Source organism: Coptis chinensis, chromosome 3, assembly GCF_015680905.1.
Source record: "Coptis chinensis isolate HL-2020 chromosome 3, ASM1568090v1, whole genome shotgun sequence".
Classification (NCBI taxonomy): domain Eukaryota; kingdom Viridiplantae; phylum Streptophyta; class Magnoliopsida; order Ranunculales; family Ranunculaceae; genus Coptis; species Coptis chinensis.
Window position 1 is genome coordinate 76,801,260 of NC_141458.1, and position 72,089 is coordinate 76,873,348.

Below are 72,089 nucleotides of genomic sequence, written 5' to 3' on the forward strand. Positions count from 1 at the left end.
TAGAAAGATGGTGGAGTAGAACTCATACATTTCATTTTCCTTGTGCGGAATTAGGGTTCACACCACTATACTTCACTATGATTTCTTGGTTGAGTATCGGTATCGGCTAACCGATACCTTTTCATACAAATTATGAGAATATGGATAGTATGCTTAGGAGTTTTCCTCGTTTGGGTGCGGATGCTTATGATTCTTCTGGGATTAAGCTATCTCATATTAAGATTGCATATATGGAACCCTCTTGCATCCTAATACACGGCGGAGTTAGCTTTAATCTATTTACATAGGGTAGTGAGGGTCTTGTCGGTATGTTAGGGCTTTTGATGTTTTTTTTTATTGGGCATGTTTTGTTTCCCAATGGTCATTCTACTGATGCACGTGGGATATTATGCTTATGTATCGATTTGCATACTATGAGAGATTATGACACAGGTAGCTCAAGTATATGCCACATTAACTCGATATCGGCGTTAGATAAAGCTTCACGGACATCGGAGTAGAAGTCCTCGATTGCGAGGATTCACGGGGTTTTAGAGATTTGGTTTTATGAGTACTTTCGATATCTTTGTCCTAACATAGACATGATTGCTGACTTCGCCTAGATTTGCTAGTTGGTCGGGGCCTCACTTGACTCGTAAGGAGGGCGATTAGGAATAATATCAGTATGGCTCGTGCTTTCAGATTGATATTAGATCATTGTCATCTATTGAGTGGAGACCTTGGCGTTTGTCTACTGCCTTTGACGATCGGTTTACAAAGATGCTTGTGTGTTGTCACGTCCACAGAGTTGTTTTTTTGCGCGACGTGGACTGTCGGGTTTGAATCTTGTGGCGGACGGATGTTGGAAGGCGGATATTTGGACATTATGGAGTTCCATGTGCTCCCATGGCGGATGTTAGTGATGCAAAGTCATGGGGTAGAATTCAAGTTCATGAAGTTCATGCCGGTGGTGGTCCTTGGCGGATCGTCTTCTTTTGTTGTTGAAAGGGACTGGCGATCAAGATATTATAGATGGTGGAACCGTGTCTCCATGGGTCCGTTGTTGCCTCGTTGGTCGGGCTAGCAACTTCGAAGTTTGTGGGCCTGGAAGGGATGAGACGTGAGCTACGTATTCCTCATCCACCACAGCTTGTTTACAACCTACAACCTCTGAATGCATATCAGTCAGCTCCCGTGTCAGCCAGTAATCCTCAGATGTTTGCCGTGTGTGGACTGATGGGGAGCCTACTTATATTTCCATTCTAAGGTGCCTCATGCTTTCGTTTCTCGAAGTTAGAGCCGCAGATTGATCGATTATACCATGGTGAGTTTAATTGTTTTATTTATCTTCTTCATTATATATATAATATGTACTCACTTTGTATTTTCTTGGATTTTCGGTGAGGTTGGGAAAGATATGAGAACGAGGTTCTTATGTTTGATGGGATGAGGGGCGCCTGTATCATTATAGCCAAAAAAAGAGGAGGCATATTCTCGGACATATCGGCAATCCCAGCGTATGTATGACGAGACTTCGGAAAGCGTATGAGGATATCAGCAAGTGTACCCAAAGCAACACATCGGGATATGAGGGACTTGGTGAAGTAGTTAACCTCGTGCATCAGAGAAGATCATCGATCTCGGATTAGGAACTTAGAGGGCGACTGGAACGGCCAAATAGAGAGGAGAGGGATCGAGTGGTAAGGGGTAAGAGAGAGCTAAATAAATTTGATGTAATATGATAGGTTTTGGATTATTTTGGATATTATATGATTATATCATAATCATAGATTTTGAATTTGCATAATCATAATCATAGGTTTTAATTTCTTTGATTTTTCAATTTTGAATTACAATTCTTAATTTCTTCAATTGCACAATTGTTAATTTCTTAACTTCTATGCACAACTCATAATTTTTCAAGTTCTATGCACCACAGTTCTAATTTTCAGAAAAAATGCACGCAGTTTTGGCAAAACCACGGCTATTGAAGCCCAAGCCCACGCGGTTTTGCCAAAACCGCGCTATAGAAGCCCATTTAGCAGTCCAAGCCCACGCGGTGTTGGAAAAACAGCGCGATTTTGGCAAAACCGCGTGAGTGATTTGATACAGCACCAAACCTGGAACCAAATATTGGTCGATTTGGTGTTTGGTTTGGTGTTTTTTTTGTGTTTTCATCAACATGTAGTTCTCCTGAAGTTGAAAAAACATCAAATTCTTGATGCTAGGTTGATATCACTGCTAAAGATGCTCTAATTGTGGGTTTTCAGGAAGAATTCCATCTAGCATTGGGAATTTATTGAGTCTCACAACGTTGGATTTGAGCCATCAAAAATTTTCTGGTGAGGTTCCAATTGAACTTCTAGTTTGCCTAATTTGCAGTTTATTTCACTAGAACAAAATATGTTATTTGGTGATGTACCTGAAGGGTTTAGTAGTTTATCGAGTTTACGGTATCTGAACTTAACGTCCAATGCTTTCTTCGGTGAGATTCCAAAGAACTTCTACGGCTTTTCTGCGGGGGGGTTATTGGAACTGTCTTTATCGATAATCGTGTTTTCGCACGATTCCAACCGAAGCTTGGTAACTGTTCTAATCTTGAAGTACTTGAGCTTAGATCGAATTGGTTAACTAGTGGGCTACCAGTTGATCTTTCAAGGCTTTCCCATTTGAAAGAGCTTGATCTTGGGAACAACAATTTTTCAGGTCAAATCCCAGAAGAAATCTCGCAGTATACAATGCTAACGTCCTGTTATTGAATGAGAATCGCCTTCAGGTAGCATACCATACTCGATATCTAAGCTATCTAACCTAACCTAACTATCTTTGGATTTATCAAGCAAACAACTTGACTCGGTGTAATTCACGGAGAGTCTTACTCATATTCTTTGGATTTTGTATTTTTTGAAACTTATTTGTCGTAGCAAATTTTGTTGTTAGTAATTTTATTTTGTAGTTAATTTTTTTTTTTTTTTTGCATATGGCGTCTTGAATTTCAGTATCAGGAGTGATGGGTATGTCAATGGGCATGATGTAGTGAAGCTGAAGTTGAATTTGGTTTTACATTTTGTTGTTGGGTTTCTAATGGTAATTATTGGAGTGAGGGAGTAAACTGGTTTATATAAAGTACCGATAAACACATTCACAAGGATTGGATCTTTAGCTCAAATGGTAGAGCACTTTGGGGTTATCCAAAGATATGGTGGTTCGAATCCACCAAGATCCTATATTGTTGATGTTTTATTGTTTTTGGGTGGAACATTTGTGTCTGTTTCCTGCAGCAGAAACCTTCTATATCTCATTTTAATAGGTAGCCCCTACTATGTTGTTGAAATGATGTGTTTCAAGTTACTTCGTGGTTAAGCAAAATCGTGAGCTCGAAGAAGCAAATATGCAGTTTAAAAAGAAAAGTGGCTCTGCAAAAGAAAAAGGTCAATCAAACATGTTCGGATAACAAGGAGCTGCCATACATTGTTAAGATAGAGAGGATTTGTCGTTTCAAGGAGAAAATTGAAAAGATGAAGACAGTGTTGTTGACTATAGATAACGAGAATAATGGTGTAACAGATAAACCCAGTCTGATGAACAAACAACTTGTAGTATATGTTCCAGTTGCAGAGCTAAGGGGAAAAATATGAAATCCCTTTCTGCCAATTACGTCAGAGGAAGATGAAAGCATTTTTGCATCTCTTTCGAAAATCTATATTAGATCAAGAATTCAATCAGAAATAGTTTCATGTATTTCATAAAAGCTAAATATACATAAAGTATGGCCATCAACTTTGTAGGTTGATTTAATAATTAGAAGATTCTTTAAAATTCTGTGAAGAGCGCCTTAATGTTGAGTTTCAGATTGCTAAAAGAGACATCAGCATGGCCCAAGTGCCCAAGAACACTTCCTAGCAGAAACAGAATCAAATCCTCCAAGCTAAATTCGTTGTATTGTTGTACTTTTGAAGTTCGTGGTCGAGTGGAGCAAAATTCCTCCAAGCTAAATTCCTACACGACCTCGAGGGCCACTTTATGCCTGTTCCAAAATTTGCTTCATTCTGTAAGTATAATAATCAGTGTGTATAACCAAATTTGAATAAAAAACAGAGATTCAATAAAAAAAAAATGACCCGAAAATCATGCTGCCAAGAGAACGTTCCTCTGCTAATATTTATCTTTACATAAACTATAGATGGAACATATACAAGAGAGAGCAATATCAATTGGGTTCCTATGTCTCTAAGTTATGTCAAACGAAGATTATTGTTGTCCAACCTTGATTTGTCTTAATGGATGCTACAACAGCTTCTCAAGGATTGAATAAATTTGAACCACCAACGTTCAAAGCTATTAGAACTGCAACACTTCTCATCACTGCCAACCAAAACAACACTTGTCCAACTTTGGGAGTTAAGCATGAGAGCTACTGTCCACACACCACCAACTACCATGTACTTTATGCATATCAATGCAAATCAATTCAAAGTTCCATCACTTAATATCAATCAAAAATTCAATAGCCATAAGGATAAAAGTAATACAATACTAAAAAGTAAAAAACAATACAAAAAATAGTGTGTATCCAAGGCAGAATAAGAATCATCATCAGTATTAGAATTTGTATTAGTTTCATCCTCCTCGTCACATGAAGAAATTTGTGAAGTTTGTTCGCTACAAGGCAATTAACATAACAAAGAATATGTGAAATGCACTTTTAGGATTAAAAATGAAGAAATAATTAATTGGCATTTCTTACCCATTATATATTAAGCATTGGAAAATTCATTTTGTCATGAGATACTCCAACCTTATTACATCCATTGCACCGCCTGCCTTTACATTGCTTCCCCTTTTCAAGTGCCTTCTCTTTTCCCCTCTTTAAGCCTTTTTCCGCAACCTTTTGACCTTGCTTCACTCGATTCAGTATAATTATTTTCTAGATTAGAACTCTTATTTCCAAGAAAAATACTTTTATCGCGTATTGTTGTTACACTTGTGCCACAATCAACTAACTTCTTAATCTCTTTAAGTGCACTACATAAAGCATCTGTATACACTTTAATTGCTTCTTTACTTCTAAGAGCTTCATCAACTACAACTGTAGACATTTTAATCAGTTCATTCCTCTTTAAAAGGTATAATTTATTATCGTTTGTCTCCATTCCACCATCATCAATGACTGTCTCTGATTTTGCAGTTTTACACCATCTCTTTAAAATGTATTGGTCCGGCAATTTATCAAAATCATGCATCTTGTTCAAATATGCCAAAACGTGTCTACAAAGGACCCCTGCACTTTCAAACATTTTGCAACTGCATGAAGCCAAATCCAAATATTTTTTATAACAAACTTCCCGCACTCTATAATTTTCGACCACTTTCTTCCCCAAGATTTGCCTTTCAACGTTATAAACACAACAACTGTCATCGTCTCTAAGAAGCTCAAATCTATAGTTCAAGCTCTCCCATAACTCATCTTGAAATTTTAAAAACAGCTCAAGTGTATAAACATCAGCCATATGTACCGTACCAAAAAATTATGGGGCATTTTCAATTTAGGCTTCTTAATCATATCTTTGTTATCAGCCATTAATTCTTCATGACGTTGGTGCATAATTCCCCTACCAAATTGAATCATAAAATCTACTAAAGAATTTTCCTTGGAAACATACCTCTTGTAGAATGAATGAGCACTTTCCGCTCGTTGGCTACTTGACATACCAGCAGAGAAAATATGATTCACATATGCAGGCACCCACTGTGAACGGATATCGTACATTGACTGTAGCCATTTGTTTTCATGTAAACCACTCCTTTCAACAAGATCATTCCATTTGGAGTCAATCAAATTCGTCCTTCGTCTCACATCTCCATATGCAACTTGAGAACTCACTGTAGTACTGAGTATACTTAATTATATCTAATCTCTCCGAAAATTTCATTAATATGTGCCAACTGCAGTACCTGTGATAGAGTACCCAAATCTTTAGTATGCCAAAAGAAATAAAAATAAAATAAAATAAAAAATTACAATACCTGTGATAAGTAGTTGAAAGAACTTGAGAAATGGCTTTTGTCATTGATGGATCCTGATATGTTATAATCATCTTCGGCACATCGCTTGGCATAGCTTCTAAAAATTGGTCGAATAACCAACAAAATGACACTGCGGTCTCATCACATGAAAAAGTACAAGCAAATAAAATAGTTTGCCCATGATTATTAACCCCAAATAATGGTGCGAAAATCAATCCATATCGATTGGTCTTATAGGTAGTATCAAAAATAACCACATCTCCAAAAAACTTGTATGCTCGCCTAGAGGTTGCATCTGTCCAAAAACAACGAGTAATTCTTTGTTCAGCATCTGCCTCAATTTTAAAAGAGAAAGAAGGATTCTTTCCTTGTTCCAATTTTAAATATTCGTGAAACATATCTCCATTGTGGCCCTTCATCTCATTACGCTTGTTCCTTTTCTGGTTATATAAATCCTTCTGTATAAAACCAATGTTTTCTATCCCACCTGACTGTACTCTAAGCAAGCTGAATTGTTGATGTTGTGGTATATTAACCATGTCAAGTTGTTGCATTAAACATTTTTGGGCATTAGAAAAGCCAAAGTGAGATCTCAGAAAGTGTACTCTACTCGGAGTTGACAATGAGTGAGTATGCCCCTCGACGAACATACTAACTACAAATGCACCAGATTTTGTTTTCGTCACTGCTACTTTTGCTTTACAATCTTCTTTTATATTACCCCGGTGCCTTTTTTGCCCAACATACGCTACTAGTAAAATCTTTCCTTGTTTATAACAAACATATTCCTTTCTTACTGTTACACCATCCTTCTTCTACTGAGTCTAACTACGTATACTAAATCCAGCTATTTTTGCATATATGTTGTAAAAGTTGTAAACGTCATCCAATTATTCAAATTCTTGACCTACTTTTGGATTCACATCATTTCATTCGTGAGGAGTATAGATCTCACAATTTTCAGCACCTAAGCTCCCACTCTCTGCATTGAGTTCCGAATTCTCCATCACTATAACCTAACACAAGAATAAATTAAACTTATTACCAAAAAACACTATGTAATAATAATTAATTATTTCTTTTAGCATAGTACCTACTAATAACTATAAAATTATGGAACTCTATATTATATTTCTTTGAACTATCCACAACTTAGACACTTCAACTCCAAACCAACACTCCCTTCAAAACAAAATAGTTAAAATTAACGGAATGTTAAACTAAAACAAGTCATACAACAAATAGAAATACACTACATTCTATTATTTTTTGAGATAGAATATATGCAAAATATTCTAGTGCCACTTCAATATAATATTGTTAATGAGGCATAAGTAGTAACTCATACCTTTAAACAATAAAGAAAGACTTTCTCCTAGAAAAAGTAATGGAGAGAGATATTAATGTTTTTTTTTTCCCGCTGGAAGAGAAACAAGGGAGAACCGTGAGAGAGAAAAGTTGGAGGGGAAGAAAGTCACGAAATGAGAGAAATAAAATAGGGAGGGAAAGAGAGAAAGAGATATACGGTGGGGTTTTTTAGTTTTAGGATTGACTAAATCTCGTGGGATATCTTGTGAGGTTTACTTTGTTAGTTATTATCTTAAGTACCTATATATATATATCGACATACCAAATTGACATACGCAATCCTACATATCTACATAATAAACTAAAAACTGATTTTCTGGGGATGTGATCTCTACAACATGGAGATCATCTCCACAAAAAATCAGCTCTTTTGAACATTTCAAACCCTACCAAAAATTGAGTTCAAATTAGAAATTTATCTGACGGTCCAAAATTTTAACACTCTTTTGACAAGACTAGATATATCCGATTGTGTGTGTGTGTGTGTGTGTGTGTGTTTATATTCGGTCTGGCTAGGTAGACAACAATTTCATAGACAGCCAAAAAAAATAGCCAAATTTCGGCAGTTGGATCACAAAAAAATCAAACGCCCATATCTAAACACCGAAAAATCAAATTACGAAGGGTTTTCTCTGACTCGCTCCTATTCCTCTCTCCAATCTCTCATGGGTTCCTCTTCTCTCCATTTCTCATCCAAAAGAGTACTATTGTGAAGCAAGACATAAACTCTGGATTTGAATTTGTTCCTGAATTATCAATGGATTTTTTTTTATGTCAATGAAAAGCCTTTTGTACCATCCTATGAAAATCCTTTTGATGTCAATGAAAATCTTTTTTTGATATCGATGAATTTTTTTGGATGTCGAGAAATGAGAGATTGGCTAATTTGATTGGGTGTTGTTGTGAAGGAAATGAGAGGTTGTTAGTTGCTGAATTTATGCCGAACGAAACGCTAGCTAAGCATCTTTTTCACTGTAAGTAGTTTTTTTAGTTGATTTAAACAAATGTAGGTTACTACTTATACTTAAGTAGTAATGTGCTTAGTTATAGACTGTTTTGGACTATTTGTGCAGTACGTATGAGTTTGATTGTTTGTGTTATTTCTTATATTTGAATTGGTTTAATTAAAATGAGTTTGGCTGGAAATGGTTAAGGGACGCACAACCCATGAAATAGGCTATGAGATTAAAAGTAGCGCTGTATTTGGCTCAAGCTTTGGTTATCTGGTTCTTTTTATAATTGCCTATTTCCAAAGCAATCTCTCCATTTTATTTACTGTTTATATTCACTTCAATGGCTCTCTAAACTACCAAAAGAGGTGGAAGACGTGAATTCTCTTGCATGGAATAAGGGGAGGATTCATTATGTAAAAGCACAAAAAGAAGTGGTGGAGGCATATTTTGCGCAATTTGTCCAGGAGCTTTTATCAGGGGGATTGATGGCACTTATTCTTCCAACTTACACAAAGGAAATGCTCTCCATAAAATCATTTAACCGTCCACTTGACAGCATATTGGGAAGTTGCCTCATGGAAATGAGCAAAAAGGTTAGTGACTATGAACGTTTCTTTGTCATAATCTATATATAGAGAGCTAGAGAAGTACCTTAAATCCAGATTCTTGTAAAGTATTAAATTAGGATCCATAACGTTTCCTAAAGTACATTTCCTATGTTCTTGTCTAAGTAACTCCAGGGAATTGTGAGTGAAGCTAAAGTGGACTCCCTCAATATGCCTGTTTACAACCAATCATCCGAAGAGTTGGAAGAAGTAATAAAGAATAATGGTTATTTTAGCATCGAAAGGTTAGAGCTGCTGAGCTTTTCGAAGAAAAACAAGGTTGGGCTAGATGCAAAAACATTTAGCATGCACATCAGAGCTGGTCTCGAAGGCATAATTGTTGAACACATCGGAAGAGAGATCATTGATGAGTTGTTTGTTCTGTTTGCTGGGAAAGTTACAGAGTATTCACATATCTACAACTCTGAAAACAGGGTTAATGAAGACTTATTTGTCATTCTCCATTGAAAATAATTTCTTAAGCATGCTGAGAAATGGAAACAATAATCTTAGTTTAAAGCGGTTGTGCCGCTTATATCAATTTTGGATCAAGAAAACTGGAATATGGTGTCAAATAAATAGTTAATCGTTGATTTATGAATATTGATTTCTTGTATTTACATAAACCATTCATGTGGATATTGTCCTTAAGCTTTCTTTAAGAAATTATATGATTGAAATGTCTTCTAACGGATATTTTAGCCTCGAAAGTTTGGAGCTACTTGGTCGATCTCTCAATGAAAATCAGTGAAGGAACTGACGCACAGGCGTTGAGCATGCTGCATGCATGTTAAAGCTGGTAGTCAGTATGCACTTCAAATGTGAGATATTAGACGAGTTATTTTTGTGCTGAGAGGCGAATATGGCGACAGAGATTACTCCATTCCTTTTGTCAGCGCAATCGCCTGATGCGAATATCCGAACTGCAACTGAAGCGAGTCTTAAGCAATATCAAGAGCTAAGGATGCAGTTAGGAAGGAACAGCTGATTCAACAATGGGTGGCTATTGATGCTTCGGTGAACTATGTTCTTACAGCTATTGTTCAAGGGATGACCCTTGCAGATCATGGCCCTGAAGTTCGTCTTGCTGCAACAAGGGCTTTGTATAATGCTGTTGATTCTAGAGTTTTAATTTTGGTTGTCAGAGTTTTAATTTTGTATAAGAATACTCTGCAGCAAATGTATAAGAACACGTATCACTCACTCTCCTTCTATACTTTCAGTGTAACTTAATAACTGCCTTTATGAAACAAATTAGCCATTGGGATTGTCCAGTTGGGCAACGGTCACATGGAATGATTATCTCATCTAGAATATACTGGCGCTGGGATGCCCTTGTTATCAAATTCCAAACAGGTTTGTTAAGAATCTGACCCCAAAAACATGTCAAAGTCGAATACAATTTATGCCATATCTTTGAACATCACACTGCACTGCACAATTCTAAATTATGGGTTGTACATTAAAGAAAAAGTACACAAGACATTAACTTCAATTTCATGAGAAATTAACATCAAAACCTAAAATCAATCACCAACTAATTGTATTATTTAACTTCTACATGGAAAAGACATTCTTTTCAATAAGATATTCATGAATAAAATTTGTATTTAATATAAATAGCAATATCAGGATACATATCACTACTACATCCAAATGCAAATTAAAAACCTCGGCTTGTCACGAAAAATGACACGGCGCAAACAACCAACTTCTGGCTTATGCACGACCTTCACTCTGAAATAGGAAACTGCGCCAACTTTGCAAATGCCATTACAAAACCTGATTTTATGGGTCTTGCCCATTCACATGTTGCTGCCAAAGGGAGGGCTCAACGCCCTTTTCACTACCTACACACTCCCTACTTGAGCTTGCATCACCGATGGAAACAGAATTCAGTGACTTTGAAGCCCATGCCCTAGCATTCATTACCCTTCCTGCAAATTGCTCCTCTTGCAACCCTCTTCTTTAATGATAATGTGGTTCATGAGTTTGTGGCTGGCGTCTTCTTTACTCCTTGGTCTCTCATCAACATTCTTACCCTTGCCGCGTCTTCCCACCGCCATGCATCTGCATACATTTAATAAAACTACGTAGTAACCGTCGTTAAGTGGATCTAAAATCAGAAGGTGCTTGATAGCTTCTTCAGCCAACTCCACATTTTTGTGAACTTTACATCCACTAAGGAGGGCACCCCACACAACCCCATTGGCCTTGATAGGCATGTTCTTAATGAACTCATGGGCTTCTTGAAGGAGCCCTGACATGCTAAGGAGATCAACCATACAACCGTAATGCTCAATCTGAGGAATAATCTCATAATCTCTAGTCATACTACTGAAAAATCCACGGCCCTCATCTACTAATCCCATATGGCCACAAGCATGCAAGAGCCCAATAAAGGTCACCCCATTTGGTCGAATACCAATACAATACATCTTAGAGAAAAGCTTCAGGGCTTCCTCAGCTTGGTCGTGCATTGCGTATCCTCCAATCATAGCCGACCATGACACAATCATTCGTTCTTTCATCTTATAAAAAATATCCCGATCAATTTCTAAACAACCGTATTTGATATACATGTCAATCAAAGTATTACAAATTGATTCAAATACTCATGAACTCTCCAACCAAGATCAAGTGCACCCAAATCCGCACAAACCGCTAATACCGCCACAACAGTGACCTCATTAAGTGTTCCCCCAGCAGCTTCCATGTCAGTAAACATACGAATCGCCTCTTTTAGATTCCCACACCTAACATACCCCAAGATCATCAGAGTCCAAGACCTCACACTTCTCTCAGGCATTTTATCAAACAATTTTCTAGCCAACTCCATATCATCATCCTGCTTACTCAAATGGGTAATCATAATATTCCAAGTCACAACATCTTTTTCACCCATTTTATCAAAAAACCTTTTCGCAACATCAGTAACTCCACAACAAGTATACATATGAAGTATAGTATTCTGCAAAAACAAATCTGATTGAAACCCACGTTTCTCAGCTAATGCATGAACAATAAGACCACTAGAAAAATGACACAACAATGAACAAGCTTTTAAAACAAATGAACACGTAAATGTATCGGGCATTATGTTAAAGTAAAGTATAATTTGAAGTTGAAATGGGTTGATTTTGGAGGTTGAAATGGGTTGAATTTGGAGAATTCGATTTTGGAGGAGCTGCAATGGGTTGATTTTGGAGCTGAAATGGTTGAATTTGCTGGAATGATTTCGGTGCTGGAGAGAGGAATAGGAGAGGCGGAGAGAGGGAAACCCTTCGTAAGTATGATTTTGATATCCCTGCTCTGTTTAGATTAGATTTGGGCCTTTGATTTCTGATTTAGATTTGGTGATCCAACGGCCGAAATTTGGTTGTTTTTTTGCTGTCTACGAAAGTTGTATCTACCTAGCCGGCCCGTTATATATTATATTCATTTTGTTTTTCTAAAATTGAGTTAGCTAAAATGAAATAAATAGATTTTAAGTTACAAAAAAATATATTATTAAATTACGACTCCCGCATAAAGTGCATGCACTATACTAGCTAGGTGAACAAATCAGTATCTGTCCAGTGGTGATAAAGATTGTTGTGTTGGAGGAGTTCTACATCAGCTCTTTTTGTTCTCCATTCATAGTGGCTAGTTTGACACTGGTGGTGGTCGAAGAACTTACTTTATCTTGGATTTTGTAAGGAGACACATTGTCACTTTGCATCACCTTGATGTGTCAAAATCATTCTCCATACAATCTAGAAGCAAGTTAGTATTTAGTATGAGGATAGATCATTATGGCTAACTAGTACACTGGCACGTGCAGTCGCACGTGTTTTCCACTCGTGAAGACACGATTTTCTAAAGTCCAGTGCCAATCTCACAATTGTTTGTAAAATTGAAGGCATTGTACTAAATTAGGAGAGAGCCATCCAAATTTCTCTATACAAATTGATAATTTTACCCCTATCTCACCTATGTTATTACATAATGTCATTTTGACCGTGATCGTAATAATTAAAGCCAGATAGAGATATAATTGGAAAAACCTACTATTCACTAAACCATTCTATTTAAAGTAGTCATATATTTCTTCGAGGATAAGCAATGCTGGCAATATGCTAATTAGGCGACAACATTATAAATTGTGATGTTTAGTAGATGGTCTGAGGAGCTAGGGACTTTTATATATAGTTGGAGTTCTATAATGTTTTCAATTATTTGTTTTTTAGGTTGAATTGTTGGTATTAGTTAGGTAGTTAAACCTGGGTTGGGTTTGGGGGAGAGGTTTTCTCAAAATTGAGACTAGCGTTGTTAAAAAAAATAGGGAAAACTGAAAAACCAGACCGGGTGAAATTAACGGTTTTTAACTTTCTCAGTTCGGTTTTTGGTTCTCAAAAGACAAAACCGACTTGTTAGGTCCGGTTTTCAATTTAGGGGTTCGGTTAACCGATATAAATCGAACCGAACCGGATACTATATATATCGGTTATATCGGTTATATATATATATATAACCGATATAAACCGAACCGAACCGGATACTATATATATATAAATTTTAGAGTTTTTTATTACTATTTTTTATTTATTTTAGCTAAATGGTTTACGTTATTGAGCACTTGATGAATACTTGTTTATTGTGATTGGCGTTATAACTTGTTAATATGTCTAAATTGACATAAATATTATTCAATATATTTATTAAAATTCACTTGGCTGGTGATCAGTAGGCCTATATAGACTTCGATTTGAAACTTGATAGAAGGTTTAAACCGACAATCGAACCAAAACTGAACCGAACACAGTATTATCAGTTCGGTTTCCATCTCGAAATTTGTTCAAGTTTAGTTTAGTTTTGGTTTAGATTTTTAGAAAACCAAATATATCGGTTTGATCTACGGTTTCTATAGGAACCGTAAAAACCTGACCAAGAACAGCCCTAATTGCTTAAATAAGTAGGGTGCTAGGGTGTTTACATAACGAGTTGGAAAAAATAATTTCTAAGATTACTGCATGTGAAAAACACAATTACGATTATGATAATAATTTGAAAATGTGTCCATGTATATAGAGTGTTTATTTATTTATTATAATTTCATCCTCATTAATAAAACTAAATGTTGATGTCCATTTTAAGTATGAGAAGATCAATAATCAGAATGGGAGCCTTTGGGAGGGATGTAACTTTGTCACTGTGAAAGCCATGAGAAACGAAAAGCTCAGCTTAGTGACGGCGGTTTCGGAAGAAATCCTCCATCTTCATAGCAACATGCATTTCCTTTGCAATCAACTACTGAAGGTGTAGAAAATTGCACAAAAACAATAAAAAAATGTAAAAATAAAAAAACAAAAACTGGAAAGATAAATGAGGAAGTAGCTAGAAAAGATTAATTATGTTGGGAAGAAGAAGAAAAATACAACGTGTAGTAGTATGCAACAACTTAGTAGACATATGAGGCATACAACAAAAATTGTGTTGTGAGTTCAATTGAAGCAGTTGCCACACGAGGTATCCAATTTAGCTAGGTTTATCACACAAGCCAACTTGATGAGACCCCGCATGGCAACCTCGTTGAAATCAATTTTTCTGTGTTTGGGGCACTAATCCGCACCCTCATTGTACATGCTCTCATATATGCCCAACAAAACAAATTAATAACCCCAAAAAAAAAAAAAAAAAACCAACAAGAACAACCGGATACCCCTCATTTCTAGTTGCAATTGGAGATACTATCCATTTTCAAAAATAAAACTATTAGGGATACCCCAGTTGCAAAATATAACACTAGTAATGCTTCTTCATTTCGTAGCAGTTTGATCTTGCAACTGGAGTGTATCATCTCCGTAATTATTTTGAAAGGGAAATATATATCCCGAATTGCAACTAGTGATGGGTATCCGGAAGTCCCTAGCTTAACATAAAAAGTGAAATTCAAAATCATTGTTTAATATCTTGTATATTTCCGACCATATACATCCCCGTGTGCCCAAGGCTGAAGAACGAGTTGTTACAGTGTTGATACAGTTGAGATCTGCTACTTCGAAGTTCGAACTATACGGCTATACCACAACAACTCTGATAATTAAGCAGAACATCCCAATCTTTTTAAATATTGGACTTCGCCGTCTTCCCACATTATTACCCCTGTGTATATCCGGGCCTTCGGCGCAACTCGTGTGCCACAAAAGACCTTTATTGACTCAAGTGTGTGTTTTTGAATGAACGAAGAAAGCACATGCAACCTAATTAACCACCACATGCTTTGAGATAACCCACGTCGAGAAAACGAGGAGCCATCTGATCAAGGCTCGTCCGCTAATCATCATCATCACGGGCCTTCTTTGTGTGTGGTATGGGTCCACCCAAGTTTTAATAATCATGACAAAATTTTACCTGATTGATGTGCTTCAATCCAAGAGCAATCAAGACTTTCTTCGGATGATATACCAATCAAAACACTCTAGGAGCAATTCAATCAGGTATTGCATGAGAACGCCAACAGAGAAGCATAGAGACACAACGACCCAGTATATAGAACCTTGTTTTCTGTTGTTTCACCATAGATGAGCAGCGTTTACTAAAACTGTTCTTTCTGCAGCTTTGGTATTGGCGAGGTTGGTAGTGGGTTGAAGGGAAATATGACATGGTGGCCATATAACAAAGAACTGAAGAAGAAGAAGAAGAAGGAATGAAGTGTTAAATAAGAGTTTGAGCGAAGCACGTTAATGGTTATAGGCTGGTTAAATAGGAACTGAGCATCTTCAACTCCAGAGTCCAGACACAATGGGTCGGCCTGACTCATCATTGATAATGACTTTTTAAAAAAAAAATTATTTGTTTAGATAAACCGCCAATCATATAATGTAGAATTAATAAATTGGTTTTGATATTTAGTATAAAATGAGCATAAATTTCACAAAAATACTAGCATCATCCAAAGAAATTGAGCCATGCCTCAACTTCACTCCCAATTTTGTCTTATGGATTGTGTTTTTAAAATTTTATAAGAATCCATGATGTATGTAGCGTCTCAAAGTTAGTAATTTAAGTGTAAGTACATGTATATCACTTAATAATGGAGATATAATATTGTTGTTTCCAAGTAAGGACAAAGATATCTAAGACGAAAACACTTTCCAAAAAAGACAAAAACTAACCGTGTGGGGGAATGGATGAAGCAGGCACAATACGAGGTCATTTTCACGAGCATATGCCGTGTAGATATAGCACTCTTATCTAGAAATGATCTTTTTTCGTTACCACGTTTTCTTAAAACACCAATTGTCGTCGACCTTCTTAAATCCTCGGATGCCAAAGCCGGCCCCCTTTTGGTACAATTCAATTTGACTGTGGTTCACAGTTCACACTAAGACAGTGTCCATTACTCCATTAAACAGAATCGAAATGTTATGTGCTGGGTACATTGCATCTTGTTTTGAGCTGAACGAAAATCCTTTTCAGAGTGACAATAATGTTAGTCAATGACTCAACTGAAACAATTTTGTCAGTACATGAGAGGTCTGATGATTTTAAAGTGAAAACAAGGGTTAACGAATACTAGATGTGCCCATTAGATTTTCTTTTTAGATGGGAAATTAGGGTCTCTCCTAGGAGTGTAAGTGGATATTCAAATATTTGAATTCGATTCGAATTCGTATTTGAAAAATCGGATATTATCTAAAAATTTCGGATTCGGATTTAGATTTAGATTTTTTTTTTATGTCCATACTGCCATATCCGCATCCGATTTACAAAATTAATAGTTATTATATATAATTAATTAATTAATTTTTTATTGTATAAAATATTATATAAAATTATAAACTAATAATATAAAACTATAATAACAAAATAATAATAATAACTGACAAATATATATATTTATACTAGTTTTTATAGTAGTAAAATGAATTATTCAAAGCAAATAAAATTTTAATTAATTTTAATTTTCGGATCGGATATTTATCCGATATCCGAAATCGAATTCGGATAATTTTTTTAATATCCGTCGGATTCGAATACATGCATATCCGCATCCGAACCTATCCGTTTGCACCCCTAATCTCTCCCTCCCAAACACACACACACACACACACAAAAACACGGTCAACTTACCCCCACTAGATAAGCCAATTAGGATTCCTTCTAGATGGGTAATTAGGGTCTCTCCAAATACACACAAAAAATACACAGTAAGTTGACCGTGCTTTTTATGTGTGTATTAGAAGAGGGGAAGACCCTAATTTCCCCATCTAGTAAGGGGAAAATCCTAATTAGCCCTGAAAACAATCAAATTTAGTAAGTTGTAGTCCACTAAACTCTGCTAATACAGGAAGAAGCGTAAATAGAAACATAGCCTAAAATGCAGCCAAGATATTTTACTTTTCTCATCATGAAAAGTTTGGACAGTTGCTTCCTACAACCACATGCTTAACACTAGATTCCCAAGCTGCTGATTGGGAATTTAGTGTTGCAACTTCAGTCTGCTCCAAGTCTAAGGCCTGATTATGTGAACTTCTTGCGACAGAGGTTTCTGAAACCAACTGGCTAGAGCCAGTCCAGCTTTCTTTGGATGCGATCTAAATGATCCATCAGCTAGCATCAGCATAAGTATCTTGGAAAGGCCTGCTGCTTTAAGGGCTTTAATAAACATGTATATTCTTACCAACAGCTTTACAAATATAAGAACTATATAGTTCGGAATTAGGATGTGGGTATGAAGTACAACAATTTGAATAGAATGGTAGTTTATATTAAGTGCATACAACAATAAAGGCGATGAACAACATTTAACTAATGTTTGGTCCTTTACAAGAATGGAGAGGATATATATCTACAAGTAAGACTATTCGGATACTTGTTTGCCCATGCCACAAAAAGAAAAAATCATTTAGCACGTGATAGTGAAAGCCTTGGACTACCTTAGATGATAATATTTGTCAAGAAGCTTCTCTGAATACTCCCCAAATGTCATTGTTCCATTGGGGGGGATTACCTGTGGAAGAAAACAAAACCAGTTTGAATTTAACACCATAATCGTAGAAACAATGATATGCAATCTAAAGAAAATATGGAAACAAATGGCTCTCAACTTGTAACAGGTTGTCAGATCCAAAATTTGGAGTCTCACGAAATTGAAAAATGTTACTTCAATGTTTCAAGCACAAGGTAGAGAAAAGGCGGAACGACCAACACTTTTACAAGGTGACAAAGGGTTATGTCACATGATGCTAAAAAATTGGGATTGCTTCTGTGGACATGGTCAGAGCTTTAGAAAAAGCTAAAAAAAATCATTATATATCAGTTTCAAGTTCTAGCAACTGTGAACTCTCTAGTGCTGATTTACTTAATTTGATCAGATCTGCAAGCAATGACGCATACAAGCTATGTAAGTACTTGGGCTGAGAAAAACATACTTCTTTATGGAGATGAACCTCTCCAGGAAATCTGAGATCTTCATCCCTACCAAATGAGAACCAAGCAAGAATTATAAGCTACTACACACATTTATCTAGGTAAATTGGTAAAACATCCACATAAATCCATGAGAAACAGTACATAATGTGACAAACTAACACCTAATATATGACTACGTATATTGTCACATTTACCGTCGAGAAAATAATTGTTGTGAATGCATGATGTTAAAATATTCCAATAACTGTCCGAGATAAGCTCTTCCAACCACATTTAGGACTCTTCAAAGAGAGTAATTGGTGGCAAAGACGCAAATAATGGAGATAATGTGAAGCATCAAAGATGCATTTACAGTGGAAAGATTTCCATACATAAACATTAACCTTGTCAGTCTGTTGCCGCTCAATTTGTTCTGACCGACAACAATTACCACCTACAGTATAAATAGTCATCAACTGCGAATCTAGGATACCCTAGTGCATCACTAGGATTATGTTAATTGCGTAATCAACTATCTAGACGATTCAATTGAAAGTTTCAAATTTAATTCCCCTCCCCCCAGGTGTTTGTGCGACTCCAGTAGATGTCAGGTATATATGTAACTTCACAAACAAAGACAGACAGATGTTGTGATTTCATTAGAGAAAGACGGACCGTGTTTATTAAAATCACCCAAAACCCACCAAAATCTTGGTCACTAACTTATATATTTGGATGAAACAGAAAACATCTTTACCAGTCAGGTTGCATAAATAATGCAAAAGTTGAACGTTCCACACCAAAAGCCTTCTCGCCTTGAGGTGCCTACAAAAGTACACAAGAAGAGAAGCACTATCAAAACAACCTAAAGAGTTTATTACTGGTGCAATATCGAAACAGTATACAGTTTACAAGGCAGATTTTAGGATGTACCCGGACACAATGTGGTGTTGCACACAGGTGACCTCTTGAAAGTATCTCAGTTGTTTCCCCAATTTGGTATGCTATTTCATCTTTCTCAAAAACAACCTGATGCATCAAAGAGGACTCCGATAAATCTTTTGAAATCATTAGTCCGATGCATATATCATCATGGATTTTCAGAAGGTTCCACTATTCAAACAGCCCTCACATAAACATTTATGTATAATTGATTAAGGATTTGACCGTTTACTCATCTAATGAAAGACGTGATAAGGATAATAAGATATAGCAAAGTATTGAGAATTTGAGATATTAAAGCAAATTATATTAAGCATCTATTCAAGAGATATAGAAGTAGACTAATCGAACTAAGGACATACACCAACCCTATGTGATTTCATTTCCCAATACATTTCGGGTGATGAGATGTGCATTTGAATTTATTTTCTAATTAAAAATGATTTTTGAGAAGTATTATGTCTTGTAATGCTCAGTAGATTGCCTGGCAAATTGTTTGAGGCTTCACATGTTATCTACTCCTCAATGAACTATAAGTTTTTCCTAATTCCTTGACAAATCAAATATTATGCTAACTCGAACCAAACCTCCAATGAACCATATGTTCCAAAAATATGGAACCTACTAGGGTTTGAATTCTAACTTCTACACCTGACCACAATGAATTCATATTGAAGATAATCATAGACTAATGATGGAAGGATTCTACTTACACTTTAATTAAGTTACTTTATCAAGTAAAAAGTGTCTTGATACAGAACATGCTTTGCTAAGATGATAGAAGTTCTGTCAGGCACCTGCTCCTTTTAGGGGAGGTGAGCTACTGGACCTACAAAAAAACCAACCCAATGACAAACCCTCCTTAAAATCCAAAGCGTGTCCCACTTACAAAAAGTCCCCCCTCTAAGCAAGCATTAGCAGATGCCCAATCGTATAGGTTTTCTTTGAACAACCGCCACACCACCACCATACACACAACTACCATGTGAATATTCTTTGGTAGTTGCTCAAACAATCTCGTATTCCTCTTCTTCCACAAGGTCCAAAAAATAGCTCTTTGAAGGTGTTAGTACTTCCTTAATATTAGTAGGCGCTCTCCAACGTTTTTGAAATAAGGAGATGAATAACTCCCAAGTACTCTTTAACAAAGTACAAGTCAGAAGGATATGATCCACACTCTCGTCTCAATACCTCTGCTATTGAAATTGTCGACGGTCTTAATTCTCCCAAGGAAGCCAACAAAATAATGCCATTCTAAATGGAATAGAGACCGTCCATATTTCTAGTAACGAAAGTTGTGAACTACATCTTCGTATCGAAGATTTTCCAAAGTATAAGTTTTTGACAACTTTTAATAGGAAACGTAGCGAGAGGTGAAGGGCCTAATAAAAAAAGAGGCGATCATTTTAAAAAAGCGAGGTAAGAATGCATGTGATGTGAATTAGGGTTTTGCATTGATAATTGAGTTCTATATTAGTTTATATCATTAGGGAGTACTAGAATTGGGCCTAGTTAGCATTTTGAGGTTATTTAGTATAAGGGTATTTTGGGGTTATTATTAATTCTGAATTTATGTTGTTTTATTTGTTTTAGAAGTTGTAATCCTATATAAGGAGTTGTAGGCCTTTGGCCAAGTTAGTTTTTGGATTGAATTGAATTGATTTTAGTTAAGAACTAGCTTGTAGGCCTGTGCATACGCACCAACTCTTTTGAAAACTTGCTCAATAATCATTAATATACATATAGAAATTTCATAGTAAATCGTTTTAATAAGGGAAAGACATCCCCGTTTTAGCTGCTTACCCGTTTTAATTTCCTAACAAATCGTTTTAATTGTGCTCTAAAAATCCGCTTTTAGTTGGGGGAGTGATCTCGTTATAAAAGTTGACTTAATTTAGAAGTGCGATTCCCGTTTTAATAAGAGAATGGTTCATGTTTTAATTAGAAGTGCTAGAATTTCCATTTTCAATAATAGAGAGAAATTCCCGTTTTAATAGGAATTTTGAAAGAAAGAATAGATTCCCGTTTTAATAGGAATTTTGAAAGAAAGAATAGATTCCCGTTTTAAGTTGGTTTTTTAAAAGGAAACAGAAATTCCCGTTTTAAGTAGGTTTATTAAGAGCTCAAAAAATAACTTTTGTGGGAGCTAATAGATTCTGTTTTTAAGTTAAGTTTTTTTAAAAGAAAAAAAAAATCTCATTTTAGGTTGGTTTATTAAGTGGTGATGTAGAATTTTAATAGAGCTCAAAAAATACCCTTTATGGGAGCTTTAATATTAAGATATAGATTCGCAGAATTCGTTTCTTTGCAATTGCGATTGTATCAAATTGGCATCAAGAGCTAGATTTCAAAGCTTCTATTGCCATTTGAAAGTCTTAGTTAATTCTTCTTATCATTGAAGAAGATAAAAAATTAGTGGAAAAAAAAATCGCTTCCGCAACTCTATCAAAGGTATATCAATTTTTTTTTTTTTGTTTCTTCTGAAAAAAATTTGATTTTTTTAGGGTTTTTTTTAAAAAAACGCGATAGTGTTCACCGACACTCTTTGCATAATGATCACTGCGTTTACTGTTCACGCACTATTCACTGCGAATATAAAAATTATTATTCTTATAGCGACGACAATTAGAGAACTTAATGTGAAGTTTGAAGCATTAGAGAAGAGTGTGAATGATAAAATTGAGAAAACATCTAGTTATGATGAGAAGTTCATTGCTTTGGATGAAAAAATTGAGAAATTGAAAGTGGATTTGACGACTTCTCTCAATTTCTCTCGATGTACGCTTTCTTTGAAGTTACAAGATTTGTTGTGAATGGAAAGAAAAAGAACCTCATAGAGATAATTTACCTCCTATTATTGAAAATCATCCTCCACTAACTGCGCGTGAGTTCAAGTCAAAAATTGATATTCCAGAGTTTACAGTTATCTTGGAACCCGAGGTTTGCCTTGAGTGGATTGCCACGATAGAGAATTTTGTTTATCAAAATATGTCAGAAGATCGCAAGGTGTCTTGGGTTGCTACAAGGCTTCAAGGTTTTGCTTTGATTTGGTGGACATATTTTCTCCAACAACGTCTACACCATATAATTTGGGTAAAGTCACTACATGGGAGCGTATGAAAGAAGCTTTGGTTACTAAGTTTGTGCCTATGAATTATGCGCAACAGTTGTACGGGAAGTTGCAAGATTTGAAACAAGAATCTAAGTGTGTGCAGGAGTATACCGAGTCCTTTTACCGTCTGCAGTCACGTTACAACCTGCCAGAGAATGAAGACGTCCGCATTCGCCATTATATGCATGGTCTTAGGGGAGATATTCGTTATGATTTAGTTCATGTATGGATTAATACCTTGGAGGAAGCTTATAGTTTTGCTAGTGAGTCTGAGAAGAAAATGAGTTACCTTTTTTTCCATGTAATCTTACAGAGCCACTCCCACAATTCCTAAGAAGATTGTTAAGTGCTACAGTTGGGGACAAGAAGGTCATGTTCAAGCAAATTGTCTTAAGAAGCCAAATCTGACTATTGATATGGAGACATCTCAACTTGAAACGAAAGAGGAAGCGCAAGGATACACATCTGCAGGAATTCTTACTCCAGCAGATATTGGGTTCCCTATGCTTCTCGCACATGCCTCACCAATAAACGAGTCTACACGTGGTAATGTATTTCAACAGAGTGCTACTTTATTTAATCCACTGGTTTCTAAGACTTGTCTTGCTCATGTGGTTTTGGATAATGACAATAGTATTTCTTTGATTTCTTTTCGTATGGTTGACACATTTGGTTTGACTGCTATGGTACACCACTACACCGTTAACCGAGAAAGATACATTCTTTCAGAGTTGGAGATTTTAAAGAACTGGCAGAGACAGTTCGAGCTGGTGTTCGCATGGGAGATTTTAGTGACTATGTTCTTTGTCATGTGAGTAGTCTCGATGCATATGACTAGGTCTTAGGCACGACTTGGCAGTATAGTGTCCGAGTTGTTTATCGTGCATGGGAGCAGACTTATCGTATTTCTTAGGGTCAATGTATCTTTACACTACGTAATCAGCATTGCAAAAGATGATGTCTCCTCATATTGTGCTTGCTAAAGCTAGGAAGGATGCTTATCTGCCACCTCATCTTTGTAATGATTGGAGATCTAAGAAGATTTTTAACTCATCGGAGTCGAGTTCTTCAGGGGGAGTATAATGTGAATTAGGGTTTCACATTGATAATTGAGTCTTATATTAGTTTCTATGTCATTAAGGAGTACTAGAATTCGGTCTAGTTAGTATTTTGAGGTTATTTAGTATAAAGGTATTTTGGGATTATTATTAATTCCAAATTTAGGTTGTTTTATTTGTTTTGGAAGTTGTATTCCTATCTATATAAGCCTATAAGGAGTTGTAGGCCTTTGGCCAAGTTAGTTTTTGGATTGAATTGAATTGATTTTAGTTGAGAATTCATAGAATTCAATTCTTTGCAATTGTGATTGCATCAACATACCAGTCCAAATATAAGTTACTCCAAATAATTACCAATGCAAGTTAGAATACTTCAGATAGTTCAAAGTATTTACTATATCGTGTCGTTATGTTAAGGTTGTTCTTAATTAAGATATTAAGTGAGTGCCTAGCTACTTCCTCAAACAGATAAACTTAAAACAACCTAACATGCTTGGTGATAAGATCTTGGATTTCAAATAAACCCCAAAAAGCATAAAGAAATTTGAGAAAATGTCGTTTTCAATAGTCCAAGAACAAGAAATTTTACTTTAATCAGTATTATCACTTGAGATTTTATATAGAGGCCAACAGCAGTATCAGGGCAGGCTACTTCTACACCATCCCGCGACAAACATCCCGGGGTAAGACCTATAGATGCAATCCAGAAAACTTTTAGAAAACCCACGATTTAAAAATAATGAAGAAATAAGTTATAGAGAACCCAAGCAACATGTGTAAGTGATTTGTTTCCTCCTTGAGCGGTATTGCACAAATAAATAAGAAAATGAGGTACAAATTAGTATGAAGTACCCTTAGAGCATTCCCAATGCAAACAACAACTTGTTACCTCCACATAGGACTATTTCTCTCATAGTTACCTTCTCGTGAGAAGCTACTAGGGGTTGCCCAATGCAAATGTGACTTTAAAATTAGGAAGGAATGTTTTATTTCGTCTGAATGTAAAAAATGAAAAAATGCCGAAAAAAAACATGCCGGACGGAATGAAACACCTTATCCGAAAGAAGAAGAAAAAAAACGAAAAAAAGTCACAGGACAGAATGAAATATTCTGTCCGGAAAAAAAACAAAAAAAAAACATGCGAGACGGAATAAAAGGTTTCGTCCGAAGATCACAAGTTGGCAACTATCTCAGTAGCAAGTGCTACCAACATTGTAACTTAGTGAAAAGCTACCCTCATTGTCACCCTTGCATTGGGCTATTGTTTTTGGCTCATAAGGGTGACAAGATACTATTTCCCTTCAAAGCTGCTTGCATTGGTAATGCTCTTATGAGCCAAAAACAATGGCCCAATGCAAGGGTGACAATGAGGGTAGTTTTTCACTAAGTAACAATGAGGGTATCACTTGCTAGGGAGATAGCTGCTGAGTTGTGAACTTCGGACGGAACCTTTTATTCCGTCTCGTATGATTTTTTCATTTTTTTTTTCCCCCGACATGATGTTTCATTCCGTCCCGTGAGTTTTTTCGACTTTTTTTCGTTTCTTTTTTCTTTTAGACGAGATGTTTCATTCCGTCCAGCGTGTTTTTTTCGATATTTTTTTCATTTTTTACATTCTAACGGAATACAACATCCCGTCCGAATTTTAAAGTCATTTTTGCATTGGGCAACCCCTAGTAGCTTCTCACCCAGAAGGTAACTATGAGGAGAAATAGTCCTATGTGGCGCCTATGTGGAGGTAACAAATTGTTGCTTGCATTGGGAATGCTCTTAAGAAACAAGAGATAGCTCAGAGCCATTTCTTACAAATACGAAGATGTTATGTCCTACTAAAAGACAAATAATGCCAACCAAGCTGCAGATTATACTCATGTTCAAATTAAACATTTACTCTAGAAGATGTGGAATTCTATTTCTCGCTTCTCACCAAAATGTAACTCTAAGACATTTTGAAAAGCCAAGGTATGAAAAAAAAAGACAATAGAAGCAACTCATAGCATAGAAGTATCCCTGGAGAAAGATAGGTTGGTCATGCAGACCATGATGAAAGGCCAAGGACAGGGGGTTGTGTAAGTATTTAGAGCCAAAAGGGGTGAGTTCTTCAGTCGACAGATAAAAATTAGGGGAATGTTTTGAGCTAATGGTCTACCTTAAGAATAGGGTACTATAAGAGGGCATGCTTCAATTCATCTATACCTGCTCTGATCTGTAGAGCAGAAACAATCCCAATTCTTATATCTCCCCTCTCTGATCAGTTCTGTAGTTCAGGTCCTAACATTAAGTAATAAGCTTACCCTTTTCCCTATACAATTTATCCAATTGGTTATTCCTCCCAGGTGGACTCAGATTTCAGGAAGGTATCTATCCTCACAAAAATTAAGATAGGGGTGCAGTATCAAAATTTCAGTTTAACATCAAGACTTTTGCTGTCCACTTATGGGGATGCACCATCTTGCAGTAAATGATGCACCCTCACGTGATTTCCAGTGATTGCACCTCTCCAAATCTTGATCCATTTGTGACTTAAAAGAAAAATATTCAAGCAATTTAGTCAGTGCCAGAAAAGATTTCTCTGACAAATTCCTGTAGTAAAGAGGGCATTTTTGACAACTATAAAAATTACCAGTCATTAATGTAAAGTTGGGTTACATGGAAATGTTAAAAAGAAAAGAGAAGGGTTTCAGGCTATGCCAATGACTGAAGGAAAAACAACATTTTTATAGTTTAAGTATGTACGTGTTGAAGGCCATAAACTCTATCAGTTGTACTGGCAAATCAAATTGATCTCACACTTATGTTGGACACAACGTTGTTAACAAAGAAGTTGTGCCCATGGTGTGCATGGGTCCGTCCCCATATAACATAGCCTCAATATAAATTACAAATGAATTTTCATGGGGTGCTAAGCATACGTGTGCATTTATACTAAAGCATCAGCCTGAGAGTTTGGAGTTCAAATGGAATATGCACTCTCTTTTTCATTTCTCTTTTGACTTAAGTTTTTCTCTAATTTGGGTGGGTGGGGGTACTTTTCTCTCTTTAAACATCAGAAGTTTCCCAAATAACCCTTCCTAGAGTAATGCTCTACATCATCCAAAATTACAAAATGCCATACAGAACTTTTTACTTTAGTAAAATTTTCTTTTATACTAGGATTGCTAGGTGCTTTCTTAACGCTTTTAATCTAAAAAAATAATTCTCAAACATGTAAACATGATATTGATCCAATTGATCTTTTTCCTCATCACATATACAAAATGAAAAATAAAGAAAGGGGCTGTGGGGAGGAATCACTCACCTGTAAGAGAACCGTGGTCAGTATGCCACCCACACCATGATGAAATGGAGGCACCATCTGTATTACAATAACTGCAAGGTAAACAACACAAGTAAAGTTAGATAGTGTATATGAAATAATCAAAACAAAACATTTTAATTCCAAACAAAATGTTCCGTTTGTTGACTACATAATTTATTAAAAAGGTCTGAGAGTAACAGAAAAGGATAGTAGAAGAGTCGTATTCCTGTTGTGTTGCAGTCTCAAGCTTTCTATCCAATGTAAGGGGACTGTTGTTGTCTTTAAAATAAACTTGTTAGGCTGTCACCACTGTGAAGTCTGGACCTTACTCATATTTCGTACAATTGTCATATTCATATAATCTGGACTCATTCCAGAACTAATACAATGACCTTTCAAATACTACGATATGCTATTAGATTATCACTTAACACAAAAAAGTATTGCTTCTTTAACACAAAAAGTATCTTCTTAGTGAACCCAACAAGATTAACATAACTATGAAAACCAAAGCAGACTCTTAAACTTTAGTATATACAAATAATATTACACAATTTATAAGGATATAATGACCACAAATTCACAATGATGCAATATGGAACCATATTTTCTGTTAACAAGGATGAGCATCAACTTAGAAACTCACAACGATGAAAAAAGCAAGACTCTTAAGCTTTAGGAGCATGAGAGCATCCAACTCAAACTAATTGGTAATGAGTGGACTGGCCCTGGAACTTTAATCGTACAGTGCAAGGCTTAAATTGGACTATACTTACATCCCACCATGTCCCCTCATGGGTGGCATTATTTGAGCATAAAATGTCGATGACATACATGGGTTACATGGAGTAAACAGGCCCATTGGACCACTTGGTAACAACTGGAGAGGCCCAGGAACTTTTATACTATATTGCAAGGCTTAAAGCATCCCATGTGGGACTGCACTAAACATCTCAACAATGCCTATGAAGAATACACATCATCAACGATGGTTATTGTCAAGTTCTCATTTCAAACTAGAAAACTTGTAGTTGACATCCTAATCTCATGAAACTACTACAAATGAAGAATTCAATGCAAAATCGTTGGATGGGACAATATGAATAGCCCCTAAAGCTATGGTATAGTTATAAAAAAAAGCTATGGTATAGTCATAAAACATTGGACATGCTTTCAATATAAGAATGATTAGTCTCTCCCCTTATCTTAAATCTTCTAGCAGTAAATATACACATATACCGTACTTCACAACTCACGTGGTTTATAAAATTCGGGCATCCAACTCACAGCCAATTGGTGATGAGTGGAGAGGCCCCAAAAACTTTAAATTATTATGCGCTTTAGACACCTGATATGAGATTATAGATATCAACACGCCCCCTCACGTGTGGCGTACTTTTTAATTTAGCCTCAGACGTGGACAATTTTTTAATGGGGTGACGTGCAGTAGATTGGCCCTTTGGGCAAGAGAAATATCTCATTCTGATACTATAATAAATTTCAAAACGGTGATGAGTGGACAGGTCCCAAAAACTTTATATTATTATGCGAGACTTTAGACACCTGATATGATATTAAACTAAATAAGTCTCAACATGATATTATAAGTCTCAACATGATTAAACAAAATAATTAATCCAACTCTGTAACAGATCATACTATTAAAAAGGTTGTGCAGTCCTACTGGTTAAACCTTTGGAGAGTTGGGCTCCAAGTCTTGGGATCGATTGCCACCCTTACTAGGAAAAAGGGATTCAGGGTTAAAATGAAGAAAAGAAAAAAAAAAAAAAGAAAATGTAACTATAAAATAACAAAGTCTGTCGATCAAAGATTAAAAGTTAAGAGTTACTCTAGGGATAACAGGCTGACCCATAAAACTAAAATTGGGCTACAAAATGCACCTTCTCTGTGTTGGAAAGTAATATAGCAGACGGCCTTTGTGACAGAACGTTGAAGTATTTGTTCGAGGACTTCATCATCCCTTATCTTGACCCACTTAGATGCTATTTAGTGAAGATAGAAGATCAGCAAACTCATAGACACAGTTTGAATGGAAAATGTGATACAAAATTTAAATAGTGGAGCTAAACAAGTTCAAACAGGCTTTTTGAGAATAGATCCACAACAATATTTAAATAAACGCAATGACACATAAGCAAGTAGTATTTCAGTTGCTACTGCACTAGAGGATTTATTTCAAGTCAAACTGTCCAAACGAATATTTCATTACATAAATTAAAACAAAAGTTCCATCCATGTTAAAGTCTTGCGCGATAACATGATAGAAATAATTTACATAATCCATCAAGAAACTTTCCCTCAAACATATACAACCTGACAGTTAAGTTGGCCAGAATTTTCTTCCTTATTTCAAATTCTGGAAAATGATGTCTGAAAAACTCTATATTTCTGATGGTGATGCATACAAACATCATGTAGACATTGCTTATTTCCACATATTTGAAAGAAGAAAGCATTTCAAATAGATAACCAACCAGGAGATTAACTCAATAATGGGCATAGAGTGCTTTTCCAAATAATTTTAGGATGTCTCTATTATGTAAAAGATATATAGATGTGTGAGAAAAGGCCAGATAGTCTTCTCTCTTGTCCAGACTTTCTTCTTCTTCTTCACTTCTTTAATAACGAAAAATATAACTTATCTCATATCGAAAGCAGTACCAGCATGTAAGTTGTATACACCAGTTATTAGCAATAAATAAGTACAATATAAGCCTCTAGGACCTATGTAAGTTTTCATCTATGTGCATAACTATCCTCAGCACTTACTTAGAGAGAATCCCTAATATTCCCTCGCTATCCATGTGCAACATCTAGAGGCCAAGATCATCACATTCAGCCTCTTCCCTCTTTTAACTAATTTCCATGAATTGCATAAAGAGTGAAAACATCTTCACCACCAAACTTCATGGGTGATGAAGACACCATCAACCAAGTGTTACACACTTATACACAATCAACAGAAAATAAATAGATGGCAACTAAAGCTTTTCCATATACAATAATAAGCATTCACTAATCAACCTATCTTAATAAAAGCACTCATTCTATTTTAACAGTAATCTTGTTAAAGAGACATCGACATCAAAAGAATGAAAACACTACAGCATCGTCATAGACCCTTATCAGAAATTGTGTAAGCTTTTCGAAAGTACATTCATTTACTCCTAATTATAATTATATTTCCGTGAAATAAATTTGATGCATTGAAAAAGAAAAAGAAGCTACTAGTTTCGTACCAAGCAAAGATTAGATTAGTAAACCGAAAAAATGGCCATATGATAGAAAAGTGCAGCAGTTCAGACAAAACCTAAGGTAGATCTTCTCAATGCCAAACAATTCTTTCCAAATACAAGAAATTAAATTGAATCCCACAAAACCTATACCATATTGATCGCAATGATATGCCAGCATCAGCCCTACATCTAGCATCAGCTTGCCAAGAGCTTTGAAAGCTACAACATTTATAATAAGCATTTGTTAGATACCTGGATAAACCATATGTCAACTCCACAGATGCATTGATTAGTTTCAAATAATTAACTAAGGGTATATTGGCCTTTTAGAAGTTGAAGTTAATATGAGGGTACCCGCCTATGGGAGAAAATGTAAACAAAGTTGTAAACGTTGGGTACAGAAGTAGTTTAGGAGAGATTTTGCAGTTGAGTTCAAATTTGGGGTCACAAAGAAAATGTCTCGTAATAATATTCTGGTTGTTGCACCATGTCTAAGACGTTTAGTGAAAATCCGTGTGTATCCTTCAAATATTGTTGTGTATGAATGACAGTGCACTACTACAGCCTTACTACTAAAATGCTGGATATGAAGAAAATCAAGTATAGAGGCTAGAGCTCATAAAAAGAAACAAATATTATCAATGTCATCTAAAAGAAGACTTCCCCGAACTACCTGGTTTGCTAAACCTTACGTTAATGAATTAGAAATTACACTCGCTTTTTGCATAGACGCATACCTGGTTCAAGTTCTGGCAAAGCATCAGATGGCCAGATATTTGGCTGACAATAGGATGGATACCTAGAAAAATAGCAAGATATATAAATATTCGGTAACTAATAGCATATCCATGCAAAAATCATAAACAACTACAGGAACATACAATAGCCAGCCAAGGAATCACCATCGATAACTTTAGCAAGTAAATAAAACCTGCCCATTTGGCCATGTTGAGGATCTCTAAAATTGCAATTTACATATATGCTCCTGACATATCCACGATGGACACCTTAGCAAGTACATACTTATATAATTATTGCTATTTTATCTAAATACAACCAGACTATGTTGAGGATCTTTGAAACAAAATGTCCGGAGTTCTTAAATTCAAGCGCATATATTATCAAGTAAGTGTATTCAGATATGACATAATATAACAACAAACAATCCCAGCTCATCTTGCATTCCTGTTTTTATTTGCTCGTTTGTGTTTGAAAGTGTTGAAAATGAGTTAATATCTTGCATAAAAATGGTCCCGAATGTACATTGAACTCTTCATCCACTCTCCAAGTCAAGGTTAGCCTATTAGTAATGGTCAGAATTTAAAATACGGAAACAGTCATGAGTTTGTATTGAAAGAAATTGGCTGTGCAGCATTTTTCAAGACATGATGATGCACATTCCGACAACAGCTAAATCTACTATTACCGTTGAACAAGAGAAGCATCAACTGTAGGTTTGTCTAAAATTGGATTTGCATAATAAGATCCTTTCAACATATCTGCAATGTAAATAGCAAGTAATGCATAAACAAGCAACAAACAAGTAGCTTGGCACGTGATCATATATCAACTATTTTAAACATTATATCCATCAAAAGAGAAACAGAATTCAAGCAATAATCATATGAAAGGAAGCCTGACTTTTTCTTTGACAAAAAACTTAAAACCTATAACCAAATGCCGCATAGTGTTAATCTCTACAGGACATTGTTACCATCTGATCCATTTCTCATATTTTAAACTAAAGCATCCTTTTTGGTTCTTTAACTAAGTGAGTCATGCAGATCAATCCGCTTTCTATCACCAACCTTGATCTAGTCATTTAGGAAATTCTAGTAAGAATTTCTGAAAATCTGAGAAGCAAAAGGCTAGAACCATAATTTCAAGATCTAATGTTACTAAAAAGGCTGCACTTGAGCATGTACCATAATACATATGACAAAGTAATAGAAGAAGCATTTAAGAGCTTATCTGTTACTTGTCAAAGACCACTATCACTGTGATAAGAACTATCTTTTGAATTCATCTAAGTACCATAATTTGAATAGATTGCGTATTTTTCAAACTCAATGTTTTTGCTTTCTTAAACTAGTTACAAGAGACCCTCATCTTCATGGCCTTCACTCTGGAATCCCTTTCCTGCTCGTACTTCCTTAAATCAGCTGAACTTATTGGGAGAAAAGTCCAATAAAAATTGTTCATGGAGGCATGTAAACACTCCCACTCCTACTTCTTGCAACTAAATTTATCTAATAAATTATTACTCCTTCGATTTTCAAATGGACAAGGACATTATGACCCAAAAATAAATGGATAAGGACATCAGCCTTACTTGGGTGAATATCATTGCATAAATATAATTATACGCACATGACCAAGTACATATAAAGAATTTCAAGAAGGCTGGAAACTTCCAATGTTGACTCATGGCTTGTTGAAGCTCTTAATACTTAAGCATATAAACCTTACCAGGTCTGCCAGAATCAAGCTTCTCCTTCCCATGACTCCAACCAAAATTGTACCTATAAAATGGAAAAAAAACAAGATTGTTTGACAATTTAATGAAGAACAAAAGGTATTATCCAATTTACCAACTTATAAGGACCTGAACTTCAATTTAAGATGGGATAGAAAAGAGCCTAAGATTTCTTTGTAATGAAGGATGCAAACAAAGCTTTAAAAATATCTGGCATCACTCAAATGTTTAGGACATGGATTTATTTGAAGCTTTAGCAGACTTGGATGTAGAATAGACAATTACTATCTGTTAATTTATGATGCCCGGGGTATGCAGGAAAAGTGCATAGCTCCAAAGGTAGAAGGTATTGCCAGGAGTTAGTCTACCTATGATTAAGTTCTGTCCAAGACCTAGGATTCTTATGTGAAGATCATACTCTACTGGTAAAGAGGCCTTTCTAAGAAAAACCACATCCCCTCGTAGAGGGTGGTTTAGTAGGGACAATATCAGGGGCAAAGTGGAGCAGGTTCTCAAACGAAAGTGGTATTGAAGTCAAAAGGGGCTCATCCTAAAGGTGGGGAACTGTATTGCCTAAAGAGGGTATGTTTGGAACCTAGCCCAAAAGGATGAAGGTTTCACTAGGAGTCTCATCCAACATCAGTTAGGTTCCACCAAAGACATGAGTGACCGACTGAACACTTCTTGGTGCCGAGGTATTTTCTGGAAAATCAAGACAACCCCACACCTCTTCTATGGTAAGGTGGTTAAGTGGGGCCAATAGCTCTGGTGGAGTGGGTTGTGCCCGTCCACAGTCACAAAAGGTATATAATTCAAGTTTTGTATGATTAAGTTACATCTGGGGAAATACTACTGACCTGCTATGAGGATCTTCAAGTGCCTTCTTCACCTCTTCAGGAAGGCTTGCTAACCTGAAAATGATATAAATACTGAATACATCAATGTTCAGAACCTTATGCCCTCAGCCCAACCTCAACACCTTTCCCTGATCCCCAAAAAAAAAAAGATTGAAAAAAAAAAAAAATGAAATAAATAAGAATAATTGCAAATCCAGCTTACCTGGAAGAAAGATGTAAGAGATTACTCCGCAGTGAAGAGAATCCAGGCACCTATTACAAAATAGAGAAAAAGATGCACATAAATCAAGGAGGTATTAGGTATAGGAAATCAACCCAAAACTTCATTAAACACGAGACAGTAAACTATCATTTGTAAGTCATTATAATTCTGTGATTTAAGCCAGATACAAGCATATGAGTTTTGAAGTAGTCATGCTTTGAAAGGTTCATGGGGTAAATGTACTTTCTTTTTCTTTAAAAAGAAAGCCTAGAATTGTCAGTATGTTTTTTCAAGCCAATGGATCTGTAAAGACATCAATTGCAAGGTAAGATGTATCCACATATATACTTACATCAGAAATAGACAGAATTCCCAACCCGTTGGGCCCAAACCCTTCTTCAATCTTCATCGACAAATCAGCATTCTTATCCTATGTACATCAAAACTCCTTTTCATGTTCATAGTAAACTAAACTATAATCAAACTACTAAAACCAGAAAACACCAAAATCACAAACAAAAAAAATTCGAATTGGACTTACTTGAAGTTCAGAATATGGTATGGTAACTGTTTGGAATGTTTGGGGAGCATTTTCAGTTGTAGAAGACATGACACTGCACGAAATTTGACGTGGAAAACAAGTATGTGACGAGAAAGAAGTGGGGAACAATAAAGTTGGAGAAGATTGGAGAATGTTCAAAGGAGAGGTTTTATAGATGGTTACTGGTTTCGTACGCGGGAATCTCATTCTTTTTTGTTTCTTGATCCTTGTTTTTATTCAATGGCAAACGTTGTTTTCGACGAAACAGGCTTTATTTGGGCCGTGTGGGCCAAATGAAAGTCCAGTCTCACCTACTTGCCCCGGTGAATTAGATATCCAAGAAATTGGGCCGAACAATTTTAGAGGACAGGGTTTTTTTGATAATCACTCTCAAAACTATTTACACGAACCAGTTTTTTTATTTTAATAACCCTTCCATTTGTAATCAAAAGTTTTTAAAATAACCCTCTGTCTTCTTTTCTTTAGAGTGAGTGAGAGTGAGGAACCGGAGAGCATCCCAAGAAATGAGTAGCGTTCGTGCTGATTGATGGCTTGGGCGATGATCCAAGAGTCTATTTAGTGTAGGTGTGTACCTCTAATTAAATGTCTATGCACAAATGTCTTCTTTTGAAGATGGGTAACTTCTTCGATGAGATTTTACTCTCGTAGAAAAGGACTACGGAACTATCTAGTTGTCAAGCTAGTCTTCAACTGCAATCTCATCGGGGGGAGGGGGGCGGGGGTAACTAAAGCCTTTTTATATTTTTACATTGGTTGATTGGAATATTCATAATAATATATTTGTTTGTGAGCTTCCTATAGAAGCAGCTCTCAAGGTTTTGGTATGGCAATAAACATCAGAACCAGTGGTTTGATGCATCTTGTATGGATGTCTGGACCATTTTTCCTGATAATGACATTGAGTTGATTAAGGTTTTCTACGTTATAAATCCCTAAATGTAACAATAACAAAGACCGGGTAGCTTTTGATAAACATGAAACACTAAACTCCCTTCTTCTTGTAAGACCTTTTTTTTTACGTTATAAATCATATTGTTTTTTATTGATTGACTAATTCTTAATAGCTTATTATTTGTTGTTGTATTATACTTCTCAAAATGTACCATCTATGACTGTTTATTTCAATTGTTACTTAGTAAAAAAAAACACACCAATAATGGGTCTTTAGCTTAAAGCGTAAAGCACCTCAAAGATGATTCCATAAAATGGCAGTTCGAATCCGTCAAGATCCTTTGATAACATTGACTTGAAGCAGTACATTGTAAATTCTTTACGTTCTAACAAAAGTACAAAAGCATGTACCCCACTTTGAATTACTGGGTATGAACAATGATTGGTCATAGTCCAATAGTGTTCTCACTGATCATTCCTCATGTTGTTGAGGTATGAACAATTATTATTCATAGTCCAATATGGGTATGAATAATCATTGTTCATAGTTCAATAGTGTTCTCACTGATCATTTCTCATGTTGTTGAGGTATGAACAATTATTGTTCATAGTCCAATAGTGTTCTCACTGATCATTCATTATGCGTTGTTGAGGTATGAATAATCATTAGGGGTATGAACAATGATTGTTCATAGTCGATCCACTAGGAGTATGAACAATGATTGTTCATAGTACAATAGGTATGAACAATGATTGTTCACTGTGAACAATGATTGCTCATAGTCCACTAGGTTTATGAACAATGATTGTTCAGTGGAAACAATTATTGTTCATAGTCCAAATAGATGATGAGCATATTACAAGGTTTTTAGAAATGTATTATGTTCAAATTGAAATAAACAATGTGTATTTTTTTTTCTTTTTGCCTTAAGCGAGGAAACACCACTAACTCCCTCTTCTATAGAAAAGAAAACATTTGCTCACATTATAAGATCATCTCTACAACTGTAAAAAAGCCTCCCCTCAAATATAGAATTCTGGTTCCCCAAAAACTGTGATAGTTGTGCTTGCAAATTGCAAATATAGCTCCGATGAGTGATATAATAACGGAAAATCAACAAAAATTATCAATTTTAGGAATTAATTGAATTCCTAGTGGTTAGCACAGCCACATGTGGGGGTTTATTTGAATACTTTAGAATGATTAGTTGATTGCACCTTAGTTTCTTTGGGGTTCTTAGTGTTTTGGGTTGTGAGCGCGATTTTGGAGAGTTTCCAGTTTTTGAGGGTTTTGAAAAAACAGACGAAAGAAAGGTGGGTGGTTAAGTTGGCTTTTTAAGTTTTAGAGGTAGAAGCCGGTCCTTCCTTTTTGTTTATTGTGAAAAAAAAAGTGGTTCTGCGGGTGATTATTTCTTCGGTTTTGTCCAGGGAACTCACTCGATATCGGACATGTCTTAATTTCTTCCAAGAACACCGAAAACATGCCACACTGGTTTCGGGAATTGATAAATTTTCAGTTTTATTTACCACAAAGTATCGAAAAGTTCCAAGTGGAGAAAGTATCTAGAATTGGGACGAAACTTTTAGACTTTCTTGCTTAGCACGATTTCTTGAATTTTGAAGTTGTGTACACATAATTGGCCACCTGACGTGTGAGCGGTGTGACGACCAGTTTAAGCCCAAGGCCTCAAGAAGTCAAGAGGACTAAAAAAAACACACGGTCGAGTGAAGCATGTAGTAGGGTCGTGGAGTAATAACGCTCACAACCCACGAAAGCAGACAACTCATTCCACACCACACGTTCATCAACAAAATGTCCATGTTCACACAAGTGTAACCGTTCCCTACTTCCCTTTATCAAGAAACATAGAATAGTTTCTTAGTAATTTCTTCGTTTCATACCAAAGAGACACCGAAAGATGGGATCACTACTTGGAAAGATCACAGTCGAAACTCCAAAATTTCAGCTTCTGAAATCCACCACTGAATATGAGATCCGAAAATATTCCCCGTGTGTAGTAGCCCAAGTCACCTATGATCCTTCCCAGACTAAAGGAGACCGAGACGGTGGTTTCAGTATTCTGGCCAGTTACATCGGTGTCATTGGACAACCCCAGAATACAAAACCTGAAAAGATAGCCATGACTGCACCTGTTATAACCTCGACGGAATCCGAAACAATAGCCATGACAGCACCTGTGGTCACGAAGAGCGAAAGTAGTGGACAATCTGATCAGAAGAAGTTGGTGACAATGCAGTTTGTGCTACCATCTGAGTATACCAAGGCTGAAGAAGCACCGAAACCAACTGACGAGAGGGTGGTTATAAAGGAGGAGGGAGGGAAGACTTATGGTGTGATTAAATTTTCAGGAGTGGCAACAGATGCTGTAGTAGAAGAGAAGGTTGAGAAACTAAAGAAGAGCTTGGAGAAAGATAGCTACAAGGTGATTGGAGGCTACCTGCTAGCGAGATATAATCCACCATGGACATTACCTCCCTTGAGGACTAATGAAATCATGATCCCCATTGAGCTGGTGGAGAGTACCTGAGTCTGTCATTCTTTTCTTTCTTTTTTGGGTTCTGTTTTGCTTTTTATGCTCTGCACCTGTAGTTTGCTTACTCTAATTCCATTGTGCAAAGCCATACATATAGTAGCAGTTATCTCTTCGTCATTTTGAATCATTCATAGCACATATTAAAGTTTTCCATGTGGTAAACAAGTCCCAGACTGCACACTACATGAAAATCGTATAGCCAAGGGATTCAAATCAAAAAGGTAAGCAGCAACTAAGGCCTGACTGGCTTAAGACAGTCACGAGTTTCATGCAAGATGGCCACTAAATAACAGAAGAAATACTGATAAAAATTAGGACTAAATTAATGTCGTACGCATAATGTTTGTTACATGAAATCAAAATTAGAACAATCACAAAGCTGTTAATTCATGGTCTAGACAAATTCCACTGTGACTCTGACCCATTTGTTCAGTTTACCCAGCAGCTCATGGAAGGGCTTGCTGTTATCTTAACCGATAAAGGAAAAGGATGAGAATCTTAGGGAGGGTAACAAGCATACTCCAGCCCCAATTTTTCAAAACATTAAATAGAGCTTCATCACGTACAGCAGTACAGCTATACAAGTGAATAATAAAATCTTCAATATACTGAAGTAGGGATCTCCCACCTGTGCAACCAACTGCCTGCCTAAATATTGTATTCCAGAATATCAGCAGCCAGATTACATGCTCTACAAACTGATGTAATGCTCAGTCGTGTAGCTTAAGGTTCAAGGCATATCACCACTCCCAAGATGTAGCGATTTAGTTGTTAAATCTGATTCTAACCACAGGGATAGCCGCCTCTTCCGAAAACCACTTATATACTTGCAGTTCAGCACTGTAGCTTGTTTATGCCAATATTTCCTCTAACTCTCTAAGTACCATTTTGAGATGTACCATCATTACCTCTAAAATTGGCTCCAATGTATGCAATCCTACCTCTGGCACAGATCTTGATCTTGGTGCAGGAACAGGTATGAGATAAACTAGTTTTCGAACCCGTCCTACGAACGGGTGACGTTATATATTACATTATTTTGAAAATTATTTACAACTATACATAACTATGAGATATAAATATTATATCGATTTTGCAACGTGAAAACCGTACTCACCATAAAAATAAATAACCCCTTCGACTTCTTTTTGTTTTTTAATAATAGGCGTTTGATTGAAGTTTTTTTGAGAATGCCAAATGAGACGAAGATCATATTGCGCCTTGTTGAATAGTTGGGCATTCTCAATCATACGAATAAAGATATAATAAACATAATTTTAAATGCAAAACTATACTTGTCGAGATATTTCGACTATATATAATACAACTATGTTTTGAGGTTAGTTCTATGCATTTGCATTCAACTTCCGATTTATCGTTAATTATTCTTTGAGATTAGTTAAATATTGTTGCATCCAATTTTCATTTTCCCATTAATTATTCTTAGAGGTTAATTCAATGCATTTGCATCTAGTTTCCGATTTTTCATTAATTATTTCGATGCATTTGCATCCAGTTTCCGATTTTCAATTAATTATTCTTTGAGGTTAGTTCGATGGATTTGCATCCAATTTCTAATTTTCCGTTAATTAGTTTTTGAGGTTAGTTTAATGCATTTTCATCCGGTTTTTTTATTTCCCGTTGAATGTTTTTTGAAGTTAATTCGATGTTCCCGTTAATTATTCTTTGAGGTTAGTCCGATGCATTTGCATTCAATTTTCTATTTTTTGTTAATTATTCTTTGAGATTAGTTCAATATAGTTGCATCCAGTTTCCAATTTTCCTATTAATTATTTTTTGAGGACAGTTCAACGCATTTACATTCAATTTTCGATTTTCCGTTAATTATTTTTTGAGGTTAATTCAAAGCAGTTGCATCTAGTTTCTGTTTTCCCGTTAATTGTTCTTTGAGGTTAGTAGGTTAGATCATTGCAACAGCTGTATCTAGTTTCTAATTTCCCATTAATTGTTCTTTCAGGTTAGTTCAATGCATTTGCATGCAATTTATAAATTCCCATTAGTTATATAAGGTGGTGTGTAATACCAACTTCTATTGATCCTTTTGTAGTGTTCTTAAGAGACAGAAAATACAATGAGCTCAAAACTTAAATCAAACAGATCTTTGCAACGACGTATGAGAAATGAGAAGAACAGTATGTAACAAATGGTTTCAAGTTGTGCCGAATTGATTTTGTTCTCCAAGGCTTGACTATCTTATTAGCTCAAAAAGTGAGTTGGTTTATACCTAAATAACCTTTACCCCAAAAAGAAAATGACTACCATGGACAGGATCACAGGACCTTAGTGGATTTGAACCACCATCCCTTGAGATGTATTTCCATACTCAAGTGCTCTTCCATTGAGCTAAAGTTCCACTTTAAGATAACAAAGTTAAGAAAAGTATTACTCGGCTAATTCATGACAACAATATATAGACTAAGAACCCCAACAAACCAAAACTATATATACTACAAGAATACTGAGCATTTGCCACGGTCATTGACCGTGGCTAAAGACTTTTTGCCACGGTAATAAGCCATTACACGACCGTTGCCAATGCACCTGTGGCTAATCTTTGGCCATAGCTAAAGACCGTGGGTAAAGCTTCATTTTATGCCACGGTTATAAATTGTTACATGGGCCGTGGTGAATATTCCCACTTGCCACAGCACTAAACCGTGGCTATTGCTCACACGACCCCGTGCCCCTGCCTTTTGTGGAATGGATCTATAATTTGCCCACAGGTCTAGGCCGTGGCAAATGCCTTTTATTGTACTGTATCTAATGTTTAGCCACAGTTTATGGCCGTGGCAAATGTATTGAATTGGATAAAAAAAATTGATTCTAGCGCCATACTAAATTCATACAATTCGCATCACACCTGCAGGTCATACAAAATTCTATCATTTCAATCAAACCCACAAGAATCTTTGCAGGGGTTTCGCCAAGGGTTGAGCCGGACTACTTTTAACAATTTTATTGACATCATACTTTATACAAGTGAAAGCACATACTAGCGCAATCAACATGCTTTTGCAGGATCTGTATTCACAGGTTTCCCAAGAAACCCTTCCTTGACAAGGCCCCATATGACAAGAAGTGTCCCAAACATGCTCATCATACTAGGTTTCGGTAGACCCACAAGAGCTCCTGCCACCGAGAAGTAGCTACCAGCAAGAACCTGGTAAGAGAGACAAACAAAGTAACAATGAGATCAAAAGAGAATCCTGACGATGCATATCTCATTAATGTACTAAGGCAGCTTCATGCCATAACATAAATATTAGGATGTCACGTGAATTAAGAGTGAAGTCCCCGATGCGAAACTAACTTATGTAATTCCAAGTGCATTGGACAAAAAATGGTGAAAGAGCATCAAGTGCTTATACTGGATGAACTCGAGGTCAAACATATATGTGCTGAGTAGACGCCTAAGTGAAAACCAGTGAAGGGTGCCCTATTGTAACTTCTCAACTCCATATAATCTTTGGCAAACACATCTTCTTCAGTGAACTGAGTGCTACTATTCTGCTTTCCATGTTCTCTATGTGACGTTTCCCAGTCAACCAGTGATTTTAATACGCTAACAAGGCACTAGAAAGAACACATTTAAATAAGAGAGGTAAATGGTAATGAAAAATTTGTGGACGTCAACTATCACCCATGTTTTGTGAACAACTGAAAAATACTTCAATTTACCTAAAGAGACGAACCTTTAATTGATGAACCTTTAATTGACGCTTTGAAAAATAATCGGTTCTTGTAAATTAGTTCATGCACTCTCTTCTGTTTCACCCCTTTTTTTACCTCAGGTCTCATCTTGAAAGAATAAGAAGAAGATCTACAGTTACATGTTTATAATTTAATACTCTATAGAAAATGTAGTTATGAAAAATATGACTGCCATGAAATTCAAGGGATATAGAATATATACTTGCTTGCTGCACTTGGGGCTATCACCCCTTTGAACCACACGATCAAATTAGAAGCCTGATGTAGGATCAGTTCCATCCCTTGCATTTTCTAGCGAATTAGAATTACAAAGTCAATGAGAAGGACACTTTAACGCGTAAATATTAAGTAGTTTTTCATGCTTTTAGTCTTTTACCAATGAAAAATTGAACCCCTAGCGTCTATTGGGTCATGGTTTGACCAATGAAAGATCGATGGAGCGGCCTTAGCTGAGAGTTGGGAGAAGTTTATTCCAGACGCTTAAATTTTTGTATGGGCCTATTTCATTTTTCATTACTAGTTCAAGGAACTTGTGTCAAGAAATTGCTAGACCAAACTACTCATCTAAAAAACCAAGACGGTCGTTGTGTTTTACTACCAAGTACAACATCACAGGGTTTAAACATACTCAGTAACAGCCTAATAGGAATGTCATCAACATTTTTCCATTTCTAAGCTACAAAGGAGATTACTAGTACCGCGGCAATAGATGGCACATTATCTTGGCCAGGGGAGCTATGGGAGACATCCATTCCCAGAATAATGGTAGGAATTGTGGAGATGAAAGGAATTCTTTTTCTGAATTCAGCCTGCAGTATTGAATTGACACCACCCAGCTGCAAGGTGAGAGAGCAAATAGATAATATAGTAGACAATATCAGATACAAGTAGCAGAAAAATAAATGGATAGCAGAAAAAAGTTGGAAGATTTTGTTACTCTTGCATTCATCTTGAGAACAACATTTGTCATATAATGGTCATTGACTTTTTTCTGGAGCAACACATTGATTTATGATTCCATGTACAACAAGACAGTTTCTCTTCCAGGGACCTTACAGAAGATATAAACTCAACTACTAGAAACCATTAACTTATTAAAGAAATATCATTTCCGAGAGAGAGAGAGAGAGAGAGAGAGAGAGAGGCTAACCATAAAGATCGCTTGTTTTCTTCTCAGGCAGGAAGCAGAGGATAAATCTCGGGGGGTTATTTGGGAAGCATTCCATCATCCTTAAACATTTTCTCCACTCTAACAGCAGGAGGTGCACGTTCCATTTGCCGATCCTCCTCAAATATCTGAAGTGGATGCGCTATGTTTTGTAAAGGCGTAAACATAAAGAAATAATTACAAACAAAAAAGCATACATACAAATAATGATAGGGAAAAATATATGTTTGGTACTCATTTGAAGAAAGAAACATATTTACGATGCATAAATTGTAATGAAGAAAAAACTTACAAGCCTTTTTTGTTTTGCACATGTTATTAGATCATTGCAGAACATGCGCGACTGGCCAGAAGGGAAAAGTTTACAACAATCCAGGTTTTCTAGTAAGATCGGCCTCCATAGTGTCCGCAAAATTGATAATCGTGAGAATCATCCCATTAGCAAGAGATGCAAAACAATTGAAGTAGATTCACACCGAGGTAAAAATTTGAGGTATTTAAGAGTTGACTTCGAAGTATCACCTTCTCGCGATAAAATTCCAAAGACTCCACTTAGAGGATTCAAATATTCTCCTCTGCCCACTATCAACTGTAAATACATAATCATTTGAACTATGTATCCCTGAGTCTGTCATAACAATATATACCTACACAGCTCTCTTGAAATTGCGAAATCAACATTATTTAACAAGCAAGAAACCTTTGGTTCTGACAGAACACGGCCTTGGACTACAGCTGGTTGAGAATCGATGGATATACAAGGGAAAGGGAAAGGTACCTCCCTCTGTTTATCCTAACTCTCTTCTTCCTCCCTTTTTTTTGGAATTTCATTTCGCTCAGCTTAAAATCAGATACATTCCACATACAAAACAAGTTACTGAACAATGGCAATGCCAACAAAGTGAATTTCATTAGTTGTTTAGCTGAAAATCATATTACCCTAGCTCTTTCAACTGTGAGAATTGTTGTGTGAACATTTCAATAACAGTTCCATACATGGAAAACAAGGGATGCTTTGAAAAATAATCGGTTCTTGTAAATTAGTTCATGCACTCTCTCTTCTGTTTCACCCCTTTTTTTACCTCAGGTCTCATCTTGAAAGAATAAGAAGAAGATCTACAGTTACATGTTTATAATTTAATACTCTATAGAAAATGTAGTTATGAAAAATATGACTGCCATGAAATTCAAGGGATATAGAATATATACTTGCCTGCTGCACTTGGGGCTATCACCCTTTTTTTTACCTTCAAGTCTACTTCATCAGACAAGACTTGCTGCAGAGCATGGGGTGTTAGCCATGTGATCTTTTGCCCTTGAACATCAGCCTGTTCACACAAGAAAGTTCATGGCCATGTTACAAACCTCAACACATCTGTATATTACAATGAAACTATAGACATAAGCACTTCATTACCTGGTAATAAATGCCTTTCACACCTATGTAAGTTTTCCGAAGGCTATGAGTTCGAGATATGTACGCTTGCCATTCATGGCTAAGTCTGATAATAAGTCAACAAGAACTTTGTCAAATAACATAAAAGGTGTACCCAGCTAAATCAAGAGGACAAAATAGATAAATTCCATAACATCCCTGTTTTTGAACACCCTCGAATTAGCTGAAAAACGCAACATTCTTTGCAGAAAACAATCGCCAGGACACATACTTCTTTTATATTAATATTTTGCAAATCTTTGTGTTAAGCACTCCATCGACCCAAATTTTCTTATGTAGTTACATAAAGCATTTACAGGCTTCTATCACCATCTTTAGACAACAATAATTGTAAACAAACAAAACTTCAAAACAATATTACTTAAAACACCAAATACCTTAGACACTTATGAATACGATCCACTTCAATGCCTTCTCCACGGAAAGCAGCAACGCACAACAAACAAATGCACCATAGTCAAACAATCATCCAAGTCTCTAAGCGCATCAATAAAACTCGGGTACCTAAAACACTCATAAACATAAAAAAATGAAACCCCCACAACACTAATAAAACACGAAAAATATCACTAAAAGTCCCAAATTGTTACCTTTCACGAATAAGTCTATCAATCTTATAATATGTCTTATGATTCCCTTTGTACTTTTTCTTTGGGTCTCTTGGATATACTCCCTTGAGTATACATAGTCTCCTATACAAATTTAACAATTAGTTTTGTTACAGTAATAGTAATATAATTGACATATTATTATATATACCTGAAGTCTTGAAGTGAGACTTGTAGGTATTTGACAGCTTTTGTTCTGGTGATGTACTTTGCTGTATTTCCTTCCTTTTTTTTCCCATGTAGAATGAAAGATAAAGAAATGAGGAGATGGTAAAAGATTGAAACTTTGAGATGAGGGGAAGTGGTTTAGTTCTTACTGCGGGTCTGTAATGCGTTGAATGCTCACTGCAGCTGAATTCACCGATCAGCTCTAAAGAACTACACTTTCCATTGCTTAAAACATTATCCCTTTTGCATCAATAACAGAGATCAATGATATTTCTCAATTGACATCAGTAAATCGTTGCGAAATCAATCAAATCCCCATCTTAAACAACAAACCATCAGACTAATCCAAGTTTTCAAATTTCTGCTACAATGCAAAATCACACTAGTACTTTCATTCTTACCTACTACAATTTAAAAAAATGAGCAGATCAAAATGAAAAGTGAGACACTGACCAAGAATAAGCAGAGCATCAGGAAGAGCACCAAGCATAGGAAGAAAAAGACCACCAACAATATCAAGACCAAGAATCTCAAGAAAAAGTTCACTTCCAGTTGATAGATAACTAGCAGCAAGAAACATCAAGTAACCATATACAATAATAAGAAAAGGATTCCCAAGTATATCATTTGTTAGATATTCGTATTTGTGCATTTGATAGAGTTAAACTGCAAAAAGGAAATCATATATGAGCACACAAGTCTACTGGATTGGAATGCAGACCTGTGATCAATGACATGGCTAGGCAGATGCTATTGGGGACATTAGGAGTGATAGATGGACATGCCATTAGCGAAGGGATAACAGTGATATTGGTTGCCCTTGTACCTCTTGGTAGCTCTTCCTTACAGCCCAGAGAAAAATAAACAGAATTAAATACAAAGAGAAGCATATTATACACCACTTCTCCCTCCTCCTTTTTCCGGGCTTGGGACCGGCAATGCAAATGCAAACGTAAAGTTTACTTGCATTGGCGGAGTTAAAAATGGGTTAGCAAAAATAGAGAAAGCAAACATTCAATACATTGATATTAGCAAAATAAGACAAGTATTACATTGAATAAAAAAAAATGATACCAGTTTGGTAGTAGCTTAGACATAAACATAGAAACGTGTTTCAAAATAGCAAAAGAGATAACATAGTCAAACATGCCCATAGGCATGTATCATAAACAAAAAAAAAAGATAGTAAACTTATTCAAGACCGCGATGTAGATGACAGAAACTCAACACATGACTTGGGCCATATAACATTTCCTGGGCAACTCTCTCCTAGATTCTTACACCATGCATCATGAGGGAATGGTAGAGCAGCATCTTGTGCATGTACTTCATCAACGTAAACTAAGTAAGATCTCTCTCCCAAGCACCTTTCATGGAACTTGTAGGTGGGGTCAACTTCTTTAACACATCCAGTTGCCACAATGTCAAGGGGCCAACCACCAAGTAAGTTAACTTCTTTGCCAATCTTTGAGGTTTCCGGCTGAAAAACAAAGGTGTTGGATATAAAAAAATCAAACAACTTACAAAGGCTTAAGTAAAGCATTAAAAGAGACAATCACATACCGAGGTTGCATTACTAGAGCGAGGTATACTATTGGAAGTTCCAAAAGAGTTGGTCATGGATGGTTCTTGTTGCCTCAACATTGTTGACCTAATCTCTTCTAATTGCATGGCAAAATTCATTTGGTTTGTTTGAGTCTCCTTCCATAGCTTGGAGTTTTCTTCTGCCAAGTGATAGTTTTGATCCAAAACAGGCTCCATCCTCTTCATTGCTGTTTTGTTGACCCCTGGACCCATAGCCCGACAGCGGCCCCTACTATCTTTTCCAACCACCTGTATCCAAACACATTTCATTTTACCTACAATATAGCACAAACATTTAATGCACTACTAACATCCTAATTTGCATACCCTTGTCACGGCATCGTCGGTGATTGTCATTGGAGACCCTGAATTTGCAGACATGTCCTCATTAATCCTCTCCTATTCAACACAACGGGAGTGAAACCATAATACAGTCTTACCAAGTAAAGTATTACACTAAAGCTCAAGACTGCAATCAAACCTTGATACAACTTAAATAACTTACTACCAACAATCTCTCCTACTAGGAAAATGACACTTACCTCCCACTCAACTGGTTCTGTGCATGGAGCTTTCCTCTTGTGTATCCGGATATAAGATTCAGGCCTAGCAACCATATGGACTGGCTTGTTCTGTTCCTTAGCAATCTGCTGTCGGATAATTTGGGTGGGTGTCCTCCCAACGCAAGTAGGAGTTGTTTGTTTTGACCGGTTTATAGTGTTCCTTTCACTAGTAGCCTATATACAAAACAATATATAAGAGAATATACATATAAGATTCACAACTAATAAACTAATGACTAGATAACCTGGAATTTTTTAGTGTTGCAGATATCAACAAAAACCCGCCAATCTTCAAGATTGACACCTTCTGGAGCTGGACCTTGTTTAACAACAGTAGGAGATTTGCCCTTGACTAAGTTTTTATACAAGGTGCTCTTATGACGCCTCCATGCCTCACCCATGACATTTTTAGTGTATATCGTATTAATGCTAGGACGTCCCACAAACCCGAAGCTGGTTTCCAATGTTTCAAAGACGTCTACTAACGTATGTTTCAGCACGGTTGGAAAAGTATCATAGCATATCCGGACGTCACGCCGTACAAGTACACCACATTCAGAGGAAAACCTACTTACCTCTGCTAAAGGGTGACATGGTTGTTCAAGATGGTCCAATGTTAACCAAACATTTTTCTTCGTATTTGGCGTATCTGACATTCCTTTTGCCTTACCTCTAGTCTCCTTAGGAGCATTGGATGATTCTGGAGTAGATGGAGTCCTATTTGTAAGTACATAGTAAACTTGTCAATTAGTATACATTAGAGTTCAGATGCAATTCTTGTAATAACTAAAGAAAATATTAAGATCAAAGAAAAAATGAATTACAATCTAAGAACCAGTACAGTAATCTAATTCCACATGCATTCATATACGGTAAACAAGAAATCCTTCAAAAAGCAATAACTGAATGAGTGTGAAGCCACATAGCCTTTCTGAATGTCTAAACGATAATGTCTAAACGATAACGATAACAATATTAGCCTTTCTGAATGTCTAAACGATAACTGATCTAGCTGGATCTGCCGATCTACTTCTATCTATCTATATCACCCGAAGCGACTTCCTTTTATTTGTGGAAGACATTTCGCCTTCTCACTTTTGATAAATGGCTAATAAATCGAAGAAACTTCCCCGCCATTTGTGGTGCTAGTGAAAGGGGGGGTTGGTGCAAGCAAAGCCCGGTTCATAGTCGGGTAAGAGGAATGAAAGACTATGGAGAAAAGCGGATGAAGATAGAAGGGATCTCAAACCGCCGCTTCATCTTCTTATCTTGAACCGACTAAAGCTCTTGGAACTGCTTTGTCGCTACTGGTACTTGGATCAACGACAACTCACTATTGGGGGCTATGACTAGAAATAAGGGTCATTCGATCTGGCCGCTTTCGCTCTAACGTGGATCACCATATCCGTCGTGGAAGGCGGTTAGTCGCTATAGGTATAACCAACGGGTAGTAATGACGGGCATAAGTAGCGACCTAAGTAGTATGGGCATTATGTTTTAGCATAGTCCCGTAAGCCGTTGATTCGTGGTTATCCCGAAGCTTTATCTCCCCGCAGCAATAAATGATGCAATGCAAAGGCTAGGATAGCTAGAGCAGGGGTGGTGCGGTGTAACCAATTAAAACACATAACTAGACAAAATTCAAAATTCTTACCATAATTAGTGCGCTCCATGTCGTCCTTCCGAGTCACTTTCGGACAAGTTCAAGTTGTTTTGAGATGGAGTTCCCATGAAGGTCGGCTTTGTACATATATTGTAACAAGTCCTTAAACTCTTAATATTCAAAACATGCATTTTTCAAGTATTTAAAACATGATGTATCAAAACACAAATATTGCATAACATTTAATCTATCAAAACAAATAAGAAAACATGATATCCATTTATAATTATGTAACCTGAAAAATCAAACACAGGTATTCAGAATTCAAACGTGTATTCAAATTTTAAACATAGATTCAAAATTCAAACATAGTTAATGTAGATAAGCATTTAGTTAAAGTGAACTAATTCATTTTTTGTCTTTTCTTCCTCCTAGTGTCTTCAACAACCACAAACATATCGTCTGGATCATTAAAAATCAGATCATCTGTGGATGGTTCAAGGTTACTAGGCTCCGCATAAGAAGGATCAACTTCAATGAGTCATCAGATAGAAGACATGTTTCATCTTGATCACAATACACCTTTCTTGGGACTTCCAAAACCACATGCTAGTCGGGATCTTTTGAATATTTAGAGCAGAAAACCTGAGAAGCTTTATCTGCAAGAATGAATGGTTCGTCACTCATATTATCCGAACTAATTTGATTTGACAAATTTACCAATTTAAGGTTCACTTCCACATCTAGCTTCACACCATGTCTAAGTTTAACCCATTCACACTTGAACAAAACAGGCTGGTACCCATCTCGATACTTCAACTGAATGATATTAGTAAGAACACCATAATATTCTGCAACATCTTCTACTGGGTTCTTATCCTTCGCGCTAGCCCGGAATGTAGTTGGACACTCTGTGCAAACACCACTATTTTGGTTCCTCTTATTCTCCTGATAGTCTTTTGTAATAAAGAGGAAACCATTGACACAATACTTCTTGTACGCCATGGCACAGCTCACTGGTCCCGCCACTATATTTTTGAAAGAATCCTCCTCTATGTCTTCAAACTCAGGCTGTCTTCTCAACCAAGGAATGAACTCGTCGTCCATGGACACCTTATATTGGCCTGCCTTCCTCCCTGCACACTGCCTACGAGCTTCCAAATCTGCAGTGTACTTCCTAAATAAGATATTACGTTTATAAATATATGTATTAGTTAAAGCAATAGTTTGTTTAAGTATATAGAAGTTATAATTTCAACTTTTAAAATTTAGAAATACATACGTGTACCACCAATCATATCTTGGATGGCTTTTCAGTACCCAATTGCGTACTTGCTCATATTCAACACCTACCAAATGATAAGTATGATCCAAACCAACTGGGCCAACTTCATCAGCCCCATCAAATTCACTATCAAACACATCTGATGGTATTACTTCTTCACCACTAGACTTTCACTCAAGCTTCTGGAGAAGACTATTCCCTCCTTTGTAACCAGTGCAATAGTTCATGGTTTCCTCTTTCAAGTATCGCTCCGCGATACAACCTTCAGGACGTGCCTTGTTTGTAACATAATCCTTGTAAACCTTCATCATCCTTCAAAAAATTAAGAATTTTATAACATAATAACTTAACACAAACCAACCATGAAGCTAAGTAAACAATCTTATTAGTTAGAATTACCTCTCAAACAAATACATCCAATGATAGAATACTGGTCCACACATACGAGCCTCATACGCTAAGTGAATAGGTAGATGCATCATTATTACAAATACCGATGGAGGACAAATTTTTTCAAGCTCACATAAAGTCCTGACCATACCCCTCTCAAGTGCATGCAAAGTGTCAACATCAAGTCTCCTCGAACATAACGCACGAAAAAATGTGCAAATACTCAAGATCACATGTCGGACTTCCTTCCTATCTCGATATGCATGTTGGATCAGCATTGGAAGCAAATGTTGCATCAAAATGTGATAATAATGAGACTTCATTCCACTCAAATCCTTCGCACCGCCTTGGACAATATTCTTCTAGTTACCACTAAACCCAACAGGTACTTTGAGATCTCTTAAGCTCGTAAGGAACAACTTTTTCTCCTCCGCTCGAAGCCAAAACACCCCAGGCTTCATAACCTTTTTACCATTTTGATCACTCAACCAATACTTCCTTTTAATCCCAAGAAGTTGCAAATCTTTGCGTGCATTGGCGTTATCTTTTGTTTTTCCTTTTGTGTTCAACATCATAGCAATCAGGAGTTCACAAACATTTTTTTCAATGTGCATAACATCCAAGTTGTGACGGATAAGAAGCTCTGCCCAATATGGAAGCCTAAATAATATCGACTGTTTGAAAAAACATGTCCCATCCCAGTTGTCCTCTTTTTGTTTTCTACCGCCCTTTTTTTTTTTTTTTTCCTTTTTCCATTCCCCTTTTCCTTCTATTTGCCCTTACCCCATTGCACTTTCAGATTCTGTGTCATTTGTTCAACTTGCACTCTTGCAGTCCAGTCAATCTCAAAGGCTGTTCTCTAAGCTCTTCAGTCTTGTTAAAGGTGCTTGGTCTAGTGTCCATCCTACTAGCATCTGACAAGGGCAAGAATCGTCTACTATCCATGTAAGCAAATTTCTGGCTATGTTGGAGTCTCAATGAGGAGGTATTTGGACCACAAATGGGACAAGCATATTTGCCATGGGTTCTACAACCAGATATGTTACCTAACGCAGGAAAGTCATGGATAGTCCATAACAAAACTGCGCAAGATATTGAACATCTTGCCTCTATTTGCGTCCTTCCACGGTCACCCGGTATTCCACAAAGATTGCAATTCACGAACAAGAGGCTGTAAATATATGTCGATATCCTTTCCTGGTTGTCGTGGCCCTTCGATGAGTAAAGAGAGCATGGTAAATTTGGGTTTCATGCAAAGCCACGGAGGAAGGTTATAGGCAACACACATTACAGGCCAAGAGCTGTATAATGTGCCACAAGTTCCAAAAGGATTGAAACCATCTGTCGCTAGTCCTAATCGAACATTACGAGCTTCAGCTGAAAAGTCTTTATACTTCCGATCAATTAATTTCCAATTAGATGAGTCAACTGGATGCCCCATCTCTCCACCTTTCAATCGATTTTCCGAGTGCCAACACATCTCCTTTGCCACCCATGGTACACTATACAACCTCTTTAACCTCTCCGTAATTGGAAAGTATCGGAGTATCTTTGCTGGAATCCTAATATGTTTCTTCCTTTGTTCGATATCAGCATATTTGTACCTCGACGCTCCACACGTAGTACAAGTATCCCTCCAATCATCATCTCTCCAAAATAGCATGCAATCATTCGGGCAAGCATCAATTTTCTCATATTTAAGGCCCAACTCTTTTATTAATTTTTCTGCCTTATAAGTATTCTCCGGAGTCTTTTTGTCACGTGGAAAAGCCACACGAAGTAATTCGAGGAGTCCCGTAAAACTCTTGTCTGTCCACCCATGTGTAACCTTTAACCGAAACAACTTGACGACAAATTTCAAAACTGTAAAGTCCTCACAATTAGGATATAAGAGACTCAAAGCCTCACGAAAATTATCGGACTCAATTGTGTCAGGCTCTTCCTCAACTATAGGATCTTCCTCAACTATTCCTCGAGCACCATCTGTTGAACATTGTTCAATAACAGCATCCAAGTTATCACCGTCAAGTTTTTCTACGACGGTACTGAATGCAACATTCTCCTCAAAAAAGGGGAAGTCCCCTCCCACCTCAAAATTAGTGGAATTTGACAAATGCCACACTTGGTGGCTGACTTGTTTCTCCATGCATTCTCCAAAATGTATACTGTTTGTAGAAGCCCTTTTGGTAACAATGCAATGTGACCACCTCATGGGTTAGTGCTCGACCCCTATTTCTACAGTTATCGCATGGACATGGGATCACATCCTTGTGGTGACAATTATCCCTTGCAAATTGTACAAATTGATTAACACCATGAATAAAACGATCGTCCTCTTTTGGTAGATCAATCCAACTTTTATCTATCACCCCAAACCCCTCCATATTGTAGTTCTTGCAATACGAATAAATAAAAAATAGTTAGAGCTGAAAATACAATGGCAGGTAAACCATACACATAATAGACCACCACATAAGTAAATAATGAACTCCACACTACTAAAATAGCACAAGTACTACATCCAACAATCAATCTAACCTAGTTGCACCCATAAATTCAAATAAATTGGAAGCACACAAAAAATGGATTGATTGAGGCATGCATAAGAAAAAAACAAACTACATTCTCACTTAAAAAAATAAATTGAAACTAGATAAAGAACAGTAACAACAAAGATGATATCATATGCAACCAAGTAGGATATTATCTAGAAGAAATATAATTATACTGCCCACATTAGTAGCGTATTTGAGTTAACCCAATAGCAATATCTTAACTTGCATTCAGTATAATATAGAGTAGGAGCATAAAAATAAAAAGAAGCAAGTAAGGGTTCTCCTACTCACTTCTACCAATTACCACACACTTCAACAACATACTCGATATTAAAACGATTACTTCTTGAGACTACCGCGAACACTAGGCTTTGGTTTAGAAGAAGTATCAATAACAACAGTAGCATCCAAGTTACTAATCTTGGTATCGACAAATGGATTCTTAGGGTGCTTAGAATCATAATGAATTTGTATGTGAGACACTCTCACTTACAATATAATAAAATATTAAATATATTAAATTATTTCTTCTAAAATGAATAACAAATGGGTATATTGAACCTTAAAAACATTGATTTGAATTCCATAAAAATGCCCAACACTTAGCTAATCAACACTACAACTTACTGCAATTAACAGTCTGAACTACACCTTAGGCAGACAAATATAATAAATAGAGAACATAATGCAAGTACATCACGTCAACAAGTAGAAAATATCTATCATCTAGTAAGTCATATACCAAACAATTATGATTTTATTGAACTTAGTTATACCTAAAAAACTCAAACGACCAACACAAACCCATTTTAACTTAGAATCAGGACTAACATCTATATAATAAGCTAGGGTTTTTTGGGCACTAGAAGACAAAATAACAAATAGGCAAATACAAACAACGACCTAGATTAATTTTAACACCCATCGGATGGCCAATAAGTTTTTTAATTTCCTGAGATGTTTGTTTGTAGATACTAATTTAATGTGCGCCGTCAAATTTCATGAAGTGTAATGAGGCCGGCCCATTTGCATGTTTATGTATCCGTCAAGTTGGTCAATGGTTGAACCATGCCATTGTCCATTTTGTTTGTTTTATTATTTTAAGTTGCAGAAGCTTAAAATCAAAATAAAAAACTGTTGATAATAGTCTATATATGAAACTATGGTGACTTGAACCTAAAACCCAAATTGTTACTGATGCGTGGTCATTCCAGTTTGCGGAATTTTTTCAAAGTTAAGGTATTAGTGTATTACGCAATAAAAGATAATACAATGGAGTTTATAGGCCCATTTTCTTCTTGGAGCCTAGGTAGCTCTGGTGGCCCGGGGTGCTGCTCTGGTGCCTGCCAAAGCATGAGTGCCCTAGGGAAACGAAGTGGAAAATCGTAAGACCATTCCTCTACGCAACTTTGTTCATAAACCGTGCTGATGAGTGCCTTAAGGCACGGGGCATTATCTAGTATAACAATAACACAACCCCATTTGGTGATAGAATCAGTACTAACAATATCTATAACCAAGAGAAGTAAAACAAAACAAATTTCAACTTTTCTAGAAAAAACCCATTTAAAGTTAACACCAAACCAGAGATGGGAGAAAAAGTCACCTTGATGTAAATGAAAAAACCAATAATCCGGACCTGTTCACAACAAATATTATAAACCATGAGTGATATTATTTCATTTAAACTAAATTTTAACAAAACAAACCTTACAAACACTACCTTTTCATCGAAATTGGTAAACACTAACTCTTAAAAAGCAAGAATTGTGAGAGGGGATAGAGAGACATGAGAAGAAAGACGAAGAACAATTACCTAGTGATTAAAGATGAAGTTTTTCTCGAAAATATAACGATTTAGAGATGTTCAAAACGAGATTAGCATAAGAAGAAGAAAAAAACAGAGAAAGGGTTACCTGAGAGAGAGGGGGGTGGCGTGTCTGCGTCACTGCCGTGAGAGAGGAGAGGGGAAGAAAACCGAGACGAGTATTTGTTTTTGTATTATCAAAAAAAAAAACCCTTTCGATGAACAAGAGAGTATTTGTCTTGGGTAAAATTCGGGTAGAATTTTTGGGCGGTTCATTTCGCGCTCCATCTAATTTTCATTATATCAATGGATGAGAAAAATACAGGTCTATCAACGGTTAATAGAGATAGAAACATGACCGTGGCTAAAAAACCAATTAAACTCAAACCGCACAGAAATTTGGCCACACCTGTCAAAAGTTTTAGCCACGGCTAAAGCCCGTGGTTATTATGCAACAGTCTATGACAGTGGCTAAAGCTAATCTGTACTGTGGCCAAAAGTCATTTTTCTTGTAGTATATATAAACACAACATTGCACTTATTTACTTTGTTTTAAGAGGAAATAAAGAAAGGAAAAACTTGTTTTTTTTTTATCTTAATTTTTTAGACATGGATGCTAGCTTCAGTTGTGGCATGTGGAGAAATATAGTGAATTCAAATACACGTGTAAACTAAAACAATTAAGAATAAGAAAATGCGGCCATTTGCTAAGCAACCCTATTGCATGAGATGTCACCAAGATTCAGTTTATCTCAGCAATAAAATTCACGTGATCAAAATTTCAATCTCAACCAATTATGAAAATTAGATAGAGGACATAGGTTATGTAAGAGCAATTGCTGAACTTACCAAATATAAACTGAAGTAATAGGATTTTAACTAAAAACGAAGATTGAGAAAGATCTAACCATTAACAGTGTTACAGTGATACAACCATATAAGTATTGCATGTAATGAAAACCAAAAGAAATATATTCAAAGCTAAAGAGAAATAGGGAATTTGCAATTCACTCCCAAAATTTATATACAATGCTCAATAATAAAAGGAGAAATAATGGAAATTGTAAATGGAGTGATTTAACTGCTACTTTGTAGGATTACCTCCAAAGGAATCCATATTTGGAATTATAGCGAGTTTTTTGCCCAATCACAACAGCTAAATCCACTATTGAGTTTCCTGACAATACTTCTAAATATCTAGTTTCATCATTTCTAGTAATTCTACAACAAAAACGAAGGTAAGCAAAGGGGGAAAAAATAGTTGTGGAACCCCTAACCTCAAAAAGAAATCAGGGGTTTTTACAGAAATTGAGTCTTAGTACATTTTGAAACTTTTTAAGAGATTGAGAAGTTGAGGATGCTAGAATTACTTGAGCTATAAGTGACCCAACATGACACTCCTAAACAAAATCAACATAGCACCGAATACTCAATTTTTTATTAGCTAAATCAGATCTATATAAATGCTTCATTTTCCATTCATTTCTAAAAACCCAAATAAATCCTAAAAGTTCAATTCCATAAAGTTCAATCAATTCCAATGCTAAAAAGACACGTTAATGAAGCTGGAGAATGTATATACCCTGATTAAACATGCTGGTTCAATTACAAAAAATATATTTTAGAGAGAAAGAAGAAGACGCATACCTTGATTTAGAATGGTAGTGAGAAATGCTCCAAATAGATACACATCATTATGTGTACTTGTTTTTTCAGTTCTAGCAAATTCTTCTCTGATATAACCGAGAGTACCTCCATGGCAAGAAGTTTGAGGATCACCTCCATGATCACATAATTTTGCAAGGCCGAAGTCCCCTAACTTCGCATTCATTTCAGAGTGTGACATATAAGAAATATTTTCAGTTCACAAAATTATATAAGCATTGAGTGAAACTACAGTTGATCCATCGACTCTACAGTAAAAGCTTAGATATCAAGAAGTTACATAACTATAATCCTCATTTTTGTTGTAGAGTAATAAAGTTTAGATTTCTTCTAGTTTCTTTCAAGAAAAAAAGAAAATGTCTCTGTTGCCTACGTGTATCAAAAGTCTAAAGTGTCTCAAAAGTCTAAACTACTAAAAAAAATTGTTTCCATGTATATAACCATGTTATCTAGATGTTGCTTGCACTGGAAATATTTGCATATAAGTCGATTTTTCGAACAAAAATATATGCATATGCTTGAATTTAATAGCGACCCATACACAATTACACCAATGCTTAATAAAATCAAGGATTTTGTATTGAGTTAAGCGTTTTAAGTGGAAACTGAAAAATAATGGCATACATACCTCAGCTTCATCTTTGATTTCTTTGATTTTTTGCATATCTTTCGACATATATATTTTTTTCCGAAAATAAGTTAGGGTTAGGCATACCCTTACCTGTATTACTCAAGAACTATAGTTTGTTGTACAACTTGCCAGAGGCATCTTCCTTTACTATTACACTCAACTGTCTCGAGCATAATATCTTTTCAGTCGACATATTTGAAGCTTAAATGGATTTTTGATACTATGAGAGTTCGCGGAGATTTTATGGTTTGAGGGGAGTAATCTAAGAATTGCAGAGAGATCTTAGACCAATGAAACATAATTGATTTTGGTGCTTCAAAGATGACTAACGTAGAGAGGAGATGAGTAAACCCAAAAGATATCTTCGGTAAATCTTGTGATTCTTTTCGACTCTTACAGTCTAACTAATATTCTCGCCTGCTTCATTGGTATATTGAGAAGTAAGTTCTCTGAGCTAGCTTTTAATTTTCTCTTGGATTTTCGTGAGTAAAATTTGATATGGGCACCTTGAGCTCAAAAGGGAAGCTAGGCGAGGTGCTTCCAACTTATGACCCCTAGGAATCCAACTCACGCCCCAAGAGGGTCTAGAACATAAGATAAACAATACAATACTATATGTAGCAGTTCAAAGTTTGAAAAAAGTTAATTACAAAGAAAAAGTCATACCTGATTCTAGTGTTAAGTTGCTCTTCCTTCTTAGATACATATAACACGGTGACAACTAAAAGTGCATATCAATGTCCCAAATCCCTGATTAGTTCACATTACAGATTAATTATAATCATTAGCCTAATGAAAACAAATAGTAGAAAATTAATTGTACATGCGTGTCCATGCATTTACAAAATAATCAACCAGGTTCTGAAAATCAATAATGACAATAAGTGCTAGAAAGTCTTTGAGCCCTACTAACATAGGTTGGAGGCAAATCGTCCCACAAATAAATTTTTAAAAATGAATAGCCTCTTGAATCTGCAACATGTTAGGCTTAAACTAAGTTAAATAAGGATTAGTATAGTACTGGATCAATGATGACACATATCTGATAAAGTATGGTTATCAAAATGGATATCTAATCAAAACTTCAATATAAGTATAATAATATTTTCCTAATCCAAGTTCATGTCTATGTTCTTTATTGTCATTATCTTTGAAAAACTCAAAGGCATATACATATATGGTTTTCAAAATTTTCCTATACATTATGTAACTTATTAAAGGCCTTTTATTCCATTATATACAATGGTGAGAGAGGGAGTCATCCATAGATAGATTGGATTTTCCGAAAGGAAGCATCGAAACTAGATACAATATATGTTTAGCAGAAAAATAAATGCATAAATTAATAACAGAGAGAAGTTGAAAACAACAATAATAAGAAAAAGGAAAAGGAAAAGCCATACTTGATTTAGTGTAAACGGAGCGGCAGAACTGGCTGGTGTGTCGAGAACCCAAAAAGTATAAGAGAAAGCTGCAAAAAGTGTATAGTGGACCTAACACGGATATGTGTGATGGTCAGATATACACAAACTTTAGGTGTGATTACATGGAATAAGAAGCTGAAAAACAAATTGTACAATTGATCAAAAACTAAGGAATTCGATTGTAATTCAACTTAGTCTAGTAAATTCATGGCGGACTAAATTAAAGTTAAGTTTGCAGTAAAAACGAATTTAAGTGCTTATATTGAAAAGGACAACAATGACCAAGGAAGCCGTGAATGCAGCAGATGTGAAATCTTCAATCTTCTGCGAACAATTCAAAGAAAAGTTTTAGATTCAGATAGTTGTATTCAAGCAAGAGGCTGAAACATAGCTAACGCAATTTGTTGTTGGCTTAAAGACTATCAGAGCTTATCTCTAATTTGCCAATCAAGCCCGTATGTCTAGTGGAACCTAAACTTTGATAGAGAACCATATCCGTTAGAGAAGCGTATAAGACAAAGGTAAGACCCCAGTATCAGCCTATATATCAGCATGTCTACTCTTCCAGTTATGCTTTAAATAAGAAAAGCTTAACAACTCAAACTATTAGGGTGTGAGGCAAATTGCTTCCATTTATGTTGGATGTACGTCAAACATATCTACATTGGTAAGAAATTCAGCTCTTAGTCCCTCATCCTCAAGTTTGCTTAGTAAAGGAAAACATAGACATAGACTCTAACACAGACCAATGAGAACCAACCCATAGGCCTTGTGTAAGCTACAGTTAGTGAGTGAAACCAAAGATAAATTACTATGTATATATATTTTGTGCTTCTCATGCATCATGGGTTCACCATTCATGAATTAAAATTTCCAACATCGCTCATTCCATTTCATTATGTTCAAGCAATACCTTGTGCTAATGGTTAATTTTCTATATGTCCCAGTTTTTTAGTAGTTGATACTATTTTTGACTATGGCATAGAAGCATATCAAGAAATAAAAGATGTTTACCTTCGAAGAAGAAGAAAACCGATTAGTTTGCCTTTGCAGAAAGAAACTTGAATTTGAGAAGCGACGGCGAGTTGCTCTAGAAATTGCTTCAGTCTTCTTGTACATACTTGAACGGCTTGACTTGTACTTGAAGTGGACAGAGCAAGCAACCTAAAACCAACACCAAAATAAGATATCATCTTCTTCCAAAACTCTTTGTAAAAGATAATATACATAAGACATTCCACTACGTTAAGCAAAACTTAAAGAGATGCAAAAAAAATTGTATTATAAGGCAAACCCACAATTTATTCAAAGGATCTGAATCCAGTATCCCATTCTTAAAAGTGGTGACCATCCATATTGATTGTTGGAAGGTTTCAAACCTTTACAATAACTTGCACGATAAAGAACCACACTTTTTAGTGCCATTCTTGGTAGCAAGACTTTGAACAAAGTAGGATATTCTGAGACAGAGCATTACACAGAGATATGATTTCCTCAAAATTGACTCTACTTGTTCCAAATTTTAATTCAAGTGATTACAACGATATCAAACAAATATAACATAATTAAGTGCAGGACCTGGTTCCTACATGCATTTGCACAGTAAAAAAATTTCTCGAAACAACCCTAAGAAAGAAATCTAATAATAGCATCTAATGGTGCGTAGTTAATTACGTCATTACTCACAAAAAGGCAGAGTTGATTTCTACATTATTCAGCTTCTCAAATTAAAAAAAATGTGGCTCTTAAGCTTTATGCAATACCTGCTTGCATGACTTAATTTTTTAGGTGGACGTTTGACTTAAAACCATATAAAATTAGTACTTTGAATGCAACTTACGAACATGAATTTAGTTACCTTTGGCTTGTAAATATTGGAACATTGTGTACATCACAGCTTATCATATCGTGTACAAACTGCAAAGAATAAAGGCTTAAATACAGAAATATGCAACGTACTTAGGTCCTATTAGCACTTGTATCAACATAGAATTTTTTTTCACAAACATATCAATGTACTATGCCCGATTTCACAAAAATAGCAATCCGTTAAGCTCCATTAGTTAAGTGATGATGTGTCATTATTTTTTCAATTTCGTTTTATTTGTATTTTCCACTTGGCATACCACATCAGCATTTTCTACCAACTCAAGATTTTTCGTTTTTTTTATATTACTTTTTTATATTTTTTATTTATAGTTAAGTGACTTAAAAATAAATTAATAATTTTTTTGAATTAATAAATATATAAAAAAGAATAAATTAATAATTATATAAAAAAAATAAAGAAATATATAAATAATATATTATTTTATTTATTATATATATTTGAAAATTATAAAAAAATAAATAATAAAAAAAAAAAATTAATATATATATAATATATAATAAAATATATTATTTATATATATATATATATAAATAAAGAAATATATATATATTTTTCCCATTTCATATTACTTCTTTTTTTTTTTTTATTATATTTTATATTTTATATTTTTACTTATTTATTTATTTTATATTATATATATATTTTTATTTATAGTTAAGTGACTTAAAAATAAATTAATAATTTTTTGAATTAATAAATATATAAAAGAATAAATTAATAATTATATAATAATAAAATAATTATATAAAAATAAAGAAATATATAAATAATATATTATTTTATTTATTATATATATTTGAAAATTATAAAAAAAAAACTATAAATTAAAAAAAAAAAAAAATATTATAATATAAAAAAAAAAAAAAAAAAAATATAAATAAAGAAATATATAAATAATATATATTTTTATTATATATATATATATATATATATATATATATATATATATTATAATTTTATTATTTTTATAATTTTCAAATATATATAATAAATAAAATAATATATTATTTATATATTTCTTTATTTTTTATATAATTATTAATTTATTCTTTTTTTATATATTTATTAATTCAAAATAAATTTATTAATTTATTTTTAAGTCACTTAACTATAAATAAATAAAAATATAATATAAAATAAGAAATAAAAAAGTAATATGAAAAAAAAACTAAAATGCTGAGTTGGCAACGCTGAGGTGGAAATGCTGAGTTGGTAGAAAATATTGATGTGACATGCCAAGTGGAAAATACAAATAAAACAAAATTGAAAAAATAATGACACATCATCACTTAATTGACGGAGCTTAACAGATTGCTATTTTTGTAAAATCGGGCATAGTAAATTGATACGTTTGTGAAAAAAAATTCTATGTTGATACAAGTGTTAATAGGACCTAAGTACATTGCATATTTCTGTATTTAAACCAAGAATAAAATAAGATTGATTATGCACATTGATTATAATTATTAGGGCGATCAAAACAGAACCAATTAGCCATATCATGTTAGACCCAAAAAAAAAAACATGCCGGTTACACATTTAATATAGGCATATTGAATGATCTTTGGTTCTCTTGGATCACATTAGATTCAAAAGTCTCAAGCATGTAATCTCTATTACACTATGCATTCACTACTAAATACATATCATGAGGAAACATTATTTCCTTCTGTATTGTACACCTATCTTAAAAAACTTAAATACATTGTTTACGTTGCTGCCCAGGTTTGAACCTAATGGAAAACAAAATACTAAAAGCTCAAAACATTTGTTCAACAGGTGAAAAGTTTCAACACCTGACTGGTATAGATTGATGGCAAACGGGAAGGGGTAGCGTGCTCGTCAAATTAATTTACTTAAAATACTACGTATACTTACAGATTAAGATTTTGAATGATAGACTCCAGTGGCTGAGTGCGGCGAATTAACAAACAATAAATTGTTTTACGAAAGTATAACATATTGATTAAAATCAGTGTAAAGAAAATAAACTGGTGCAGTTATAATAATTGTTGAATCACAGTGTTCAAGAAAGAAACGATAACTTACCATATTTCAGAGATTGAACACGATAAAATTAGTGTTGGAAACCCTTCGATTGTAGAGATCTCAAATTTTGTTTCTGGAAATATATAACGAATATGAGAAACTAATCTTCATCATCAGAAGTTCATAACCAAACCTAAAAAATAAAAATCAACACTCCTAATAGAACAACTTCATTCAAAATAATATTAATAATAAAATAACTTCATTTTACCTCGCGATCATGGAAGTTGTATTGAGGATACAGATGTAGTCCCTTGAAGATTACGTCACATTGAAGTAAAATTTAAATAAGCAGGTAAATTGTTACATTTAGGACCTGAAGGAAAAAAATAAACAGATAAAGACAGCCGTATCACCATTTATCTATTTATATCGTCTTGTTACCATTTGTTTAAATAATAACAAAACTCATGTGAAAATTTGTTGAATGGCCATGCAATAAATACAATGTATTTGAGTTGAACCAATAAAGACGAAGCACAAAACCATGTTGTACGTAAAAACACTAAACAATATACATACAAATTGTCTATGCTCTAATTCTAGAAGTAACAGCAGTTTAATCTAGTAACCGATTTTCCTTACCAAAATACAATAACCAGTTTCTACTATGACCAATCATTGGAGAGTTTAATTGATCCAATTGTGATTGCCTTGGATAACCCAAATCACTGGTCCAGTTTTATTTTTATTGAGTGAGACTGCAATAAAAATCTTATTAATCAGTTCAATACAAATACAAACTAAAAGAAATTTAAAAATAAATAATCCTCAACATAAGAAGAGGAGGATTAAGAGAACACATATATGAGTATGTGACTGAGAACAGTTGTTATTTAGAAGAGAGACTTGAAGATGAACACTCATAAGTCGTAAGGAGAGGGGTGGTATTGTATCATTAGAGTGGAGTTGGGGTTTAAACTTTGAAGATTGAGTCATCACCACGTTCTTCTTCGTGAGAGAGAAAGATGGGTTTGCATTTTTTGCTATATTCATAATGTATGAACTAAACCTATGTTCAAGAGCTTGAACAATGAAAGACTTGATTTTAGAGTTCGATCTGAGTTTCATCATTGTCGACAAAAAAAAGGGAGTGTTTTAATTTCCTTTGTTTGTTGACCGAATCCCATCTTTCTTAGGCCGATATTTTTCCTTTGTTTTGGCTTTTCATTAGCTTAAAAGTTCAAGAGTAGGCCCGCTCCCCCTTTCCATTTAATCACTGATAAAACCTACCTTTCAATTCGACTTAACGAAACGACTTCGACTTTAGAACAATCAATCGAACGGCCAAGGTAAGAACCTGTTCATAATCCTTATTCAAATTGCTTGCTTGACTAATTAAGGTGATTTTTTTCTTGTTGTTCCAGTCACTGTGGCTCTTGCTTGAGCCGGGAAGTACAGAAGGCACAGAGGTGAGAAGTGTTTAGATTATAGAGAGTGGTCCTGATTCTTAGGAAACACAATTAATTGGGACTCTTAGTTTTGGCAGTTTTTTCTCCTATTTTTTCTTAATCCCCCTACTGACGTGGACAGCCCCAATGAGCCCGAAAGGGACTGCTATTATATATATTCACTGATAAAACCTACCTTTCAATTCGACTTAACGAAACAACTTCGACTTTAGAACAATCAATCGAACGGCCAAGGTAAGGACCTGTTCATAATCCCTATTCAAATTGCTTGCTTGACTGATTAAGGTGGTTTTTTTTCTGTTGTTCTAGTCACTGTGGCTCTTGCTTGAGCTGGGAAGTACAGAAGGCACAGAGGTGAGAAGTGTTTAGATTATAGAGACTGGTCCTGATTTTTAGGAAACACAATTAATTGGGACTCTTAGTTTCGGCAGTTTTTTCTCCTATTTTTTCTTAATCCCCCTAGTGACGTGGACAGCCCCAATGAGCCCGAAAAGGGACTGCTATTATATATATATAATAGTATTGAACAACATCGTCATTGTCATTGAGTATTAAAGGTGCCCTAGCGCCATAAGCACTCCATTCTTTAAAAGACTCCCATTAATCAGCTAACATAAAATAAGATTGGCACTCCACATCACATATTCTCAACCCCCTCATCCTAAAAGACTGAAGGTCAATACCCAAAATCTCAAATACTAAAACTAAAACAAATAAATTATCAGTATAAAGGGAGTACCTTTTCTTTGATGATGATGATGAATATGAACATAGATAGAGAAGGCTTCACTGGATTGTTGTTAATGGTGCTGACCAATCAAGTTTTTTGGGTGCCGTTATATTAAATTATTCTAAAAAATATTTGAACTATGCAGATCTATTTATGAGATATGAATATTATATTGGTCGCTCATCCAAATTTCTTGCAACATGAAAACCACACTCCATAAAAAAAAAAAAGTTTGATAAAAGTTTTGTGAGAATACCCAATGAGATGAAATTCATATTGAATATACTTGAATAGCAAGTCATTCCACAATCATATACTTGTTGAGACATTCGCACTACACATAAAACAACAATGTTTTGAGGTTAGTTCAATGCATTAGCATTTAATTTCTAATTTTCCGTTAAATATTTTTGGAGATTAGTTCATTGCATTTGTATTCAGTTTTCAATTTTCTATTAATTAATCTTTGAGGTTAGTTCAATGTAGTTACATCCAGTTTATGATTTCCCATTTTCCAATTTCTGTTTTCCATGTATTTGCATCTAGTTTTGGATTGCACGTTAATAACTCTATGAGGTTAGATCAATGCATTTGCATCCAATTTCTGATTTCCCATTAATTATTTTTTAGGTTTGCTCAATGCATTTGCATCTAGTTTTTATTTTCAGTTAATTATTCTTTGACATTAGTTTGATGCATTTAAATCCAGTTTTCGATGACACCTTTTTGAGATTAGTTCCATGTATTGGCATCTTATTTCTGATTTGCCGTTAATTATTCCTTGAGGTTAGTTCCATTCATTTGCATCAAGTTTCTGATTTCCTGTTAATTATTCTTTAAAGTTAGTTCATTGTAGTTGCATCTAGTTTCCGATTTCTCGTTAATTATTATTTAAGATTAGTTCAATGCAGTGTTGCATCTAGTTTTCAATTTCACGTTAATTATTTTTTGAGGTTAGTTTGATGCAGTTGCATCCACTTTCCGATTTCCTTCTTTAGGGTTAGTTTGATGCAGTTTGATGTTGGTTTTTATTACCCGTTAATTATTCTTTGAGGTTAGTTTGATGCATTTGTATCCAGTTTTCGAGTTCCCGTTAATTATTCTTTGAGGCTTGTTGAATACATTTGCATCGAGTGTCCGATTGCTTGTCAATTATTTTTTTAGGTTAGTTCAATGCACTTACATCTAGTTCCTGGTTTCCCGTTAATTATTCTTTAAGGTTAGTTTATTGCAGTGTTACATCCAGTTTTTGATTTCCTGTTAATTATTCTATAAGGTTAGTTCATTGCAGTGTTGCATCCAGTTTCCGATTTAATGTTAATTATTTTTTGAGGTTAGTTCATTACATTTGTATCCAGTTTTCAATTTTTGTCCCACTAATTATTTTTTGAGGTTTGCTCAATACATTTGCATCAAATTTTTGATTTCATGTTAATTATTCTTTGATGTTAGTCGATGCATTTGCATATGGTTTTCGATTTCCCTTTAATTATTCTTTAAGGTTAGTTAGCTGGATTTGCATCCAGTTTTCGATGTCATGGTAATTATTCTTTGGTTCAGTGCAGTTGCATCCAACTTCTAATTTCCTGTTAATTATTTTCTGAGGTTAGTTAAATTCATTTGGATCTAGTTTCCAATTTCACGTCAATTATTCTTTTAAAATAGTTCAATGCATTTGCATCCAATTTTTTATTTCCCGTTAATTATTTATTTGATGTTAGTTTATGCAGTTGCATCTAGTTTTTTATTTTCCATTAATTATTTTTTAAGGTTAGTTCAATGCATTTTTATTAAGTTTCTAACTTCTCGTTTACTTTTCTTTGACGTTAGTTCAATGCAGTTGCATCCAATTTCCAATTTTCCACTAATTATTCTTTGAGGTTAGTTCGATGCATTTGCATCAAGTTTTCGATTTCCAATTAATTATTCTTTTAGGTAATTAGTTCAATGCAATGTTGTATCCAATTTTCGATTTTCCGATATTTTTTGAAAATTAATAATTAAAAATCCTTTGTTAAGAAATATAAATCCTAAACATATTATGAAGTAATGGATCGTTAATGAATTTGCATTATGAATTGTACTGCTACTAACACAAAGCAATATTATGTGTATTGACGCCGTTACGGTATTTGCAGATTTCATTTGGGCAATAGGTTATGGCATATATATGAAAAGCTCCACTACCATATAACTAATTGCTTAAAAAAAATCTTCAGACAATAAGGACTCACCCCGCCCCAAATTTTTTTGCTAACTTCCACTACCGCACCTAGGGTTGTCAATGGATCGGTTTAGGTCAGATTCTAGAAAATCTGAACCTGAACTGATAAGAAAATCAGGAACCCGAAACCGAACTGAACCGAACTGATAATATTATATTTCATCTAAGACCGAAAGAAACCGATAAGATATATTGCAAACTGAATCCGACCCGACCCGAAAACTATAAAATCCTAAATTAAATCGATTAATTTAAGTCATTTTGTTAATATTTATGGTTTAGACATTCTGACAAAAAAAAATTGCATACTGTGTGTGTGTGGTTTTTTTTGGGGAGGACATATAATCTCGCACCCTCGGCTCCGTCCCTGTGAATCTTGCTTCTCGTCACAATCATCTATCATTACTATGAGACTTATGAGTATGAGAGAGTGAGTTAGTTTGGTTTTTTTTTTTTTTTTTTTATTTTTATTTTTTTATTTTTTTTTATTTTATTTTTAAAATTTTTTTTTATAAAGATTATTATTTTTTAAAAGTTAAGATTATTGAGTTTATTACTTGATATGAGTGTTATTTCCAATGTATTATAAATGAACGTCATTATTTCAACTACACAGACCAAATAAGAAAGGTCCTTTGACATTAAAAAAAAAACGTAACTCAAGAAGAACTGTGGGTATACATGCAAACAGAAGATGAAACTACGTGGGAAACAATCATTTTACATGATGTTTTTCCTAGCTACTTGACTTACCCGCGGATAGCAATTTGGCTGGGGGTGGGTTTCATAGAAGCCTCCTTTTAGCTTGCTTTTCAGTCTAACAAACTCTCCTTGTCAAATATGAGACATTTGTGCAAAAAAAACAAAAAGGGAAAGATGGATACAAATGGGAGAGGATGAAAGAGATGGAGACAAATCTATGAATAAAAACAAAAATAGTTGGGAAGTGAACAAAAAGTTGGGAATGAAAAGAATATGGGGTTTGGGGAATGGAATATGGGTTTCGGCAGGGCAATAAGAAAATAATATTTGGGGTTCCATCCCTTCGTATTCTCTCCCTAGATTTTTCATTTTCTTCAACGTTTAATTAAATTACCTAATTATTGCTAATTAAGTGCCATTATTTATGGTGGGACGTACAATTCAAAATAGCGTGGATTTAGTTTTTTAATTCACCACCACATGAAAGGACCGATTACCTATTCAAAGGTGTTAAACAACATATTAATTTAAAGACAATATCGGTACTAAGAATTTACAAAGGCGTGAAAAAGACCAAGTGGTCCTCATTAATAAATATCTAGGTATTTGATTTAATTATTCATCTAGGGGTATTATGTGTAAGAAAAATACCCGGATGAATTTAAAAGGTCAGGTTGATTATAGGAGATGCTACTAATAGAGATGAGTAAAACAATTACTACATTAGCTAAAACTTTGAAACCCAAAGTGCTAATTTTCCAAACTGAAATGTGTTGAAGTTTTGAATTATTTATCAGTGAGTTTTTCATCACAAAGCCCAAGATCTTAAAAGAAAAGAAAAGCCCAAACTTTGCATGTGATTGGGCCTAACAGTTAATTAATAAAAAAAACCCAAATATAATACATGAATAGCACGTGTGATCAAGTAAGACAGATTTTTGTTGATGCTTAACACGTATGTGAGGTTTTTTTTTTTTTTTTGGTAAAGGTATGTGAGGTGTTGAAGTGAGTAAAGTAAATGGTCATCCTCTCTCTCTTCTCATTTTTTGAAAACCCATCACCCCAGTCACTATCAAATTGGTCAAGATATCACATTTTGTTTCTCTGAAGAACTCAATTACAATAGTTACAGGTATCCTTTCCTCCATTGTGGTGTGTGGATATGTAGTTAGTTGTTGTGTTGGATCTTTTAATGGGTTTTTATGGTTAATTTTCATGAATTGCAACTGGGTGTGAGGGCGATATATATATTTTTTATTTTGTGAATATATAACTTTGTAGTAATTAGAGATTGAAGATATAATTTAAAGTTCTACTGTGGAGGGGGTAAATTATTTTAAAAATGAGTTATTGTGTGTATTTGGTCGACTGACTTATAAAATTCTCAACTTTGCAATTTGTTCAATTGGATGAGGCATTAAAACCAATTGGGGAAGGTTCATCTTCCAATACTTATGCTTTCCCCACTGTTGGTAAGAATGCAGTAGTTTAAATGATTTCATCGAAATATTCTATCAGTAGTGTTTATCAAACATTGTAAGTTCTACCTTCAAACAAATATTCTGCAAATTTTAAGCTTTGGATATTGATTAGCTTTGAGTACAGATTGTACTTACCTCTTTTTTAACCAAAAATGGTGGAGATTTAAGTGATTTTTTTCTTCTGGTCTTAAGTGTTGTTTTTTGGGTTTCGAGTAAAACAATTTACCATTATAAAGTTGAAATACTTTTTAGTTATGAATGTGTGATTTGTTGAACCTCATATGCTAGGTCATAACTGTTTTTACACGTTCACAATTTGTTTAAGTTCACCATATTGTTTGGAGTTCTGTAAGTTGACTGATAAACTGAATTTCAAATCGTGCAACTTGTAGGCTGTTAGGATAGTTCTTCCTGCATTGAATGGAAAATTGACTAGAATGTCTTTCTGTGTTGTTATGGTGGATGTCTAAGTGGTGGATCTTACCGTGAGGCTTGAGAAAGTTGTGAGTTACAAACAAATCAAAGCTGCTATCAAGTAAGGATTGCAGTGTGTTACTTTTTGGTTATAAAGATTAAATCTTATTTGGAACAATTTTCTGATAGGAATAAGATTTCTTTTCTTCTAACTAAATACTATGTCTGGATTGACAGGGAGGAGTCTGAGGGTAAGTTGAAGGGAATATTAGGGTACATCAAAGATGATGTGGTTTCTACCTACTTTATTGGTGACAACAGCTAAGGACATTTTTTAATTAAATTTCTTGTGTCAATTCGGTTATTGACAGGTTTTATGCATGTGTCTAATGATTACACTGTGTGAGATTGAATGTGTAGGGGCATTAAAATATGCGAGGCATAAGGGGTGAGCCTAGAGTCTAGGTGATGGGAATAGGGTAGCCTTTGACTGTTTAGTGTGCATGTCCATTGACATTATACAGTTTGCCTTTCTATAGTGATAAACATACTTTTTAAGATAAAAGAATCTAACTCACCAAAAAGTTAGCTTATATACACACCCCCATTTTGTTGAAGGGTGGCTAAATATTGGAAGATATTGGAAGTTTTGATGTTATAGTTTGGCTCACAATATTAGTTAGTAAGCATTTGGGTCTCCTATTACATTTGCCTGGAATGGGTACACTTGTCTGTGAAAGTTTTTTGCATTTGTTTTGATATATTTATTGAAGTGTACTTCTACTTGTTCGGTTTTCAATTATATATGCTTTTTTTACTTTTTAAGTTGGTATGAACGCATTACTTACAGAAAGGTTTGTATTCTTGATCCATTTTCTCGGCTGTTCATTCCGTTCTGCAATCAACCATTATTTATAGGTTGATTTTTCTGCAAGCCATGTAGGAAATCTAATCTTGACACGTGGTATTATTGAAGTTACATACTCCATCTATATCCTTTGCACTACTTTCTTTAGACTGTAATCACCTAAAATGGTTGTGGTATGCGGCTTAACTAACTTTCTCATTTTGATTCCTATGCAGCTGTTTATATATCTAGCTTAGCTAACTTGTTGTATATATATCACTTTGATTTGTTGGTGCATGAAAATAAAAGGAAAAGTCTTTAAGGGTTTCTTGAATGTTGCAGACGAAATGTGGTTCAAAATATGAAGCGATTTTAAAGCGTAAGTATGTGTTCTAGCTAGTTCATACTCATCATTCACCTTGAACCATTATGTAAACTTTGTTTTGGAAGAATATTCGCGGCGTACATCTTCTTGCATTATCTTTCTCACTGTAGTATACCATATTTTGACTTTCAAGATGGAATGGTAGCACTCGACACTTGGATTTCGGTAGTGTACATCAAAATTAATAAGCCTCCAAATTGCTTTAGATGAAGAAAGAAATCTACAGTCTAAGAAGTTTGGTACTTCATCAACATCCCTAACAATTTGTGTCTTACTTTTATTATCTTTCACTGTATTTTCTACAATCATTGAAGTTGCTCTATCCTTACCCTCCAAATTGTATTATTAATAATGCATTAATATGATGTCATGCAAAGTACATGGATGTGTATAAGGTATTTATTCGTAAGTGTCTTGATATATTTTCAATCTCTATATTTACTCTGCAAAATGGGAGTTTGTTGCACAAGCGAGAGGTACTCAACGAATTGTTGGAAAAAAGGAGTGGCTGAGCATATTGTCAATGACATTTATCTGCATCTGGGATGCATGGTATAGCAAAAGATGATTTCATTTTTGGATAAAATTACAGAAAAAGTAGTTTATGATAGTTTGGTATATTGAAATGCTAGTAGAGATGTGGCCTCCAGAGGGAACCTGGGACTGGCAGGGTGGGGAGTTGTTCTCAGGGATGATAGAGGAGAAGTAATTTGTTCTGGCATTGGAGGAATGGTGGTGGAAACATGCTACATTATGTTGACTAAATTAATGCTCTTGACTAAAGCTAAAAAGTAGGATTCAATAAAAAAAGCTCTTGCATTTCAGATAAGAAAAACATTCACATGTAAGTCCGCCATCACTACTTTTTTTTTCTTCTCCTTCAATGTCTCCAATTTTGTGATTGCCCTGCAGTTTTATTTTTCTTTCTTATATTTTATCGCTACTTCTTCTACTTGTCCTTCTTCTAACTCTTATTATGTTTCTTTTCTGATCCCCCCTGCATTTTGTTTTCCTTCATTTTGATCTCCCTGGCTTTCTTCTTCTTTCTCGTATATATGGGGTTTTTATTCTATACTTCATATTTTTTTTTTCTTTTCTACAATATAAAGAAGATTTTTATTTTTATTTTAGTTTTTTCTTCATTGTAATTCTTGGTTTTTACAATGAAGATGTTAAAAAAGTATCAAGTCATGTTATAGCAAAATCTGGCTCTTGATCGAGTCGTTCAAAATGCATTGATAAAATGACATGCAAAATGCAAAGTACGTATATGTGCGTAAAGTATTTAAAAGTTACTTATAACTGGTTGAGCATATTGTCAATGACATTTTCTATCTGCTATTGCTATGATATAGCTAGCAAAATCTGGCTTCTAATCGAGTCGTTCATATAATGCATTGATAAGACGACATTGCAAAGTACGTAAATGTGTGTAAAGTTTTTAAAATGAGCTTATAACTGGTTGACCATATTGCTATTTGCTAGTGACATTTTCAATCTGGAGCTACCATGATATAGCAGAGAATGCTTTGTCCTTATTCTTAAGTTCTTCTACAATTGGTTATTATCAGTGTGGTCATGAGGTATAGTTTTTTTGAAACTTTCCTCATATATGCTGTCTAAATAAAACTCTTATGAAGTTCTCTGTATGTTTTTCAACATTATAAAAAATGTTGCAGCATGTATATAGAGTTTAAGTATGTGAAGGCGACAATGTTATTTCCTTAGCAAGATAAATATGTTTTGGTTCATCATAAACCATTTAAGTAATTATAGT

The 72,089-nt window shown here is 35.1% G+C and overlaps 3 protein-coding genes, 1 long non-coding RNA gene and 2 pseudogenes across 6 annotated transcripts; 2 read left to right on the forward strand and 4 right to left on the reverse strand.

Moving 5' to 3' along the window:
* Positions 1 to 4,823: 4,823 nt before the first annotated feature.
* LOC147510890 (protein FAR1-RELATED SEQUENCE 9-like) lies at positions 4,824 to 5,489 on the reverse strand. The gene has a single exon (XM_086598283.1). It carries the CDS (start codon positions 5,487 to 5,489, stop codon positions 4,824 to 4,826), a length of 666 nt encoding a protein of 221 aa, XP_086454409.1.
* Positions 5,490 to 5,652: 163 nt separating this feature from the next.
* On the forward strand, positions 5,653 to 10,168 carry LOC147510891 (loganic acid O-methyltransferase pseudogene; annotated as a pseudogene). The gene is made up of 3 exons (XR_015216021.1): positions 5,653 to 5,772; positions 8,588 to 8,920; positions 9,062 to 10,168. The product of XR_015216021.1 is annotated as a loganic acid O-methyltransferase pseudogene (transcript).
* A 354-nt stretch (positions 10,169 to 10,522) lies between these two features.
* LOC147510892 (pentatricopeptide repeat-containing protein At1g74630 pseudogene) lies at positions 10,523 to 12,248 on the reverse strand (annotated as a pseudogene).
* A 5,356-nt stretch (positions 12,249 to 17,604) lies between these two features.
* Positions 17,605 to 34,347, reverse strand: LOC147510893 (uncharacterized). Of its 2 annotated transcripts, XM_086602734.1 has the most exons (14): positions 34,072 to 34,347; positions 33,883 to 33,960; positions 33,531 to 33,580; positions 33,329 to 33,382; positions 32,465 to 32,517; positions 31,422 to 31,494; positions 30,733 to 30,794; positions 30,146 to 30,214; positions 28,640 to 28,741; positions 26,739 to 26,809; positions 19,262 to 19,357; positions 19,086 to 19,153; positions 18,349 to 18,394; positions 17,605 to 17,927 (listed from the first exon to the last, which is right to left on the reverse strand). In XM_086602734.1, exons 1-14 carry the CDS (start codon positions 34,276 to 34,278, stop codon positions 17,850 to 17,852), a joined length of 1,107 nt encoding a protein of 368 aa, XP_086458860.1. In that variant the 5' UTR covers positions 34,279 to 34,347; the 3' UTR covers positions 17,605 to 17,849. The 2 variants fall into 2 exon arrangements, with proteins under 2 accessions (XP_086458860.1, XP_086458861.1); XM_086602735.1 differs by lacking the exon at positions 28,640 to 28,741 and having other exon boundaries at positions 34,072 to 34,344.
* Positions 34,348 to 36,752: 2,405 nt separating this feature from the next.
* On the forward strand, positions 36,753 to 37,655 carry LOC147510894 (heme-binding-like protein At3g10130, chloroplastic). Its single transcript, XM_086602736.1, has one exon. It carries the CDS (start codon positions 36,903 to 36,905, stop codon positions 37,530 to 37,532), a length of 630 nt encoding a protein of 209 aa, XP_086458862.1. The 5' UTR covers positions 36,753 to 36,902; the 3' UTR covers positions 37,533 to 37,655.
* Positions 37,656 to 43,683: 6,028 nt separating this feature from the next.
* Positions 43,684 to 44,313, reverse strand: LOC147510895 (uncharacterized). The gene is made up of 3 exons (XR_015216893.1): positions 44,272 to 44,313; positions 43,856 to 43,940; positions 43,684 to 43,766 (listed from the first exon to the last, which is right to left on the reverse strand). It is a non-coding gene; the product is annotated as an uncharacterized LOC147510895 (long non-coding RNA).
* Between the last annotated feature and the right edge of the window lie 27,776 nt (positions 44,314 to 72,089).

Excerpts from the sequence above, each read along its gene's own strand:
- LOC147510890 (XM_086598283.1), bottom strand. The coding sequence starts at position 5,489 with ATGGCTGATGTTTATACACTTGAGCTGTTTTTAAAATTTCAAGATGAG.
- LOC147510893 (XM_086602734.1), bottom strand. The coding sequence starts at position 34,278 with ATGAGATTCCCGCGTACGAAACCAGTAACCATCTATAAAACCTCTCCT. Across the intron at positions 30,215-30,732 it reads TTTGCCAGAACTTGAACCAG|CTTTCAAAGCTCTTGGCAAG; the intron begins GTATGCGTCTAT and ends TAAATGTTGTAG. Across the intron at positions 19,154-19,261 it reads CAACACCACATTGTGTCCGG|GCACCTCAAGGCGAGAAGGC; the intron begins GTACATCCTAAA and ends GTACTTTTGTAG.
- LOC147510894 (XM_086602736.1), top strand. The coding sequence starts at position 36,903 with ATGGGATCACTACTTGGAAAGATCACAGTCGAAACTCCAAAATTTCAG.